Raw genomic sequence first — 72089 nt, 5'->3', positions numbered from 1 at the left:
CCAGTTCCCTCAGTCATTGGATGGGGTTTCTAGCACGTCAATAATGGTGTTTGGCCATCCTATCACCAGAGTAGGTTAGTTCGGGCTATCTCTCGACAATTGCCAGCAGTCTTTTGTGGGGGCATCTTTGTGAATTTCAGTGGGCCTCTCTAGCACTTTGCTTCTTCCTATTCTCATGTGGTCTTCATTTACCATGAACATCCCTTGTTCTCCCTCTCTGTTCTTGATCCAGCTAGGATCTCCCACTCCCCTAAGCTCTCTTTCCCTCGACCCTTGCCCTTCATTTTCCCCACTCACTTCCTGGCTATTCATGTAGATCTCACCCATTTCTCTATCATTGGGCGATCCCCGTGTCTTTCTTTGGGTCCTGTTTTCCAGGTAGACTCCCTGGTGATGTGAGTAGCAGTCCAGTCACCCTTATTCCACATCTAGTATCCTCCAATGAGTGAGTACATACCGTGTTTGTCTTTCTGAGTCTGTGTTACCTCACTCAGGATGATTTCTTCTAGATCCATCCATTTGTCTGCAAACCTCATGATGTCATTGTTTTTCTCTTCTGAGTAGTATTCCATTGTGTATATGTACCACATTTTATTTATCCATTCTTCAGTTGAAGGGCATCTAGGTTGTTTCCATGTTCTGGCTATTACAAACAATGCTGATATGAACATAGCTGAGCAAGTGCCCTAGTGGTATGATTGAGTATTCCTTGGGTATATGCCCAAGAGTAGTATAGCTGGATCTTGGTGGAGATTGATTCCCAATTTTCTAAGAAAGCACCATATTGATTTCCAAAGTGGTTGTATAAGCTTGCATTCCCACCAGCAGTGGAGGAGAGTTCCCCTAGCTCCACATCCTTTCCAGCATAAGGTGTCTTCAGTGTTTTTGATCTTAGCCATACTGAGAGGCGTAAGGTGGTATCTCAGAGTTGTTTTGATTTGCATTTCCCTGATGATTAGGGATGTTGAGCAATTCTTTAATGTCTTTCAGCCATTTGAGCTTTCTCTTATGAGAATTCTCTGTTTAGTTCTATAGCTCATTTATTAATTGGACTGTTGGGCATTTTGATGTCTAATTTCTTGAGTTCCTTGTATATTCTGGATATCAGTCCTCTGTCAGATGTGGGGTTGGTGAAGTCCTTTTCCCATTCTGTAGGCTGTTGCTTTGCCTTGTTGAACATATTCTTTGCTCTACAAAAACTTCTCAGTTTCAAGAGGTCCCATTGATTGATTGTTTCTCTCAGTGTCTGAGCTACTGGTGTTATATTTAGAAAGTGATCTCCTATGCCAATGCGTTCAAGACTACTTCCTACTTTCTCTTCTATAAGGTTCAGAGGAACTGGATTTATGTTGAGGTCTTTGATCCACTTGGACTTAAGTTTTGTACATGGTGATAGATATACATCTATTTGCAGCCTTCTACATGTTGATATCCAGTTATTCCAGCACCATTTGTTGAAGTTGCTTTCTTTTTTCCATTGTACAGTTTTGGATTCCTTGTCAAAAATTATATGTTCATAGGTGTGCGGATTAATGTCAGGATCTTCAATTTGATTCCATTGGTCCACATGTCGGTTTTTATGCCAGTACCAAGCTGTTTTTATTACTGTAGCTCTATAGTAGAGCTTGAGGTCAGGGATCATGATGCCTCCAGAGGTTGTTTTATTATACAGGAATTTTTTGGCTATCTTTGGTTTTTAGTTTTTCCATATGATGTTGAGTATATTCTTTCCAGGTCTGTGAAGAATTGTGTTGGTATTTTGATGGGGATGGCATTGAATCTGTAGATTGATTTTGGTAAAATTGCCATTTTTACTATGTTAGTCCTGCCTATCCATGAGCATGGGAGATCTTTCCATTTTCTGCATCTTCTTCAATTTCTTTTTTCAGGGACTTTAAATTCATGTCATATAGGTTCTTCATTTGCTTGGTTAGTGCTACCCTGAGGTATTTTATATCATTTGTGGCCATTGTAAAGGGTGTGTATCTCTGATTTCCTTCTCAGCCTGTTTGTCAATTATATATAGGAGGGATACTGATTTTTTTGAGTTGATCTTGTATCCTGCTATGTTGCCGAAGGTGTTTATAAGCTGTATCAGTTCCTTGGTGGAATCTTTGTGGTCACTCAAGTATACTATTATGTCATCTGCAAATAAGGGAAGCTTGACTTCTTCCTTTCCAATTTGTATCCCCTTAATCTCCTTATGTTATCTTATTGCTCTGTCTAGAACTTCAAGTACTATATTCAATTAGTATGGGGAGATTGGACAGCCTTGCCTCATTCCTGATTTTAGTGGAATTGCTTTGAGTTTCTCTCCATTTAATTTGATGTGGGCTGTTGGCTTGCTGTAAATTGCCTTTATTATGTTTAGGTATGTTCCCTGTATTCCTGATTGCTCCAAGACCTTTATCATAAAGGGGTGTTGGATTTTGTCAAATGCCTTTACTGCATCTTGCGAGATGATCATGTGTTTTTTTTCTTTGAGTTTGTTTATGTGGTATATTACATTGACGGACTTTCATATGTCGAACCACCTTTGCATCCCTGGGATGAAGCCTACTTGATCATGGTGGATAATTGTTTTGATGTGTTCTTGGAGTCTGTTTGCCAGTATTTTATTGAGTATTTTTGCATCAATGTTCATGAGGGAGATCGATCTGTAGTTCTCTTTCTTTGTTGTATCCTTGTTTGGTTTAGGAATCAGGATAATTGTAGCCTCATAGAAGGAATTTGGTAATGTTCCTTCTGTTTCTATTGTGTGGAACAATTTAGAGAGTATTGGTATTAACTCTTCTTTGAAGATCTGGTAGAATTCTGTGCTGAAACAACCTGGCCCTGGGCTTTTTTTGATTGAAAGACTTTTAATGACTGATTCTATTCCAGGGCAAGATGGGAGCTTTTGTCCAGACAGGAAGTCTGGGGCAGGATGGGAGCTAGGTGCCGGTCTCTATGTCTCAGGAAGTGGCTGGGGTCTTGGGTGATGATGGGCATGGGGGCAGGGCTTGGAGGTTGCAGGGTCTGCCGGGGGTCTTGGAGAAGGGGAGCCTTCCAGGTAGGGGTGGAGGTAGAAGGGATCCTGCCCGGTGGCCAGAACCTGGGGCCAAGTTGGGCAGGTCTTCCCCGGAGTGGCTGGTGCCCAGGGATGGGATCTAGGCCGATCCCAGGCACTCACCTCTTGTACAGAAGGGAAGTCCAGGGCAGGATCACTAGGAAATATCTTAAAGGGATAGAGACGGAATAATGTTTGAGTCTGTACTTACCCTAGGGCATATGAATGCAAAACCTTGAAAAGGAATAAATGAATAAAAGACTTACTCGATCAAAATATCTCTGTTAAATTTAGTCATTGTCCAATCAGTTGTTTTGTTGAGTGGGTAGACAGTATAAGCTGGGAAAAATTCCAACAATCACCACATTTCCCTCACCAGTTAAATGGTAGTTCATTATGACTAAGCACTCACTGCTTCTGTAGGAGCACACAAGAATAGGACTCTGCAGAAAGCAAGAGATAAAGATCCAAGAGCATAGCATATTAACAAAGTATCTGTCCACCCTTGAGTATGGTAAGGTAGACTCTGCAGGGTCCAGCACGTATATACATACATAGCTCATGTATGTAAGTATTTGTTTATAATTTTATTGGTGACTGGAGTTATCTCTTGAATCATCCCAAGTTCTTTCTGAAAGGATTCTTCACTCCTCTGCTGTGGAATTACCCAATAATTATTTCCCTCAGGCATTGAATCTGAGGCCTTGCTTTCAGAATAACAAACAGTATGCATAAAATTTTTTTTTAGACTCTTCTCCAGCCACAAGCAGTATGATTTCATCCAAGACCATAGAGAACAAGTCCCAAGACATGAAATCCTCTTAGTGGATTCTGCCATAATGGTGAACCAAGAGACTGCTCATGGGAAAGCCATTTATGGTGATACAAACTGTTTTACACCAGATGATGCCATGGTAGATAAGAGGGAAAAGGGCCACAAAGGGCCCATGGCAGGTCTGACCAAGTCACTATAGCAGACACCATGTTCTGTAGAACTGGAGACTCTCAATCCTAGTTTTGTTTTCCAGGAGTTACAGAATGTTCCTTTTTCTACAGATGTATGTGTGAACGCCAATATTACGTTCATGCCCCTCTGTAAACAGTTTGTGTCTTTCTGATGAAATTAATGGTTCTACTGAATTGATTTCCAAATGATCAACTTCATGTTAATGCAGAAATCAAGTTTTCTTTTTGAATCTGAACTTTGACTTTCTGTAATATTCTTTTATCTACCATGAACCAATGAATTGTCATAATATGGCCAATCCCATAACATTGAGTCCACCCACTAATTATCTGTATCTGAGAACACAATGTCATAAAGATATATAATATCTTAGAAATACATCTAGGTTTTCATCCCTCCAAACACTGAGTCAAGCTGACAGAAGAAGGGCTCTGTTTCCAAAAGCACAGGGATGAGTTAAGTCTGTGACTCTGCTGTGTGTGTGTGGCACTGTAGCCATGATGCATGTTAACGTAATGGTGACCACAATGAAAACTATGCACAACATAAAATGTGAATCATTGTGCAAGCAGTGACTTCTCCTTGATAGTGATAAATCAGTATTACTGGACTAGGACACAGCTAAGTGAGGTTCACTATCCTTCTTGCCCTCCTCTACCTTAACAGTCCAGCTGCAGGAGCCCTCCTTCCACCCTACCTCCACTTCATGAGGAGTCCATGACTTGAATAGAATTGTACTAACCTTAACATTTGTTGTTCATTGTTTTGCTAATCTTTGCCGTTGTGACTGAGGTAAGAGGAATTATCAAAATTCTTTTGATTTGCATTTCCCTAATAGCTAAGAGTGATGATCGTTTTGGAGGTTTCCTGGCATTTTTTTTCTTCTTTTTGTAACTCTCTGTACAGTTCCCAGGCCCACATTTTTGAATTGGTCATTCTTTTTTTTTTTTTTTGACTTATTGTTTCTTTAGTTCTTTGTGTATTTTGGATATTAAATTCTCTGTTATATGTATGTATATACACTGTGGGCCTCCTTTTCACCTGGTGGATTGTTCCTTTAGCCATGCAGGAGCTTAAGTTTTATGAAATCTCACTTGTAATCTGTTGGCTATTATTCCTGTGCTAATGGAGGCCTATTCAGCAAGTCCCTTTCTATACGAATATCATGTGAGCTACTGTATGTGCATCCTTCTAGAAGTTTCAGGTTTAGGTCTCTAATCAATTTCGAGTTTGTTTTTATGTAAGTTCATTCTTCTGTATGTGGGCATCCAGTTTTCTTAGCACTATTAGTGGAAGATATTTGTTTTTATCTGCAGCATATGTTTTTGACATCTTTGTCCAACATGTTTGTTTTCCTGCCAGTGAATAATGTTTTTATTACTATGGCTCTGTAATTTACCATAAGATCTAGAAAATAATACCCCAGTGTTCTTTCTTTCTTCTGGATTATTTGGACTGTCTGGTGTCTTTTGTCTGGAGTCCATAAGAACTTTAGAATAATATTTTTCTGTATCTGTAGAGAAGGGGTTGGGGATTTTGACTGGGATTACAGTGAAAAATTGTTTTGGTAAAACAGTGATTATTACAGTGTAATTTTTACCACTCCATGAGCATGGAATGTCTATTTTCTATTGTATTTCTGTCTCTTTCTTAACAGGTTTAAAGTTTTCATTGTAGAGTACCTTCAATTCTTTGGTTAGATTTATTACTAGATAGTTTTTGAGACTCTTGTGAATGGGAGTATGTTTATGAATTTCTTCTCTGTGCATTTGTTATTAATGTACATAAAAGATATTTATTTGAGCAAGTTGATTCTCTGTCTGCCCAAATTGCTGAATCAGTTGATCATTTCTAGATTTTTCCTGTAGAACTTTTGGCATCTCTAATGTACAGCATCAACTCATTCACATATGTAGATAGTTTGACTTCTTTTTCTCTGTGTGCCCTTTTTGTTTTTCTTCTCTTGCCTTATTGCTCCAGTCAGTACTCTAACCACAGTTCTGTAAAGGAGTGGGGAGAGTGTGCAACTCTCTTTTGTCCCTGACTTCAGTGGTGTTACTTCATGCTTTTTGCCATGTGAGATCAGGTTGTCTGTGGGTTTTGTTCCATGATATGATGGTAAAAGTTTGTTTGTTTTTTGTTTTTCGTTTTGTTTTTTTCGAGACAGGGTTTCTCTGTGTAGCTTTGCGCCTTTCCTGGAACTCACTTGGTAGCCCAGGCTGGCCTCGAACTCACAGAGATCCTCCTGGCTCTGCCTCCCGAGTGCTGGGATTAAAGGCGTGAGCCACCACCGCCCGGCGATGGTAAAAGTTTACTTTGGCTCTTTTGCAGAACAATAAAACAAAATGCAGACGGTATTCCTCCCCTGGTGAACACTACAGCAGCTTCTCTGTAGATCATTGTGCACAGATGGTGAGAGGGTTCCTATTCTGAAAACCACTCAACATTAACTGTCACCTTGCATCCAGTTTCCTGTATCTTGAGGAAGACTATTGTGTCTCATCACAGGTTTTTAATAATACTCTAATCTCTGATAGCCTGTAATTCTTCTTTAGAAATTGGTTGTTTTTTGAAGTAATCAAATAAGGATAGGTAAACTGTGGATGGGCTTCATATTATTTGGTTTCTTTAGTAAATTACAGCCTATGTCATGGCTTAGATAAAGAATAAGGTGTTGTAACGACAATGCAAGGGTGTCTAAGGTTGTCTGTAGTGGATTCCAAGAGACAATTCTTTTCCAACCATTTCAGAGTATAAAAGACACAGTGATACCTTTTTATTCTCAATGTTCCAGGATCATGGGGTCTATCCATCTTTTGTAAGAAGATATAATTTTTTAATTCTGTGTTACAATCATACTGGAAAAAGAATACGAGTAAATAAATGGGTGAGTTCATGAAAGATTGATTTTAAGAATGACACGCCTTTATACAATTCCTTCAATACAATATGAGGTGTTTGTTGTTGTTGCTTTCCTGTTTGGAGTCTGAAATTAGCTGTTTAACTTTAGCTCTCTGAACTCCATAATATGTTCCATGTTCAGTCATACGTATCCCAAAACCAAGTTCATTTATCAGTGTGAGAAGACAAATGTGACTAGCTCCTAGACATCACATGGTTGTTACATACATTAATGAATAGTAACTGAGGTTATATGTATAAGGCTTCAAAGAGATCAAGAATATAAGCACTTTTAGCATGGAAAGGTGATTGTTTCATGATTCTCACACATAGTTGAGGGGTTGTGGATCTTTTTAGTATTTGATTTTATTCATTTATTAGAAAATTTAAATTTATATAATGATGAATTAAAATCAAACTCATCAAGATAGAAATGAAAGTAACCCTCTGCAGGCTAGATATGGTAACAACTGACAAAGCAAGATATGCCTTATCTGCAGTAGTGGCACAAATGTTCTATTGGTAACCAATTACTTTCTTATTGGATTGAAGATGTGCTCAGTAGACAGAAATGCATTCATGGTGATATAATTTGGCCATGATCCCCAGGGGGAAATCACTTCTATTAATTATCTAAGTGAACATGGTATCAAACAGTCCTCTAAATTCATCTTCATATCCCCTGGTTAGTGCAACTCTAGACATCATTAGAGAAGCACATTTGTGCAGTGGACAGTCGTTAACACAGATACCCAGAAGTCATCAGAGTGCAGAGATTAAGTGACAGTAGAATGGTCAGCCACATTTGGAAATATATATCAACCCACTGACATAGGCTCAGGGACCACCATGAAGGAAGACAAGAACAGGTTTTCAAGAATCAGAGGCTAGGGACCACCTGATCAAAGCAATATCTTCTGTACAAAATGGGACAAAGTCTGTAGTTGAGCGATCCATTTAACCAAGAATGGAGATGGGAGTGGCTCCTTAATCCCCATGGCTAACTGAGAAGCTAGTGAACTGTGAAAGCCTCCAGAAGAAGGAGAATTAGTTTTTATTAAAGGTATGGCACCTGCTAGATCAACCATATTGTAGTAAATGACCTCATAGCCAGTAGTATATGGGCAACACACAGGGCATAGTGGCTTACATAAAATATGGAGGATAAAATCCTGGAGAGGAGGTGAGGGATGGATCTGGGAGGACTGGGTGGTGAGCATGACGGAAATATGAGGGATTATATACTCTAAGAGGTAATCAAAATATTACATAAAATTGAACTTCAATAAAGTGTATAGACATATGCAAAACAGCAAAACTCACAGAACACCACAGCACACAAAATAACATTATTAAATAGAAAGACAGGTCCATCTGGAGAAAAATTTAAACTTCAATTCTAAGAGAACACAATCAATAATTTTGTATTTTTAATAATAAGTGAGTCTAATCCTCCACATTTTGAATTTTATATAAGGTATAGATTCTGGTTACTAATTTTTAATTATAGAGTTTATTTTTGTCAGTAACAGTTTTCTCATTCATGAACTCCTTTAAAGTTTCATGTCATCGCAGTATCTCCTTCCCTGATCTCCCATTCTGTCCCTGCTCCAGCTAGACCCTCCCATTTCCCTATGTTCTCACCCCTTCATTCCATGCTCTCCACCACCCCTCCAACTCCAGCCTGCTCAATGCAGATCCCATCCACTTCTCCTTTGCTGGGCTATCTATGTGTCCCTCCCTGTCAGCTAGCCTCTCTGAAACTTTGGGCTGCAGTCTGGCCATCTCTTGCCCTACATCATGGGAGTGAGAAGAGGCAGGGTGCTGGGGAAGTCCTCAGGAATCCACAGGGATGACCCCACCTTGGACTACTGGCAATGATCGAGGGGGTGCCTAGACTGGTCCACACTGATGACGGGTCTAGTGAATACCCTAGCTGTCATCATAGACCTTTATCCAGTGTGGGAGCCCGTTCTCGGGTTCCTCGTGGCTTTACCCAGCAGGTCCGCATAGAGGATGATTAGACCACAGGCCTGAGTGCAGGTGTCTGAGATGGTCTGCACTTGGCTGTGCTGGGGGAGGAGGTCTTTTGCTCCACCCCTTGGCGTCTCTATAAAAACCCTGGGGGCAGAGACAGTCGGGGCCCGTTGGAATAGGTTCCAGGCCCTCTCGAGGCTATCCTTTGTTTTCTATCTGTTTATCTCAGCGATATTCTCCACAATAAATCCTTCTATCTAATATTTCCTGCTGCTCGCACTCAAGAAAACTCTGGGGAACTGTGGGGGTGGTTGGGTAAACGCCCCACAATCCAGTGACTGATGGAGGCAGATGCAGGGATCCACAGCCCAGAGCCAGGCTGAGCTCTGGGAATCCAGTCATGGGAGAAAGGAGGGATTCCAAGGGCAGGAGGACATTGAGATCACGATAGGAAGACATGCAGAGATGACCTGCCACACTAGTGGAGACCCATGAACTGTGGACTGATGGCTGTAGAGCCCCTCTGGGACTGGACTAGGCCATTTAGATATGGGAGATAATTGTTTAGCTCAAACTGTTTGGGGGACACACAGTGTGTGGCAGGGGTGGAGGAGATCAGGATCCATCTCTGGTTCATGGGCAGGCTTTTGGGAGCTCGGTGCCTGTGGTGTGGCACCTTGCTCAGCCTTGGTGCAGCAGGGAGGGGCTTGGACTTGCCTGGGGTTGGTATTTTGGGCTCTGCTGACTTCCCATAGGAGAACATGATTTCTAGTATGTTGAGATGGGGTGTGGCTGGGGAGAGAGGGCTGTAGGGGTGGGAAGAGGGAGGAGGCAGGATCTGTGGGTGGTATGCCGGTTGAGTAGAAAATTTCTTAATAAAAAAATGGCCGGGCGGTGGTGGCGCACGCCTTTAATCCCAGCACTTGGGAGGCAGAGCCAGGCGGATCTCTGTGAGTTCGAGGCCAGCTTGGGCTACCAAGTAAGTTCCAGGAAAGGCGCAAAGCTACACAGAGAAACCCTGTCTCAAAAAACCAAAAAAAAAAAAAAAAAAAAAAAAGTTTAAAAAAATGGAAAAAAATAATTAAATTAAATGTGAAATGAAGACCTTGGTTTCCTTAATTTTTCACTAAAAATCCTAATATAAATACTATGTAGCTTTAAATACTTTCCTTTATGAGTAGAATTAGATTTCTCAGAAGAGAAAATCTACAAATATAACCACGTAAAAAAAATTAAGGACTAGATGAATAGACATGGAAATGTCCAACCACTCTGATTTTTCTCAAATAAAAACTTGAAGTAAGTGTTACATGAACATTCAGATACCATGACCATCAGTCTAACAGCCAAGATGCTAATTAGTGGGTAGTATGTCCAATATGGACATGTTGGACAGAGTAATTCATGTCTCAAGTAAGAAAGAATGAAAAGACACAGTATTTTATCATGCTACTTAAAATGACACTAACTTGGAACTCAAAAATGACTTATATCTGGGATTTTTCCATTAAATATTTTCAGACTCTTGTTGGCAACGAACACTGCAACCATGGATACTGGGATAGTGAGTAATTATATCCTAGGGACTGGAGAAGCAGCTGATGGAGTGATGAAATATTCCTGGTCCCTTTGTTTCCCCAACTAGAATCATTTGCTAGTTCTAGCACAGCTTTTAAACTGCCATCTTACCTGATCAACTCCACTTCTTAGTAACAACAGCAAATGTAGTAAAAACTTATACCATGGCCAGAAAGATGTCTCGGTGGCAAGAGACACTGATAGACCTGAGGCTCTGAGACCAACCCCAGGATCCCACAGTGACAGGAGAGAATAGATTCTGAGAATTATCCTCTGACTTCCACACCCTCACTTTAAGTGTCTGTATTTACACACAAATGCATGCATGCATGAACACACACACAAACACACACGTATACACACAAATTAAAAAATAATAAAAAATTTAAATCTTAAGAGTTTGATTTCTTAATTTTTCATAAAACACCTACCAGAAAGATTGTCATGCTAAATGATGAAATATTAACAACAAAAACAACTTGGTGTACCTGAGATAGAACCTGAGTTCCCATTATCTCTACTTTTACCCAACACTCTACTTTAATCAGGCAATGAAAAGAAAGTTTGATTGTGAAGGGAAAAAATAAAATTATTTGTTATTTCCACTGGATGAAACTGTAATTATTATAAAGTCCAAATTTTTTTACTAAACTAAAGAGTCAATGATGAGCTGAGCAGGTCTGTATGACTTTTGGCATACCTGGAGGATACTTCAAATTCAGTGTTACAACCCCAATAAAGTAAATATCAAAAAAAGATTTTTGTTACATTGTTTAGTAACAAGAGATGGCCAAGCCTGTTGGGACTCAATCTACCCATTATCAGGAGACCTCATGAGGATCCCCTTCATGTATTTTAGAAAGTCTTCAATGCACTAGGTTTCTATACCATCTATCAACTGCTCCTCCATTCCAGCAGTCTCTCCCCAGATTCCCTTCCTCAAACCCATTTCTCTTCACCCTGCCCACCTGACACCCCATTTCAGTACCTGACCCCCGAGTCCACCCATAAAATCTATTCCATTTCTCCCACCTCTGAAAGAGTCATGTGTTCTCCCAGAGCCTTCTTCTATACCTAACCTCTCTGGATCTATGGATTATAAGTTGGTTATCATTTTTCTAGTGGCTGATACTCACACATAAGTTAACACATATCATATTTATCGTTTTGAGCCTAGGTTACCTCACTCAAGATGTTTCTTTTTTCTAGTTCTATCCATTTGCCTGTAAATTTCATGATCCCATTTTCTTGTTTTTGTTTCATTTTTTGAGACAGGGTCTTTCTGTGTACCTCTGGTTGTCCTGGAACTTGCTCTTTAGACCTTGCTGGCCATGAACTCACAGTGATCCCTCTGCCTCTGCCTCTTGAGTGCTGGGATTAAATCATGCACCATTGCCCAGGTGATGATAACATTTTTTTAAAGAGCTGAATAACACTCTATTGTGCAAATTTACCACATATTCTCTCATACGGAACAGATACACACATATGACATGAACTCAGAAGGCAGCTACGTGTGCTGAGTAAGAAAATCACTAGTAAATGAGTGTCAAATGCGGGTAATAAAGGAGCAATCACCAGTAAAGTACACTGGTGACCCGTCCCGCGGGCCAGGTTATTTGATGAGACGCGAGGAGGCACCTCCTGTAAGATCAATGGGGGTGAGAGAGAAAGGAGACCAGGCGCGTAAAGGAAGACAAGGTCAGTCTGAATTGCGTCAAGGTCTCGTTTATTGCAAGGGGAGTCAGGCTTATATGTGCTAGGAGCTAGGAGAAGTAGATAGGGGTATGGAAAGTTACTAGGAGGAAGTTAGGGTAAGGTAGGGTTCAGGAAAAGGTCTCTTTGTTCCAGGGCTTGATCAACGGACCATACAGCAAACCATTATGTTTCAGGGAGTAGATCAAAAGGTACATACTGTGGTTTCGTTGAAAAATGGTTGCTATTGAAACTGTTAATGGAAGGTTGGGTACACAGCTTTTTCCCATGAGAATCAGTTAGGCTACTTGGCTCCTGACACACTGGTACACACATATGAAAATGCCACACTAAATCCCATTATATTATGCAGTAATTTAAAAACTAACAATAATTAGTATAAAGAAAGCATTAGTCCTGATTGCTGTGATCAATACAGATTCAATTTTGAAACATGAATTTTCTCATTTTCATATGAACATCTACTCCCATCACATTTGTCTATATCCACATCTTAGTCTTAGGCAGCTCATCGTAGAACCAGGGGCCATGCAGGTGTTAAATGATGATTTTTAAATATTCCACAAGATCCAGAGAACACCAGCCCTGTGTACCTCACCTCAAGTACTAAATAACATCTACCATTCTCCACACCAAGAAATTGCCCTACATTTGTGCTGCTTGCTCTGTAGTCCATATCATCTAAAGGTATTTCCTCATCCCACACTCATTAATTAGCTCTCCCACTGGCAATACATATTCTAGAATGCAGCTAAAAATATATGAGCATAACAATGGAATAAGCACAGCCTACACATTGAACACAGGCTTTATTCCCAGTTACTAATGGGTTCTATGCTATTAAACACAACGCTGCTTTGGAGTCGCTACTGGATTCTAATAAAAGCAAAAATGAAGGATAAAGTTGAAGAAATATGTCATCAGAAGGAACTTGACATCAGAGAAGGAGTTCATGTTTCATAACTCAAATACTCAACTTAGTTTCTCATGGAGAATGAAGGTCTGGGCATCTCTGGACACAGTATAAGACAAGGAATTTATAGGTTTGACCTGATTATTGGAGCTTCACACAACGGAGAGCAGGGATACTGGTTGGTTATATGGTCTCTGTGACTGATGTAGCATGGTCCATACTGCTCATGATCTATGCATTGTGGATGCTGTACAGGTAGGCTGAGGCTCTCTGATTTGCACTTGGGTATAGAACACACAGTGTGTCCACATGAGCTAATTGTCATGGGTCATTTCAAATCTTTACCTTCATATTCTGCTGAGATCATTTCTAAAGGTGTTCAAACAAACTACTCATTGACACTGTCCTGGGACCAATCTGCCCAACATTGCTTTCTCCCATGGACCTCAATACCCAGGGATATGAGTTGATGTCATAGGACCTGAGGCTGAGATGTCTTCCGATATATTTTCCAACTAATGTTTTTACCTCTGTTGTGGACCTCAACTGCAGAGTCCTAGGAGAGAGACTGCTTGTCATTTCTCAAGGGTAGTGGAACAATCTGTAAAGCAAAGCATCTCATCCACTTAAGTGACCTTTCCAGTGGGCAGCATACATAAAAGCAGATATGTATACATGGGGATCCATTTGATAAACTGGTCTGCATCCACAATCCACACTATGGGCTTAGTGATTTGGAGGCAGAACCTGATGCTGCTCCCTTTGAATTTCTTCTTCTGGCTCATGAACATCCTCCTCCTCATGTCCAGTTTTACTCACCCCAAGTGTTTGGAGAATGAAAGAGAATGAAGACAAGCATGAAGATGTGGTGAGAAGTTGTATATTTTTCCTTGCTGCAGTTCAGAACCCTGTGAAAAAAGAGAACTTCAGCTTTGTTCTGGATGTGCCGTAAGTGTTTTTCATTTTTCATGTAAATGTCATGATATATAATGCATGATAGAGGTGTGGATTGGCAGAGCACTGTTGTGAGCTTCTGTCCTTTTCTTTCTACCTTATCACCAATAACTGATGCAAGTTATTAAAAATCAAAATATGTTTTGATTTTTAATAATCACTGTTTTCCCACAATCAAACAGTGAGACATTAATTTTTCTTCCAATTAGCCTCCATTTACAAGGCTGAGAGCCAAGTTGAAAACAAGATTCTTTACTTTGTTCTACCATAGGCAGCCTTCCTTTTCACAGGTGCCATTGTGAGGTAGACAGTGGTGTCCTAAGACAAGACACTCCAGACTACCACAATGAGTTCAGTAGTCACAAGGCTCATTCGAGTCTCTTCCTGACTTTGCTAATGTCATGTTTATCAGTGTGTGACTCCTAGCGCAGATACAGGGTCACTAATATTTGTGCCACGCCTCACTGGGGAGAGTATCCATGTAGCCATTTAGTTAAGCTTTCAGATACTCTGCATGTGATCACTCCACACCTCTGCAGCTGTGATGAGAAGATGTATGAGATCTATGTACTGTGAGGTACTTGGCTGTGTCCTTTGTCCTTACCTACCTTGAACACATGCACAGTCACAGGCTTTTAGCGATTGCAAAGGCCAGATCTATCTCTATCTTCAAAGTCAAAAAGGAATGTCTGCATTTCAAATGTTGTGTTTTCATCCTGAAAAAGCTAGGATATCACTTATAATGGTGGCTGCTTACTCCCCTTCTCACTTGCTATAGTGGCAGGAGCTGCCTGTGGTAGCTGTCAACATTTGAGAACTGGGAGGGTCATCTCTGCTACTTTAAATATGTATGTGTCTGATGTTTTTATGTCTAAATATTTTATTCTCTGACAGTTACATTATATTTACCTCTGTATCTCTTTAAGTAATTTTACTAAGTATGCCTGCAAATTTACCAATAGTGACACTACACACATTTTGTTCTGAGAATTGCTGGCAGTTGTTTCTCAATCACATCACCTTAGGCCATCTTGTAAGATCACCTAATCATCATTTCTTAAAGTTGTATGTGTGCAGAATTTTGTTTGTTAGTTGAGTAAGTCTAAACCATTGATGTAAAAACCTGTTTGTGCCAGTATTGTGTGATGTATGTAACTAACATTATTCTTTTTGGTCAGGGCTGCTATGCCTATCAATGATATTTTTTTATCATACAAATTTCACCTCTCTCTTTCTCTTTATACAAAGAATGGCAGTAAATGTCTCTAGGTGTCAACTCTAAGTCTCTAGATTAATTTTTTAATGTAGTCATTTTCACAGTATTGACTATTTCAATTTATATGTATGGAAGGTTTCCCCATCTTCTAATGACATACTTAATTTCCTCATTATTTTAAACTTTTCATCATTGATGTTCTTCAGATTTTTATTAAGTTTATTCCACCATATTTATGAGGCAATTGTGAATAAGGTTTCCTTTTTTTAAATAATTTAATTTTTATTATTTTATGTACATTGTATTTTATGTACATGTATTTTATGTACATGTATTTTGCCTATGTATATGTCTGTGTAAGGGTGTCAGATCCCCTGGAACAGGAAGTACAGAGAGTTGTGAGCTCCCATGTGAGTGCTGGGAATTGAACCCAGGTCCTCTGTAAGAGAAGCCAGTTCTCTTGACTGTTGATCCCTCGCTCCAGCCCCTAATGAGGGTTTCTTATTTCTTTCTCAGCAAATGTGTTCTTTGTACATAGGGAAGCAAATTAGTTTTGTGTTAATTTTGCTTTCTGCCATTTTGATGAAACCATTTTCTCTGGAGTGTTTAGGTTCTCAAATACAGGAGTGTCTTAGTGATTTTCTTTTACTATTTGCATGACATGCCAACTTGCTTCCAAATAAGACTTCCAAAGAGTCTTATTCTTACTTATGAATAGCCAGCCTTAGCTTGGCCTCTTTCTAGTCAGCTTTCAGTAACTTTAAATATCCCATATACCTTTTGCCTCTGGGCTTTTGTCTTTCTCTGTTTCTGTATTTCTTTCTTTACTTCTTACTCCATGGCTTGAGGCGTAGCTGGGTGGCTGGCCCCTTGAGTCCTCCTCTCCTCCTTTTTTTTTTTTGCTTCTTGTTCTTTTCTTCCTAGATTTCTTCTCCTTTTTATCCTCTCTGCCAGCCAGCCCTGTCTATACTTTTTCCTGCCTAGCTACTGGCCATTCAGCACTTTATTAGACCAACCAAGTGTTTTAGACAGGCATAGCAACACAGCTTCACAGGGTTAAACAAATGCAACATAAAATTATGCAACACAACTTTGCATCATTAAAACAAATGTTCCCTAGCATAAATAAATGTAGCACATCCAAAAATAATATTCCACAACGGAAGCATATCTTCTTCAAGGGAGGAAACTTTGGCTTCTTGCTTTCCTTTTTACATCCCTTGTATGTCATCTCTTGTCCTTTTGCTTTGGCTAAGACTTCAAGCCGGGCGGTGGTGGCGCACGCCTTTAATCCCAGCACTCGGGAGGCAGAGCCAGGCGGATCTTTGTGAGTTCGAGGCCAGCCTGGTCTACAGAGCAAGATCCAGGAAAAGGCGCAAAGCTACACAGAGAAACCCTGTCTCAAAAAAGCAAAAAAAAAAAAAAAAAGAATTAAAAAAAAAAAGACTTCAATCACCACATAGCATAAAATGCTGGAGAAATAAGATGGATATAGTGGTGAACTACTTTAATCCTAGCACTCAGGAGGCAGAGGCAGAGGCATAGGCAGACAGAACTGTGTGGTTTTGAGGTTAGCATGTTTTGCATAGTATGTTCCTGGCCAACCAGAGTTGCCTTCTGTGATAATTTGAAAGAAAATGGCCCCCAAAGTGAGTAGCACTATCAGGAAGTGTAGCCTTATTGAAAAAAGTATGCCATTGTGGGGGTAGTCTCTGATGGCTCTTTTCTCAAGCTTCCCTCAGTGTGACATTCAGTTCCTGTTGCCTCTGAGTCAAGATGTAGGACTCTCAGCTCTAGCACCACATCTGCCTGTGTTTTGTCATGCTCCCCATTCTGATGATAATGGAGTGAACCACTGAAAGTATAAGCAAGCCACTTCAACTAAATGTTTTTTATTTATGAGTTGCCATGGTCCTGGCATCTCTTCACAGCAATAAAGAACCCTAACTACGACATCTTTTATAATTCTCTCCCATCCTCATTCTCAGAACGGAAGATATGGATGCCCTTATCTTGTTCCTGCTTTTAGCAGAAATAGCTATAGTTTCTTTTTGTTTATTACATTGTTGGTTCCTTGTCATAAATATTATTAAAGTGTTTGCTTTGTTGCTGTTATAAATCACTGACCAAAAGAAAGTAGTAGAGGAGATGTTTTATCTTGCTTTCCTGTCCTGATTACAGTCCATCACTGAAGAAAGACAGGTCAGAAACTTAAGCAGGAACAGAGGCAGGAACCATGGAGGAACATTGTCTACTGGCTTGCTCTCCATGGCTCGCTCAACTTGCTGTCTTGTACAGTCTTGGTCTATCTGCCCAGGGATGGTTTGGACCATAATGAGCCGTGCTGTAGGAATCGAGGTACCAATCCCAGCCCCCATCCAGGGTCATCTGAGAAACTGCTTCTCAGGAGCTAGGGAAATGTGAAAGATATCTACAATAACTTTACACACACACGGGCAGATGCTCATCATTCTATGTGCTCTTTATTGTGTTCTTTGTTTCTTCCATCTTTATTCTCCTACCTGCTTTGAAAGGTAAAATCTCTTTTCTCCAGTGGAGTCTCACTGAGAATATTATTAGACACACTTTAGGACCAGTCCTGTGCACAAGAGTAGTTTGATAACACAAAATGGACAAAATGGCATTTTTGTAGACTTTTTGTCTTATTTTGCCTCCCTTGGGCTTTTTTTGTCTGTTTCTTTTTCATATTTATTATATTTTATTTATTTATTTTCTTGATTTCGCATTCCACCCAAAGCTTCCCTTCCATTTCCTCTTCCCATTTCCCCCTCCTTTATTCTCCCAGGCCTCACCATCCACTCCTTCTACTGTTTATGTTGAGGTACAGGCAGGTATCCCATGAATATCTTGAGCCATGGTTTATCAAGCTGCAGTGAAACCTGGCACCCCTCCTTCACCAAGGTTGGATCCAGCAGGAGGAAAGGGTCATCATTGGGGAGGACCCAGAAGAAATTAGGAGAGGAGAAAATCATTACCAAAGTACACTCTAGGAAAAAATACAGTTTAATAGTAGGCGATCCCCCCACATTTAAAATGGAGAAGAGACAATCTGCTCAAGAAATGCTAGTGGAAAACCTGCCATCCAGAGGTTGAAAAGAAGTATCTTCCAACCATTGTCTTGCTTCAAAATCAAGTCCAAATGGATCAAAGACTTTAGTGTAAGTCCAGAAAACACGAAACTGAAAAAGACAACAAGGAGAAAACACTTAAAGATATCAAATAATACAGGAAATAAGACCACAAACTAACAACTGTGATTGCATAAAATTAATTTTGTCTGCATTAAAAAAGTTATGAGCTGGGTAAGAGGCTGCCTACAAACAGATGGAAAAATATCTACTGTCTATATGAGACTGAAGAATATCTAGAATATAGAAAGAATTAATACACTGTGGCTGTAGACACAGTTCAACAGTTAAGAACACTTGCTGTGCTATTAAAGAACCTGAGTTCAGTTTCAACCACCCATGTTGGCAGGCACCTTAAAAACCACTTAAAGCCGGGCGGTGGTGGCGCACGCCTTTAATCCCAGCACTCGGGAGGCAGAGCCAGGCGGATCTCTGTGAGTTCGAGGCCAGCCTGGGCTACCAAGTGAGTCCCAGGAAAGGCGCAAAGCTACACAGAGAAACCCTGTCTCGAAAAACAAAAACAAAAACAAAAAAAAAAAAAAAAAACCACTTAAAATTCCAGCCCTGAAGGATCCAGCTTCCTCTTCTGGTCCCCATGAGAACTGCATTCTCAAGTCCCCTGCAGATACACACACATATATCTTTTGTAAAATGTACGTCTAGTGCTCATACAGCCAGGTGAAATTCTCTGTCAAAGTGGACAAGAACACATTTCTTATTTTTGTGACAACCACTCCCATTAAATTTTTAGGTTTTTTTTTCAAGCTCCCAAGCATCTCGTGTTTTTCCAACCTTACAACACTGGGGAATTTGTCAAGCTATATCTGGAAAGACATGAAATGCATGATAGTCCTTGTATTAACTACAAAGCATTCATCTATACAGCATTATCCATACTGAACCCTGGGCCTTTATTTTCAGAATACCAACTCGAAACTACCAGTTTGTTCTGCCTTTTGCTTTTGCTGTGAATGAAATCAACAGGAGTTTATATCTTCTACCAAATGTATCTCTTATATTTGTCTTCTTCCATAACAATTATGATGATAAACAAAGACTTCAAAATTTCATAAACAGGTTTGCAGAAATGCATATTTTTCTCCTTAACCACATCTGTGAATATCAGACCAAATGTATAGTAGCAATTACAGGACCAATGTTAGCAACATCTCTGAGGGTGACTCCAATTCTCCAGCTCTACAGATATCTACAGGTGAGGTTGTTTGGGTGGGAAAGAATGGAATTTTTCTCCTTAATTGGCATAGCCTGATACCAAGGAGGATATGAGGGGGAGATTGGCTTCACATTTGTGTAAATAAGTTTCAAGTGTGATTAATCATGCACTCAATGGGACATTCACAATTCATTAGTTGATGTAGCTAGAGTTTTTCTCTCCAGGTGCTGCCAAGTCATGTAGCCCACTTATAAAATCAACATACAGATGCTTATATTACTTAAACTTCTCGGCCATTAGCTCAATCCTACCACTGTCTAGCTCTTCCTCTTATATTCAGCCCATTTATGTTAATCTATATATCACCATGTGTTCCATGGCTTTACCTGTTGCCTTTACATGATCCTCCCTGGATGGCAGGCTGGAGTCTCCTCCTCTCTGCCTTCCTGTTCTCTCAGTTCTCTTCTCTGCTAGTCCCACCTATACTTCCTGCCTGGCTACTGGCCAATCAGTGTAGCTAGAGTTTTTCTGCCTGGCCCACAGTCAGGACAAATCTCTCTCACCTGCCAGTCCCACAGCCACTCAGACCCGACCAAGTAAACACAGAGACTTATATTGGTTACAAACTGTATGGCCATGGCAGGCTTCTTGCTAACTGTTCTTACAGCTTAAATTAATCCATTTCCATTCATCTATACCTTGCCACATGGCTCGTGCGTGGCTTACCGGTATCTTCCCATGCTGTTTGTCATCGTGGCGGCTGGCAGTGTCTCTCTGACTCAGCCTTCCAGTTCCCAGCTTTATTCTCCTCCTTGTCCCGCCTACACTTCCTGCCTAGCCAATGGCCAATCAGTGTTTTATTTATTGACTAATTAGCAACACATTTGCCATACGGAACATCCCACAGCAAATCAGTGTTTTATTTATCAATCAATCATTCACAGCCCTTCCCCTTTTTCTTTTTTTTTCAAAAAGGAAGGTTTTAACTTTAACATAGTAAAATTACATATAACAAAACAATTATCAAACAAAAATTACAGTTACAATATTAAAGAAGATATCCTATCTATCATATTTGTGAGTCTAAGGTTTTATATCTAACTTATCTTTTATCATAACTGAGGAAATTATAACTATCTAGTCTTCAACTACATCAAAGACCCCAGAAGGATAGACTATTACCTGAGAAACAGGAGAAGGATGCAAGCAACGTTCTGGAGTCTTGCAGGGTAGACAGAGACAGCTGGCAGCCTGGACAGTCACCTAATGTTCCTTTGTAAATTTGAGGCATCTGTCTTCAGCCCACAGGCCTAGAGTCTCTCAGTCACTTTTCTCAGTGTCCTATAGAATGTGTGGCAGTTTCCTCTGTGAAGCAGGAACCTGAAGGACCATTTCGCCAAGCAAAGTTCAGTGGTCATGTTCCTATGGGTTCTGCATGTCCAGTTGATCAAGCAGTCCAGGCAAGAACAGTTTCTTGCCCAAATGGCTATTTTTGCCAAGGTGAAGATAAACTTCATATGGAGTGTCTTCGATGCCCATCCTCCTCTCTGAAGTAAATTGGTGCTGCCAGGAGCAGACATGTCTCATTGTCCAGAAAGTCTAAATTTTTAAAACATTTTCAATGCCATATTCTATACGTCTTTGAAGTGTTTGAAGATTACCTACCTAATTGAATTATATCTATGTATACCTAGAAAACAATGTGACTATAAGTTTGACTATCATAGAAAACTAATTATTAATCTGAATTTCTTAATTATCCATTACAATTTATATGAGTTACATAAACCTAATACCTCAAACAAGAATAGAAATATATGTACAGTATAACAAAATTAAGTTTAAACTTGTATCAATAAACTAAAATCCATAGCAATGTGAAATATTTTAAACAAGTTGATCTTTAAAAGTAGATTCAATAATGTACCCTTTCATCCTATCATATCTATATCATATCCCCTTTTCTTCTTTAAGATCACATTTATAATCAACCTGATTTAAATAAAAATATTGTTTTTCTCTGTCCCACACCAGAGGGCTCTTCTGATATGGGACAAAAGAATTTCTTAACCTTTTTTTTTTAAGCAATATGTTTGGGTTTAGAGAAGGAGTGAGCCAATTCCATCTCCAGAGCCAGCTTGGTATATTTGGGAGTTTTGGCATAGCTTCTCTTACTACTTCTTGCTGGAGGGGGGCGCTGTATCTTATGGGGACACAAAGAAAATTTTAGGATTATGGAGTAGTCTGTGAGGGTGTATCATCTGAGCCAGTTGCCTTGAAACCATTCTGGATGTTGGATCATCTGGGCCATGGTGTCATCGGAAACTTTTCAGGGGGTCTTGGCTGGTCAAACCTGATGTATCTTAATCTGGAACAAATCCATATCCTCTTGCTTTCTGTGGAAACAAAAGCAGAGCCTCCTTTACAAAGCAACATATCCTTATCCAAATTTTGAAGTCACAGTATCTTTAAAATATACATATTGGTTTAACTCAAGAGCTTTTATGATCAAATATTTTTTTGCAGTTAGAAATCCCAAAGACAACATACTCCAGATTCTCTGTGTAATATCCATCTTTATATGGCTTATTTTTTATACTACCTTTACTGTCTCTTTAAAGACTTTATTTTTAAAAACTATTTCTTTATATAACTGTATATATTCTTTTTTTCTCACTTAAGACTACGCACATTTTTACACACATTGTAAAGCATTTAAAGTCTTATTACATCTGAATCTGTCTTGTTATGAATCTATTGTTTTAAACTGCAGCATTTGTAAGACTGAAATGGCCACTGTGGCGGTGGTTTGTGGCTCCATGTACCTCAGCTTCTCGACATGGTGGTGGTATGTTTACCAGCAGCTCTGGGAGCCATCAACTCTTAGAAACAATTGGTTCCTGTTTTGATCAAAGTGGCATGTAGTCCAGAAACCTTTTTTTTGAACAGCAAAGATTAAATCCACCAAGCAGCATAATGTGCCAAATGGAGATGCCTCATTCCTACCATACTGCCAGTCAAACATACAGACTGCAACTAACTTTAGAGAGACAACTAGAAAGCTGTTTTAGCTCCATTTTAGAATCTTTTTTTTGGTCAGGTTTTAGGTGGAAACTCTTGCCAACCGGTTGGGCTCCATTTGTAGCTGGAGAGCTTCTCAGGTCCCAAAAAGCTCAGGCAGTCCAACAGCCCACTTGGGGGGACCTGGAGAGAAACTCCCCAGCTACAAGTTGATATATAGATGAGAAGAAGAATTAGCATTCAAGGGGATTTTCCTTGAATAAATTGTAGAAAGATGATTTTTTTCAGGTTTCCAATAGTGTAGTATAACTGTGATAATAGGGAAAACTGTCTTCCTGTCATTTCAAGCTGGTGCTTCACACACCTCAGGTCTTCCATTGAGATTTCTGACAATCCTCTACCTCATGCTATGTTTTATGTCCTTTAGCTCACCTATGGACCTTTCAATTCTATCCTGAGTGATCATGAACAGTTTCCCAATCTGTATCAGATGGCCGCCAAGGACACAGCCCTGGCCCTGGCCATGGTCTCTTTGATGATTCACTTTAACTGGAACTGGGTTGGGCTGGCCATCTCAGATGATGACCAGAGTCTCCAATTTCTCTCAGATCTGAGAGGAGAAACTGAAATCCAAAGAGTCTGCTTAGCTTTTGTGATTGTGATCCCAGTCAACATGGAATTATACATGTCAAGAGCTGAAATGTATAACAACCAAATTGAGACATCATCCACAAATGTTGTTACCATTTATGGTGACACAGACAGTACTCTAGCTGTATGCTTTAGAATGTGGGTATCACAGGGTATACAGAGAATATGGGTCACCACCTCACAGTGGGATGTCACTACAAGTAAGAGAGACTTCACAGTTGATTCATTCCATGGGACTCTTGCTTTTGCACACCATCATGCTGAGATTTCTGGTTTTAAAAATTTTGTTCAGACATTGAACCCTTCCAAATACACAGACATAACACTGGCAGGACTGGAGTGGATGTACTTTAGCTGTGAAGCCTCCACATCTAACTGTAAGACGCTGGAGAACTGCTCATCTAATGTCTCACTGGAATGGTTAATGCTACAGATTTTTGACATGGCCTTTAGTGATGATGGTTATGATGTATACAATGCTGTGTATGCTATGGCCCATTCTCTCCATGAAATGCTTCTTCAACAAGCAGAAAACCAGCCAATCAATACTCTCACAGCACTGGATTCTGACTGCTCACAGGTACTGTATCTTCCAATGGATGGTACTTGGTGTCATCAATGTTATAATCTTTAAAGAGTCTCTCACAGGCTGAAACCAATATTTATCATATATGTGATAGTCACTATAAGGGATGGTTTGTATAAGTGTACTCAACTGATTCTGACCCCACTGTAGGCTCTGGAGACCTTATCCCTCTTGATTTTTCTGAGAGCAGTATCAAAGAAAATAGTGCTGAGATTCAGTTCAATACCTACTTTTGTACCTGTGTATGAGTATATTTGTATCTGATTGTCTGTATGTCTTTATGATTGTTTCTGTGTATGTGTATTGTATCTTTTTAGTGTCTAAATGCATTTCTGTGCCTTTGTATGGTTGTGTATAGATGTGCTTCTTTGCATATGTATCTCTCTCCTGTGTTTGTGCGTGACTGTGTATATCAGCATATATTTGTTGTGTGTACATATGTCTCTTTGTGAATGTTTGTATTAGTGTGTGTCTTTCTGTGTGTTTTGTATCTTTATGTGCCTGTGTTTCTGTGTCTGTGTTTGATTCTTTAGGTCTGTCTGTATGTGTGTGTTAGTGTGTATGTGTGTGAATGAGTGTGGCTGTATTATGTGTGTGCCTCTGCATGGGTGTCTTTGTGGAAGTGTTTGTGTGTGTGTGTGTGTGTGTGTGTGTGTATGGTGCATATTTATATTTGATGTTTATGTGTGTGTCTGTGTTTGTGTTTGATGGTTTCCCGTGAGAGAACTAAAATTCTAGGAACACAATAACTTTATTTATTCACATGCTTTCATTGAGTTTCTCTTGGGCACCTTCAATAAATTTGCCTTAGGATGAAATAAAATCATTTTTAGACTTAATATAAAGGAATATAGAATAAAGAATGTTGTTTATCTTTCAGCTTTGCCTATTTCTGCAGAATATGCACTTTGTTAATCCTGCTGGAGATGTAATAAATATGAATCAGAAAGAAAAACTGCAAGCAGAGTATGGCATTTACTACATTTATAATTTTCCCCATGGTGTTGGACTTAAGGTGAAAATAGGAGAGTTTAAGCCATATTTTCCACATGGTCAACAGCTCCATTTATATGAAGATATGATAGAGCTGCTCAGATAGAGTTAAATCAAATAGAAAATTTCTTAATAAAAATGAAAAAAGAAAAGAACTAGACAGGTGGGTCTGACTAAAATGTACTGATGCACACCTCACAGTTGTAACCACTCTCAAGTGAGGCCATTTGAGTTTTCCTGTGACTTAGTGAAATTAGATGGATGATCATGTAAAGACATAATTTTAAACTTCTAGATGATATTTCTTCCCTTCAGATTGTTAAAGTATGTTTTTTGGTAAGTTTTTGAAAATCTAAGACACACATATGATATATTTTTATCATATCAGAAACACTCTGATTTATAAGCAAATACAAAACTAGATATGACCAACATTTGATATTATTCCCAGTAAAGTTATCAATATTCTCTTGCTACTATTCTAATTGCTGCCCATTGTTTTTCTTCTCTTCAGTTGAATCTCTAATCCACATGCTGAAAAGACTAAAGGTATTTGTAAGGAAAGATTTGGAACTAGGAACAGATATGCAAGTCATTAATTTATAATCTGTAATTTTATTCAAGTACATTGACTAGGAGGTCCTAAACTTCCTACATGTGTAACAATACATTCACATTTTCATGGGCCACCTTAGATATTTTATTAATTATAATTTGTTTTTTTAGACTTTTTATGTATATGGATGTTTTGCCTGTATATATCTGTTCCGTATGAGTATTAGGTATGTAAGTATGCCCGGAGAGGGATTATGATACCCACGAACTGAAGACAATTTTGAGCCTAAATATAGGAGTTGGGGGATTGAACAGCAAGTATGATAGGTTGCTGAACTACCTCTCCAGCCCTGAATCATAATTTCTAAAGTAATCCTTCATTAAAGAGCATTTCTTTGTGCCTTAATTCTTGCATAACTCATTTAAACAAATAAACAAACAAACAAATGAAAAACAAACAAAAAGATTTGTATTATTTCCTTATTTGATTGGACAGGCACTCATAGTTATCATAATTTGGTTTTGAGAAAATTTGTAAATAAAATATCCCATTCTGTGTCCCCAGATATATCATAGGTATTGATTCCGATGTGTCTGGTTTTATAGTATCTGAACTACATTGCCTACTACAATGTTGTGTGTTGAGTTTGAAAGGGGTTTACTTCCAGAAAGTGTGCAAACTTAATCTGAAGTGATATCTCAAGTTGCTCAGATAGAGTTAAATCAAGAGTTAATATTCTATTTTCACAGTGATGAGAAAATTATGCTCAGAGAACAGCCAAATGGGGAGAAGTTTTAGCTAATAGCCTGTACCACCAGATCAGAGGAGAGCAATGAAATCACAAGTCTGCTTCTACCAGGCCTAACTTGAAGGAATATTACAAAAACATCAACCAAAAGGAATAGAGAGGACTAAAAAACAAATCCAATATGTGTCATACTCTAGATATGCAAATTGTAATGCAGAAATGAAACTTGCAAACAGTGAGGCAGCAGGATTGCAAATGATACACTCATAGCCTTAAGTGACAGTGAACTCAATGACACACCAAACAAAGACTTCAAACAATAATTTTAAGAATGTTCCAGAACAGGGACAGAGTGGGAGAGCAAGGAAAGAGATACCATGATAAATGAAGACATCATGAGAATAAGAAGAGGCAGGGTGCTGGAGGAGCTGTCAGGAATTCACAAGGATGACCTCCTCTTGGACTACTGGCAATGGTCAAGAGGGTGTCTGGACTGGTCTACTCTGGTGACTGGTCTAGGGAATAATCTACTTGTCATCATAGAGCCTTTATCCGACTAATGGAAGCAAAAGCAGAGATCCACGGCCTGGCGCCAGGCAGAGCTCTGAGAATCCAATCAATTAGAGAGAGGAGGGATTCTGTGGGCAGAGGACGTCAAGATCATGATGGGAAAACATGCAGAGATGACCAGCCACACAAGTAGAAACTCATGCTGTGGACTAATTGCTATGGAGCTCCCAAAGGACTAGACTAGGCCATCTGGATATGGGAGATAGTAGTTTAGCTTGAACTGTTTTGGGGACATCCAGGCAGGGGGATTGGGATCTGTCCCTGGTGCATGGGCAGGCTTTTTGGAGCCCAGTTCTTAGGGTGTGACACTTTGCACAGCCTTGGTGCAGTGGGGAGGGGCTGGAACTTGCCTCATTGAGTTTGCCAGGCTCTGCTGACTACCCATGGGAGACCTTGATTTGGAAAATGTGGGGATGGAGGGTGGCTTGGGAGTGAAGGCTAGGGGATGGGAAGAGGGAAGAGGTAGGTTCTGTGGTTGGTATGTAAAGTGAATAGAATATTTCTTAATAAAAATGAAAAAAGAAAAGAATGTTCCAGGAAATCAAAGAGCATATAAATTACCTCTAAGGACAATTCAAGTAGTTCACAAACACTTGGAAACAATAGGAAATTGAGAGAAGATGTGACAAAAATTCAGTAAAGTTACAATAACAATGAGGAATTCAGACTAACATTCTGAAAATAATGACACAACAATTCCAACAACAAATTGTATAAAACATCTTTCTCTGAACATGTCTCAAGTAGAAGTCAGGCTTTCAGGACTTGAAACAAGATAGATGATTTATAATTCAAACTATGACAAAGATAAAACAATAAGGAAGGATGAAGAAAACACAAGAGACTTAGGGGACATCAGTAAAAGACCAAATTAAGAAAGCACAGGCACAAGAGCAGGACAACATGTGAAAAGACCAAAGGTATTTCTAATAAAATAACAGCCAAAATTTTACCAAATGCTGGGGAAATATGGCCATCCAGATATAGGAGGCAGGCACAGTGCCTAACAGACAGGTTTAGTAAAGGACCTGCCCCTTTTGAAGATTACTTAAAATCTCAGTTATGCAGAACAAAGAGGAATTTTCGGTTACAAGAGAGAAGGTCAATTTCATTGAAAGTCCCCATCATAATGACAGTAGCTATATTCATAGACACTTTAAAAGGAGGAAGGATCAGTTATGTGTTTCAAACAGAGACAAAATTTCCAACTTCAATTATGATACCCAGCAAAGCTGTCCTTCATAATTTCAGGGAGAAAGAAAAACTTGTAATGATGAACATAAATTGCAGGAATATATAGCTACTGGAGCATCACTAAGGAAGACACTTCCAGAGTATCTTTACACTTCATACTCCTTCACACTGAATATTCAGTTAAACAGTAGATGTCACAGGTATATGTAGACTACACTAGATCACTAGACAGAAAATCAAAGGTTTGAAATACATAAAACTTACAAACACACAGATTGACAATAATCACCAAATAACTTTCATTAGTAACTGAATGAATAATCCAACTCTCTAATCAAAGGACACAGACAAGGAAATTAAAAAAAACACAATACTCTGTTTCTCAGAAGGAAAACACTGTGCTCATAAGGAAGAACAGAGTCTCAGCAGTAAAGAAAAAAGACCATTCCAGGTAAAGTGAATCAGAAAGAAGAAAATTGTAGTTCAATCAATGAAAATGGATAGAGAAATTCTCAAGTAAATATTGGCAAACAGGTCTGAACAGCAGATCAGAAAGATCAACCCCTATACACAAGATGACTTTATTACAGGGATGTAAGGCTGTTTCAACATGTGCAAATCAATCAAGTATAATATGTCACATAAATATACACTAAGATAGAAATTATATCCTCATGAAAAAGATACTAAAAAGGTCTTGAGCAATGTCCAGAATCCCTTCAGGGAAAGCAAAAAAACACATTTGAAAAATAAAAAAGACATTTTTTCACAAAATAAGTTTCTGTAAAACAACATAGAAAACATTGTACTACATGGAGAGAACCTCAAAGCATTTCCACTAAATTCAGAAATTGAACCAAGTGTGGTGGTGCTTCCCAGAATTAATGAGCAACTAAAAACTAGGTCACCAATATGACCAGAAACCAATTAGACAGAGACATTTTCTCAATTAAGTTTTTCTTTTTTCTTGTAGCTCTGCTTTGTGTCAAGTTGACAAAAACGAAGCTACACAATGGGTGGGTAGGGAGTTCAGTTCAGGCATTCCAATGGTGACACAACATATGCTCCTAGATCTTCATGAACTTTTAGTAGTTCAGAAGCACCTCTACACTTCATCAATTTGTTCTCATATATTCATGTCTTGTCTTGTACAAAGTACTGAAAGAAATGTGTTCACTCAGGTCATGTATAGAAAGAAAACTTGTTAACTTCTCAACATGATGAGATGCTATAAATATTGAAGGAGTAGTCAAACTCCTGGCCCAGCATCTGTCTGCTTTTCCTCAGATGCCCTCTGCTGTGTGCAGTGCTGATTGTCCCCCTGGATTCAGAAAATTCCAACAAGAAGGAATGGCAGCCTGCTGTTTTGATTGCACCCCCTGCCCAGCAAATGAGATTTCCAATGAGACAGGTAAGTGTTGACTGCAGGGAGAAATCGTTCAGATTGACTTTCTTCTGCTATCCACCTTGCACTTTCAAAGGGGCCTGGAAGGGTGCTGCACTGCTGTGTGGTATTCACCAGAGAAGACTGCTCAGACATAGGTTTAAGCCAAATAAAGTAATCATTAGCTGGATGTCAACTACAGTTGATGTGCAGGACCCCAGTGTAGTACTGAGTGTTTCTCAGGGTGAGATTTTAAGCAAAAGAACCATGTTCTGGGTTGACATACTTCAGTTACCAAGAAAAGTGAGCCAAAAGCAGATCCACAGAAGATAAAAAGCAAAGTTGATACATTTTGAGACTTTCCCAGAATTATAATGACTATGATGGATTAGACATTTGCTTCAATTTGGCAGGTGGTACTGCTAGGTGATGAGTTTTATATTCTGAGTGGCACTTCTATCATGAATTCAGTTTTGCTAAAGAGGGTCTGTGGACCTACTAAGTTCTGTGTCCTTTTACAGCACAAGTAAAATCTATTCCTTTCCTAATTTTGTTTTACATGTATGTAATCAAAAATAATGTCCTTATAAATAACAAACTGTGCCTTCACATATACCCTTGACTCACTGGAAAATTATTGCTGGTAGTATTTTGTAAAAGAAAGTGTTTTGAAAAATCAAACAGCCCTGTGAGGGAATTCTACACTATATCTGTCCGATGATTATATCCCTGTAAAGGTACATGTAGACTAGATTGTAGTCATGAGTCTTTATAAATCTTTGGTTATTCATTTATCCTCCTTGAATGTATGTATGTATTCCTGTGTGAGTTTATGTGCAGGAGATTGTGGAGGCCAAAACAGTGCATACAAGCCCCTGGACCTTGAGTTACAGACAGGTATAAGCTTCCTCATGGATGCTGAGTCCAAACTCTTGTTCTCTGCAAGAGCTGTAAGCACTCTTTTTTTTCTTTTTTCTTTATTAGGAAAATTTCTACTCACTCCACATACTATCTACAGACCCTCATCCTCCCTCATCCCACCCCCAGCCCCCCTTCCCAAGGCACCCCGCATCCCCACATCCCCCAAATTGAGTTCTCCCAATGGGGAGTCAGGGAGCCCAGCACACTGAGCCTAGGCAGGTCCAAGCCCCTTCCCACTGCTTCAAGGCTGTGCAAGGTGTCACACCGCCTGGGAGTCTTTGCCCTGGAGGAGTTGGGAATGGGGGATGGGCTGGGGAGAATGTAGGGGGGTGGGAGAATCCATGGCTGACATGTAAAATTAAATTAAATTGTAAAATAAAAAATATAAGAGCAATTAGCAAGAAACCTGAGCCATTAGGCAAAACAGATTAAATAATAAAAAAAAATAAAAAAGACAATTGAGGAGTTGGAGAGATGTCTCAGCAGTTAAGAGCATGTGATGCTCTTCCAGAGGTCCTATGTTCAATTTCCATACACCACATGGTGGCTCACAACTATCCATAGTGAGATACACTGCCCTCTTCTTGTGTGCAGGCATACATGCAGGCTGAGAACTGTATGCATAATAAATAACAAAAATCTTAAAAAAAGATATTTAGGGTCAATGAGAAGAGTTAGCAGGTAAATCTCTTGTCACAAGTTTGATGACCTGAACTCATTGCAGGAAGCCCTTTGAAATGAGATGGAGCCAACTCCTAAAAGATGCCTTCTTGACAACTTTCACTTTACACACACAAACACACACACACAAAATACTCACACACATGTGTAAAAAATGAACAGATTGTAATAAAATTAATTTAAGATAATAACTATAAAGGGCATTTATATTAATGAATACCAACAAAAAATTAACAAAAACTTGATGTTTATGAATATTTGAATTAGGCATATGTAGAGGGTAGTAAGTCCATACAGGGCCAGGTCCATGTGAAGGCCACCGGAGGCATCTGATGCCCTTTGTACCAGAGTTACAGGTAGTAATATGGCACTTCATATGTTCTGGGAACTGGACTTAGGCCCCCTGTAAGAGCAGACCATGTTCTTAACAATAGCCATCTTTCCAGTCCCTTAAAGAACAACAAACAAAAAAAGGAATCATAGCTGGCCACAAATGCTAGGTTGGTTTTATTCATGGAATGACTTAAAATCCTGGAAGAACATCATTGCTCTACATTATTATCCACAGTTTACCACATTTACAATCGTATTTCCCTTACTTGCTGTGGTGGAAATTACAACTTATGAATGGGGTATTATTGTTCAATTCAAATATTCTGTGTTATCACTCTCACTTGGGAGTTCTCATGTTGTCTTGTTAATGATGTTTTACCAATAACTACTTCACCATTGAGTACATTAGTAGAACCCAGGTCTGTTGGAGTCCACAGAGGTTTCCTAGTGATATCTGAGCTTAGTTCACCAGCAGGGCTGCATAAGAGGATGATTGGACCTCAGGCCTGGGTACTAGCTGTTTGGTAGGGTCTACATTTAGTTGTATCTAGTAAGGGGGAGGTCTTTTGCATCCCCCCTTGTCAATGATATAAAAAGCCCTTTGGAATAAAGTTCTGGGCTCGTGGATCAGGATCTTGGCTCCTCTGAGGCTATCCTGTGTTTCTGTCCCTCTCTCTCTCTTCCCTCTATATATCTATCTAAACCACTTATCCCTCAATCCCCAAGAACACCCAAGTGGAAAGTCCCCAAAGAGGTCTCATGTAGAAAGAAATAAGGGAAGGAAGTAGGTGCTGTGTGCTCACAAAGGTGGTGATATAAGATACAAGACTTCTAGGTGTTACATATGTATCGAGTTTTCTACATTAATACTAGGATTATTTCATTTTATAAACTGTTTAGTGTCCCTGTTCTCTGATGAGGACACAAGTAAGGGCATCATATTTAATTAATTTTTCTTGAGAATTTCATATATGATTATAAAACCTCTCTCTCTCTCAATTCTATTTCCCACACATCACATGCAACAAAAACTCTCAAACTCATGAGCTCTTTTTCATTTACTATTTTCAAACACTCATTTTCATTTACTGCTTTCACATACATATGCACTTGCATGCACGGACACAATTGATTCAATTTGTTGTTGCTCAGCTACTCATGTGTTTGGTGATGATCATATGAGAATAAAAAAAAGCTATAAGAAGTTTGAGCCTGGATAAGACCAAGTCTCCATCTCTCATGAGGGCATCACTTCTAATTCAGACAGAAAGATTCATGTTATAGTGTATCAACAGGATCTGTGTTTGTCCTTGAAGAAGATAGGCATTATGAAATGGAAGCATTGCTCTTCAGAAAATTCTCAATTAAATCTTTATCAATAAAGTATGTGGATGTTGTAAAGTTTCTAAAATACACTGGAGTGGCCTGTCCATAAGAAATACTGAAGTTGCACTAACAATACTTTTGCTTTCTGCATCAGATATGGATCAGTGTTTGAAGTGTCCAGATGACCAGTATGCCAATGCAGAGCAGAATCACTGCCTGCGCAAAGATGTGACCTTTCTGGCCTTTGATGACCCCTTGGGGATGACTCTGGCCTGTATGGCCTTGTGTTTGTCTGCACTAACCGGTCTGGTTCTTGGGATCTTTGTGAAGCACCAAGACACTCCCATTGTGAAGGCCAATAACCTCACTCTCAGCTACATCCTGCTCATCTCTTTCATCTTCTGTTTCCTCTGTTCCTTGCTCTTCATTGGCCATCCCAACTCAGTCACCTGCATCCTGCAGCAAATAACATATGGAGTTTCATTCACTGTGGCTGTTTCCACTGTATTGGCCAAGACAATTACTGTGGTTTTGGCTTTCAAAGTCACTACTCCTGGAAGAAGGATGAAGTGGCTCCTGGTATCAGGGGTACCTAACTACATCATTCCCATCTGCACCATCATCCAAATTATTCTCTGTGCAATCTGGCTGGGAACATCTCCTCCCTCTGTTGACATTGATGCACACTCTGAGCATGGCCACATCATCATTGTGTGCAACAAGGGCTCAGTAACTGCTTTCTTCTCTGTCTTAGGATACCTGGGCTCTCTGGCCCTTGGGAGCTTCACTGTGGCTTTCTTGGCCAGGAATCTCCCTGACACATTCAATGAAGCCAAATTCTTGACATTCAGCATACTGTTGTTCTGCAGTGTCTGGGTCACTTTTCTCCCTGTCTACCACAGCACCAAGGGCAAGGTCATGGTGGCTGTGGAGGTCTTCTCCATCTTAGCCTCCAGTGCTGGCTTGCTGGGATGCATCTTTGTTCCCAAGTGCTACATCATTTTGCTAAAACCAGAGAGAAATTCTCTACAAAAGTTAAGAGAGAAAACCTTTTCCAGAACTCACATTTCATAAATTTTAACTGACAAATGTAATGTTGGTACAGAACCACCTATTAGGATACAATGCAAGGTTATTTATTAGCTAGTGACTCTCACTGTTTCTTCTAATGGTGTTTTTTTATCAGTGTAATGTATACTACTTTTATCTATATTGTCTCCCATATGCTTCTACTCAGCCACCTATTTTTACAGGACTTGGCTTTTGGACATTAGTGAAGATTGGAAGTGTTCTCTTTGTCGATAATATGTAATAAGATTTGAAATTAACTCAGAGGTTTTTTTTTTTTGATATCTTAGTGAATGTAAGACTTTGACAGCAATTGATTATTGGGGAAATTGAAGGAATTTTGTGACCTCCTGTTTGCAGATGAAGGCAAAACAATGCTACCCCTAGTAGGGGGGAGACTAGAGAATCCTGATGCATCCTGGGAGTTAGAGAAGTAGAACTTAGGTGTGAGAGGGATGTTTCAATAAAGAGATGTTGCGGAATATTGCAGAAGCTGGAGAGATGTCTCAGCAGACAAAATTATGTACTGCTCTTGTAAAGTGGCAGAGTTCAATACACAGACATCATAAAATGTAGTTCACACCCACCTGTCACAGTAGCTGCAAGGGATCAAAGTCCTCTTTGGGCCTCCAAAGACTCTTTTACACACACATATACACAAAACACACACACACACACACACACACACACACACACACACACACACACACCAGAATCCAAACCTTTTCTGTCTATCACTAGAAAATAAACAGACTTCTATGGGTTAGGAATGAAATAAAATATACTAAGATAAAAGAAAAAAACACATTAGATTGAACAAAACAAACAAAAAGAAGGAAAGAATCCCAAGGAAAGCTAGATAAATCAGAGACCCACTTGGGTGCACATTCTTAGTCCCATAAAAATTGTAAAGTGGTAGCCATTGTACATACTCAAAGAAACTGATAGGGTAAAATGAGAGAAGAAAAAAATAAGAAGAGAAAACAAAACAAAATGAAACAAAACAAAAACGATTAAAACAACAGGTAAATAAAGAAACAAAAAAGGAAAACACCCTGACATGATATTGTGAGACAAGAAACATCCAAAGATTCCACTGAGTTCATTTTCTGTTACTGTTACACATGCATTCTACCCTTCAGCATAGTTGAGACAGTCAGAGTCCCTTGGAGGAAACTAAACTTTCATTAGCAGCTGGATATCAACTGGATATTGTTTCTGGGTTAGGAATGAAGCCTGTGTTCACTTCTCCTTTCAGGTCAAGTACCCTGCACTGGAAGTTTTTTTTGCAAATCTGACACAAACTAAAGTCATCTGAGAGGAGGGAACCCCAATTAAGAAAATGTTTTTAAGCTGTTGGTGGTGGTGCACACCTTTGGTCCCAGCACTTGGGAGGCACAGGCTGGCAGATGTCTGTGAGTCTGAGGCCAGCCTGGTCTTCAGAGTTAGTTACAGAATAGCCAAGGCTACATAAAGAAACCCTGTCTTAAAGCCTCCCACCCCCCCCAAGAAAGAAAATGTCTCCATGTGATCCAGTTATAGGGCATTTATTTAATCATTGATTGACTGGGAGGGTCCATTTCAAAGTGGGTGGTGACATTCCTAGGCTGGTGGTCCTGAGTTCTATAAGAAAGCAGTCTGAGCAAAGCAGTAAGCAGCACCTCTCCATGGCCTTTGCCTCAGTTTCTCTTTGATTTTGGTCCTGGCTTCCTGTAATGATGGACTCAAATGTGAAAGTGTATGCAAAATAAGCCATTTCCTCTCCAAATTGGTTTTTGGTCATGTTGTTTTATTGTAGCAATAGAAACTCCAACTAAGACAAGTTGGTACCAGGAGTGGGGGCTTGCTTTGACAGACCTGACCATGTTGTTTTGTAGGAGGACTATGGAGGGACTTTGAAACACTGTATAAGAAAATTCTTTGAGTGTTTATCAAACATCAAGCCGTTCTGTAGTAGCTTGGAATATAAGAATGTAGAGGGTAATGCACAAGATGGGAACATGCCTTGTGAAGTTTCAGAGGGAAGTTTTAAAGACTCTATTGGGGACATTTGTTATTTTGAATTAAGATTCTGTGGCCCAGGTTAGTTGGGGCTGAATAATCAGCTATAATTAACAAAGTATCTGTACTACTAAAGTGAAAACTTTGTTTTACTGAGATACTCAATGCTGGTTGGCTAGAATTGAGAAATTAGTGGTGATTAAGAAAAGCCCACAGTGGTGGTGGCACATGCCTTTAATCCCAGCACTCAAGAGGCAGAGCCAGGCAGATCTCTGTGAGTTCAAGGACTGCTTGTGCTATGGAGTGAGTTCCAGGACAGGCACCAAAACTACACCAAGACACAATGTCTCGAAAAAAACCAAAAGAAAAGAAAAGAGGAGGCCAGCATTGCTGAGTTGAAATCTTCTGAGAAGTGTTTCCTGAGAGCACACGGATGCTGTGTCCCAGAGGCAGTTGTATTTCATGCTGGCAGTCAAATTTGGTGGTGTAAGAGTCACCCAGGTAGTACTGGGTTTGAAGGCATGAATTGGCCAGGGATTGCAGGTGAGGCTTGGCACTATGAGAAGCCAGGAGATGCCATTGGTGAAGGTGGAAGTACACTAGCAGTTGAAGGTCCAAAATTAAAGGAGTGATACAGAGAATTTGAGACTTGGAACCATGAAGAGAGTCTATGAGAAGCATTGATGAAAGTGCAGCCATGTTGCAGCAGAAGACCCAGCATTGTGGTTGATGTCAGTATTGTGGGATGACTGACAAGAACAGCAGCAGCTATAGAGTGGAGCCATCCTGAGCCTGGAAGGCAAGCTGTGTGTGCTGCAGAGGATGGAGCTGAAGAAGTGACCCAAGCCCTTTGGAGAAACCCAGAACTTAGTAAGTGGATTCAGACACTGGAAATCGCACTATTACACAGTTGGAGAGTGGATTTTATTTGTCAGAGAGACTTTGCCTTGGGCCTTTCCCTCTTCAAGTAAGGAATTACTTAACCTAATTTTTAATTTTTTAGGAGCCCACACTTGGGAGATTTTAAACTTTTAAAAGTATTTTTTTTTTGGGTTTGAAAACAGACTGGATATGATAAGGGACTGATTTTTCTGTTTGTTGAGATAGAGTTTCTCTGTGTAATACTGGCTGGCCTAGAACTCACTCTGTATATCTGCCTGGTTTTGAAAACACAGAGATCCACCTGTTTCTGTCTCCTGAGTGCTGACAGTAAATGTGTGTGCCACCACTGCCCATCAGGACTGCATTTTAAAAAAAAGATTTATTTATTATGTATAGTGTTCTGCATGCATGTATTTCTGAATGCCAGAATAAGGCACCAGCAGCTCTCATTATAGCTGGTTGTGAGCCAACATGCAATTGCTGAGAGTTGAACTCAGGACCTCTGGAAGATCTGCCAGTACTCTTAACCTCTGAGTGAAATTTTAATGTGTTCCATTGTGGGACTTTTAAAACTGTGGGACATTTAAAGTTACCTATGTTTTTAAAAATATGTGTTTATTTTTATTTTATGTGCATTGGTGTTTTGCCTGAATGTTTATCTGTGTCAGGGTATTAGATCCCTTGGAACTAAAGTTACAGAGAGTTGTGAGCTGCCGTGTTTGTGCTGGGACTTGAACCTCGGTTCTCAGGAAGAATAACCAGTGCTGTTAAATGCTGAGCCATCTTTCCAGTCACTACTAGGAATTTAATGTGAGATCTTGGGTATGAATGGGAAAGGAAAGATAGCTTTGTAGTGATGTATTTGTGTGTCAAAATTATATGGTGTCATTTGTGCTGGATAGTTTCCTAACAACTTCATACATCTGAATCTTCACATCTAATGTCATCTGAGAAAAGGGGACATCAATTAAAAGAATGCCTTCTGCTGTTAAGACCACAGGGCTAGGTCTTCCACATGATCCAGGCATTGCTGGATGAGGGGAGGGAGAGAAAGGCAGCTCATGCCTACGCATGGCACCACCAGACAGGTGGGTACTAGGGAGAGCATGTCCTATGGTCATCGGAATGGGAGAACTATCCATGATGCCCAGCTGCTGCAACACTTGGGAGAGCAAACACTATACTTCATGAGAAAAGCACAAGGTAGCCATCCTTGTTGATGTGGTTGTGGATGAGCCAGGCGAAAAATTGTGAGCATGGGAGATCTGTCCCAATTATGCATCAGTCTTGAGGTGGCATGGGTGGAGGAGAGTTTCCCTCCTCCCCCATCCCCATCAATATCTGGGGCAAGTGATAGAGCTGGCATTGTGGTCATAGAGTGGGAGAGCTATGCCTGATCCCTACCAGCTGCAATACTTGGGAGAGCAGGCTCTGTACCTCACCAGTGCAGCACAATGGATCCTTCCTTGTTAGTGCAGGTGTGTGTGAGCCAGACCAGAAGTTGTAAGCATGGGAGAGTTGTTCCCATTTGACATCTATTCCACCAATCCTACAGCTTCATAGGCCCAGACCCAAGGATATGACTTGACCTGCCCCACTATCCACCCCATCTATGATCTGCTGGAGCTTGTGAAGGGTCTTGGTCTGTAGACCTAAAGTCTCAAGATTTCTAAAATACAGGGCAACAACAGGATATCCAAGAGGAGCCCTAGTGAGGGCCCAGCATTGATAAGATAGTAGAAACCAAAGGCCTTGAACTAGATAAATGACTCTTTGCAATGAACACTTGCAAGTAAAGATAAATGCACAAAGGGGTTCATGGCGTGAATCATTTTCTCACACTGCAGCTTCCACGATGAGATTAAAAAAGTTTTCCCCTTATTTTATTTTATTCTATTTTTTCCTTTTTTTCTCTTATACACACACTTTTTCTCTTATACACACACACACACACACACACACACACACACACACACATGCACACACACACTATTTGAATGGAGCAGCCAACTGAACAAAGTGGATTTCCATGAGAATAAGGGAAGTGCATAATGGGAAGAGTCCTGGGGCTTTAGAGACACATTAGGCATCCTCTTCCTCTTTTGAGAACCCTCTGTGTATAAGAGTGTGTGCCAGTCCCCACCTTCTTTATGGATTATTATTTACTCTTGTCTTCCTGACTGATAAGGCTCTCTCAGACATGGTTCATGAAGTCCTGGTTCACATACAGGCATTACACAGACCGGTTCTGAAGCTGAGTGTCAAGTATTTTCTGCTGATTCTATTGGAGTCCTGGGTACAGAGAAGCCTCCTCCTCAATGGCTGCAAATGGCTTTCCTGCATGGTAGGTCTTTCCCAGTCTGTATGAGTTGAAGGAATATGCACCAATTTAGCAAAAGGTGATGGACTGTGAGGAAGTGAAAAGATAAAGGCTGACTGGATGTTTTGAGTAACACAGAAAATGAGTACACAGTCAGTGGGAGTAGTTACATCAGGGCATTTGACACAGGGCACCATAATTCATAGAGAGGTTCCAGGTATTGACTGCAAATTGGTTGTTCTGGTTGACATTTGGTGTCGGGCTATAAAATGAGGTCCTAAATTTGCCATAAATTAGTATGTAGCTCATTATGCAGTGGTCTGTTACATTATAATCTTCACGAAAAGTTACATCGAATGTGAATAATTTGAACTTCTTCAGAATAAAAACATATAAGAATAGAACGCATAACAAATTGGAGAAATTTCTCAAGGGCTTCAGAAACAAAACACTATATTGACAGAAATTTGTTGTATTGAATGTCAAATTTACAGAATGTTTAAGAATATTTACATGCATAACTCTTGAATCTGTTCATCAGCATATGTAATTGACAGTGGAAATAAATTGTTTTGGAATAATCTAGTGGTCAAATTAATAAATATGTGAATGATCCAAGTGGAAGCACTCCCAAATTAGCATTTCATCAGCAAATGAAATCAATAACACAAAAGTAATAGTGAATGTAAGAGGAGGACTGAACATGCAAGCTACATCCAAACATGAATAAGAGGATGGATACAGAATTCATTTAGCCTGATATGATTACTTAAAGAAATAATAGCCTATGGGATCAAATACCAAATTATGACTTCATATGTGAGTATTCAGATAGTGAAGAACAATCATGCTTCAAAACTCTTTAATTTAAGAAATATGGGAGCTAGATTTTAAGGTTTATTCTTCTAGCATATGTTGTGTCCCTAATGTGATGAAGTGAGTTCCTTTCTGGTCTTAATAGTATTATGTAGCACTTGGGGACAAAGATGATGCCTAAGATTGATGTACTAGAAGCTAAGATAGAGAGGATTTCCATAGCCACCATGATCTTTCCCTTGGTGCTGTGGTAGATAGGGAGGAAGCTGACCCAGACACTACAGAACACCAGCATGCTGAAAGCCAAGAACTTGGGTTCATTGAATGTGTCAGGCAGATTCCTGGACAAAAAAATCCATAAGGTAGCTGCCTATAGCCAATGTTCCCAGGTATCCCAGGAAGCAGTAGAAAGTAATAGCTGAGCCTTTGTTGCAAATGATGATGATGTGCCCATGTTCTGAATGAACATCTTTGTCAATAAATGGAGGAGAGGTTGCCAGTCAAATTCCACATAGAACAACTTGCATTAGGGTACAGATGGGAATGATCAAATTAGGGGCTCTTGCTATCAGCAGCCACCTTCTTATTTTCCCTGGAGTAGTGATCTTGAAGGCTATACATACAGTGAAAGTTTTGGCCAGGACAGTGGAAAGAGCCACAGTGAACAGAAGTCCAAATATGTTCTGCTCTAGGATACAGGTGACTGTGCTAGGATGGCCATTGTAAAGCAAGGGACAGAGAATACAGAGGATGAGAGTGATGAGCAGGATATAACTGAGATGCAGGTTATTGGCCTTGACAATGCGAGTGTCTCGGTGTTTCAGAAACACCCCAAGAACAACAGCTGTGAGTAAGGAGAAACCCAAGGACGTGACACTGAATATCTTCCCCAAGGGATCATTATAGGCCAGAAATGTCACAGTCTTATGTTGACAGTGGCTCTTCCCATTATTTGCATAATGTGTTTCTGGACACTTCACACACTGATCCACATCTGGCAGAAATGCAGGTGATTATGAATGCATACTCAGCTTTCCCCTTTTATTCTAAGTCAGTTCCCTGCTCCAGAACATTGCAATGATATCTTAACCACCTTGCTTTGTTTCACATACAAGTACAGAAGTTTTAAACTCAATTTGCCTTCTACTTCATGCTGACAGAAATTAAGCAGCATCAATGCTTTCTCTGTTGTTACTCATATGGTATCCTCACCTTGAGGGACACTGTTGTATCTGTTTTACAAGTCACTAGAGCACTGGCATACATCACATGAGCCTAATTTCACTCTGACATTGTCTCTTCATGAATACATCTCCATTCTTAAGAGGGCATGAGAGTTCGGTGCAATAGACGGAATGTCCTTTGAAATCATATATGATGTTCTCATATTTTAAATGCATCTACATTCATAATATTCATGGTGTTCTCTAAGTTTCTTCATTCTATGAAGGAACCTGAATGAGTTAAAATTCTTAAATTCTTGCAGCCTTGAACCACTTCATCAGTGACACTGTTTTAATAACTCTGTATAGTAGTATCTATGTATTGCATAGATAAAGAACTATTCATGTATTCTTATATCTTTATGGACAAGTGTTTGAACACTCTGGGTTTTTGGTCAGAAGTGAGGATACAATCTTAACAGTTTGCATTGCTTCAGGGGATCTTTGCATTAGGACGATTAGGAGCACCTTTTCATTCTGAAATGCTCACTCAGAAACAAAACCCTTGATGCCTCAGCTTGGCTGTAACTGAAAAGCTTAGCTTTTTTTGCTTTTCTCAGGTAAAGTTTCCTGCCCTTTTAAGCTCTCTGTAGCTCTTTACCCACACTCTCCCGAGTGTTTTTCTCAAGGGAATTTGATCCACTGCCTTTTACTAGCTTGAGACAGAGCTTAGAAGAGAGGTTTTTAGGAACTCCATCCCTGCCTCCTGCATTGCAGGGAGGATTTTTAAAGCTTGAAAGACAGAACTTAGAGAGGTTTTGTTGTCTTAAGAAGTTTGTTGTTTTCCCTTAGAGCTAATCACAGGTGGTCCCCACACTAGTATCTTCAGGTGATTCTAATTTGTCCTTCTGAGAGAGTTCTGAAAGGCTTTAGTTTTTAAGTTTAAGAGAGCTTTTGAGAAAGATTAAAGCTTTTTAGAGAGATTTCCCCTCAAATTTTCCAAGAAAAGCTTTTTAGTTTAAGAGAAAGATTTTTTCCCCAAGAGAGAAAGACCAACTTTTCCCAAAACTTCTGAACTTTAAATTTTTGGCTTTTTACACCCCCATTTTGACTCAGGGAGAACACACTTTCTCCTGCTGCTTGGACTTAGCATTTCAGCTGTCCCACGATCAAAAGCTTCCACAAGAAACTTTTTCTTCACCATAAGCTCAAAGAAGAGGTTTTTTTTTACTACCCATAAAGGCCAAAGATAGATTTTTACCCAGTTTGCATTCATAGCCCCCAAAGTTAGAACATTGAAGAGTTTTTCTGCCTAGTTGCCTTACTTATCTTAAATTTTTTTCTACACAATCTTACACTTCTAAGTTTTCCTACACTATATTACTGCTCTATATCTTATACTCATTTTCCACAGATAGAATTTGAGAAAGGGATAGAAGATAGAAAAGTTTGACAGAAGAGAATTGCGTTGCAGCATGGGACATCCTTCTAGTCCTCTTTTCTTTTCTCTTGAGGATAAAACCCCTGGTCCTCAATACTATATGTATTTTCCATAACACTTGCATGCCTTTCCACTGGCAGGGCTTAATCAGCACTTTCACCAAAAACTCTGTAATAAAACTATTATTTTCCTTTATCTTTAGTCCCTATTTCTTTGTCTTAGTCCCACCTTTTCTTTTTTCCCTTTTTTTCTTTAGTCCCCTCTTTTTTTTCTTTAGTTCCTGTTCATGGCACCATTCTGTTGCGAGTTTACCCACCAACTCCACAGTTCCCCAGAGATTTCTTGAGTGTGAGCAGCAGGAAATATTAGATAGAAGGATTTTTTGTGGAGAATATTGCGGAGATAAACAGATAGAAAATAAAGGATAGCCTCAAGAGGGCCTGGAACCTTTTCCAACAGGCCCTGACTGTCTCTGCCCCAGGGTATTTTTATAGACACCAAAGGGTGGAACAAAAGACCTCCTTCCCCAGCACAGCCAAGTGCAGACCATTTCAGACACCTGCACTCAGGCCCGTGGTCCTAATTATCCTCTTTGCGGACCTGCTGGGTAAAGCCATGAGGAACCTGAAAACGGGCTTCCACAGTATTTATTGCTTGTATATGTTGTATATAGTTATTGTACTTTTGTATATAGTTTTTCTTATATTAGTTAAAACTTTTTTCCTTTTTTATTTTTATTAAAATAGAAAAGGGGAAATATGGTGATATTTTACTTGTGCTGAAATGTATTATTATTTGTATGCTAATAAATAAAGTTGCCTGGGGGTCAGAGTTAATAGCAAGCCTTCCACATGAACTCTGATTGTCATGGGTCATTTCAATTCTTTACCTTCACATCTAACCATCCATCTTTTGATACATTCTGCTGAGATCATTTCTAAAGGTGTTCAAACAAATAACTCATTGACACTCTCCTGGCACCAATCTGCCCACCATTGCTTTCTCCCCTGGGCCTCAATATCCAGGGATATGAGCTGATGTCATAGGACCTGAAGCTGAGAGGTTCTCAGATTATTTTCCAACCCATGTTTTGTAACTATGCTATGGACATCAGCTGCAGACCCCTAGGTCAGAGAATGCTGGACATTTCTCCAGGGTCGTGGAGACACCTGGAGAGCAAGGCATCTCTCCAGTAGGCAGCAGACATAAAAGCAGATGTGTATACATGGTTATCTATTTGATAAACTGCTATGCACCACAGACCACACTACCGGCTTAGAGATTTGGAGGCAGGACCTGATGCTCACTCTGCATTTCTTCTTCTGGCTCGGGAATATCCCCCTCCTCATGTCCAACCTCATTCACCCCAAGTGCTTTTGGAGAATGAAGCAGAATGAAGACAAACATGGAGAGGTGGTGACAGGTTGTGTCTTTTACCTTATTGCAGAGCAGAGCAGTGAAGTGAAGGTGGACTTGAAAGAGAATTTCAGGTTTGCCCTGGATGTGCTGTAAGTGTGTTTGCATTTTTCATATAAAATGTCATGACATATAAGGCATGATAGGTGTGTGAATGGGTAGAGATGCTGGGAGCTTCCGTCCTTTCTCCCAATCTTATCTCCAAGGTCTGATGCAAAATATGTTTTGATTTTTAATAATCACTGTTTCCCACTATCAAACTGTGAGACTTTTAAATTTTTCCAATTAGCCTCCATTTACAAGGCTGAAAGCCAAGTGAAAACAGCATTCTTTACTTTGTTCTGTCATAGGCAGCCTTCCTTTTAACAGGTACCATTGTGAGGTAGACAGTGGTGTCCTAAGACAAGACACTCCAGACCACCACAATGAGTTCAGTAGTCACAAGGTGTATTCAAGTCTCTTCCAGAGTCTGCTAATGTCACATGTATCAGTGTGTGACTCCTAGTGCGGAGGCAGGGTCTGTAATATTTTTGCCACTCCTTATTGGGGAGAGTATCCATGTAGCCATTTAGTTAAGCTTTCATATACTCTGCATATGATCACTCCACACTTCTGAAGCTTTGATGAGAAGAATGTATGAGATCTGTCTACTGTGAGGTACTTGGGTGGGTCCTTTGTCCTCCCCTCTCTTGAACACATGTACAGTTACAGGCTTTTAGAGATTACAAAGGCCATGTCTATGTCTTCAAAATAAAAAAGTAATGTCTGCATTTCAAATGTTGTGTTTTCAAACTGAAAGAGCTAGGATATCACTTATGGTGGTGACTCCTTACTCCCCTTGTCACTTGTTGGAGTGGCAGGAGCTGCCTGTGGAGAACTGGAATGGAGAGCCTACACACTGGGTCACCTCTGCTACTGTAAATGATGTGTGTGTCTGATGTTTTAAACCTAAATATTTTATTCTCTGATAACTACATTTACCTATATTGCTCTTTTTCTTGTTTCTTTTTTTGTTAAGGAATTTTTTTTTATTAATTTTACATTCCATCCACATATCACCCTCTCTTCCCTCCTCTCTCCCCTCCAGCTTTCTCCCCTCCCCAAACCACTATTCATTCACTCCTCCAATAAGGTGTCCTCCATGGGGATTCAGCAGAGCCTGGTACATTCATTAGAGGCAGGACCAAGGATCTCTCCCTGCTTCAAGGCTGTGAATGGTGTTCCATTATAGATAGTGTGCTCAAAAAAGCCACGTCCTGCGCCGGTGATGGATCCTAATCCTACTGCCAGGAGGCCGCTTAATCAGATCAAGTTACACAACTGTCTGCCTTATGCAGAGAGCCTAGTCCAGTCTCATGGAGGTTCCACAGTTGTTGGTCAAAGCTCATGAGGTCCCACTAGTTTGGTTTGGTTTTTTCTATCATGATCTTGATGCCCTTTGCTCATAGAATCCCTCTTCTCTCTCTTCGACTGATATCCTGGAGTTTGCTCTGGTACTTGGAAGTGGATCTTTGAAAATGCTTTCATTAGTTACTGGATGAATGCTCTATGATGACAGATAGGGTATTCACCAGTGTGATCACTGGGGTAAGCCAGTTCAGGCACCCTCTCCACTATTGCTAGTAGTCTGTGCTGGGGTATTCTTCTGGAATCCTGGGAACTTCCCTAGTACTCAGTTTCTGGCTATCCCCATGATGTCTCCCTTTATCATGGTATCTCTTTCATTGCTCTCCCACTCCTTCCCAATTCCAGTTCGACCATCTGTGCCCTTATGATCTCTCAATTAATTTTTAAAGAAATTATTTTCAAAATATTGAGTATTCCTATATATATGTTTGGAAGATTTCCCCATCTACTAATGATATATTCAGTTTCTTCATTATTTTGAAGTTTTCATTATTGATGTCCTTCAAGTTTTTATTAAGTTTATTTTACCATATTTCTGAGGCAATAGTGAACTCGGTTTCTTTAATTTCTTTCTCAGCAAATGTGTTCTTTGTATATAAGAAAGCAACTGAGTTTTGTGGTAATTTTGTATTCTGTCATTTTGATGTAAATAAGTTTCTGTGGAGTTTTTAGGATCTCAAATATGGAAGCCTGTTGTTGGTTTCTATTGTGTTCATTGATATGAAAAGAGGTTGAATTTTTGTCCCAAGTATTTTTTGCATCTAGCCAGATGACACTGTGATTCATTTCTTAAACTGTTTATGCAATACGTTACATTTATAGATTTCCTTATCCTGATCCATTGTTGCATCTCTGGAAAGAAGCCTAAGATCATTGTGAATTATTTAATTTAAGGTATTCTTTAATTGGTTTTAAATGTAATATATTAAGAACTACAAATAGCTGGTCATGATGGAGAATGTCTGTAATCCCAGCACCCTGGAGCCATATATAAGCAGTCTCTGGTGAGTTCAAGACCGACCTTGTCTATATAGTGAATTCCAGGATAGTTAGGGAGACATAACTCACCATGTCTCAAAAAGATATGAGTGTTTTATTAAATGATCATATAAATTTTGTTTTATATAAATCTTGTTTGGATATCAGAACGACATGGCTTTCATATCTATATTTCAATAGTACTTCATCCATTTCTGTTGAATGGACTAATTTAATAGCTTAATAGCTTTGGTTTTAGTTATTGGAAGATTTATTTGCATCTAGTAGTGACTACTACTAGTCTGGTGGGTTTTTAGTTTGAAGATGGTTTTTATTACTGTTTCAATCTCAGTCCTTACAGTAGATTTGCTTAAGTTATTTGCCACATCCTAACAGATACCCAAAGAAAATACAACAAGCACGTCATTCAACCATCCCTAGGATGTGAAAGGAAATAATACAAACAAAGATATTATCGAAACTCAGTATGTCCCCCACAACAAAACCACAAAAGGTATCATTAAAACAGAATAAAAGAAAAGGAAATTATAGCCAAATATTACTGCTGTACTTAAACCAAATATTCTCCAGAAAATAGATGCAATCCAAATTCAAGTATGTATCAGCAAGATCCACTGTGGACTAGGTGGCTTCATTCCAGGGTTGGAAAGATGGTTTAACACCAAAACTCAGTGAATGTCACATATAGCTTTAATGGACAAGGCAGACATGACATGATCATCTCAACAGATGCAGAAAAGGCATCTGACAATCTACAGTATCCCTAAAACATTAGGGATAGAAGGGTAATGTCTCAATGGGATGAATTCTACACAGGACAAACCCATGTCCAGCATTACATCAAATGGAGGATAACTGAGAACCTTCCCTTAAAAACACCGAAGGAGGGAAGATGCTCATTCATATATCACAAAAGTAAGTCTTTCTCATATTCTTCTAAAACAGTAAGACCAGAAAAAAGAATGGAATGAATCAAGAAAAGAAGTCAAACTTTTTCACCAGCAGATGGTATGAACTTGTATAATGGGTGGTCAACACTCCCCAAGTGTGTCTTAGATGTAATGAATACCATCAGAAAAATAGGACAATACAAAATCAAGATACAAAATATCATTTTTGTGTACAAGGAATGATGATACTGAGAAAGAAGTCAAGAAAGTAACTACTGTTACAATAACTTCCCGCAATAAAATATCTGAGAAAAATGCAACCAAGGAACTCAAGGTTCTTCATGGTGAAGATTTTGTAACAGTGATGAAAGAAAGAGGAGACAATGGAAGATGAAACTATCTGACATGTTGATGGGTTGGCACAATCAATGTGTACATAACCCTTGGTTACATTATCAAACTAATCTAAGATTCTATGCAATCTCCATCGAAATTCCATTGAAAAGAAACTAAAAAACACAGGCAAAAACAATCCAAAATTTCCCATAAAAAACAGACTTCAGAGAGACCAAGCAAAGGTGAAGAAAGGAAACAATGCTGGAGGTGTCACAATGTGTGTGTCCCAGTTATAACCTAGGGCAATAGTAACAGAGGACCACAGTGCTAACTTCATATTATATAAATATTTCAAGAAAGCAAAATGGAAAACTCGTAATTCAATTCCACAGGTATTGTCACCTGGGCTTTGGCAAAGGTTTCAGCAATAATCAGTGTAGAAGATTCAGTCTCCTCAACAAATATTGGTAGGAAACTGAACATTAAGGATTAGTGTCTCAAATGCATAAGAACATCAAGCAAATAATAGCCAAATTAAAAATGGGGTAAAGAATTAATCAGTGGGATCTCAGAAGATTAAACACTAATGTCTGAACAATACTTAAAGAAATCATTCTTAGCCGTCACAGAAATACAAATAAATACTCCTTTGAAAATTTCTCTTATGTCAGTCAGAATGGCCAAGATCAATAATACAAATGACAGCCTATGCTGGTGAGGATTCCAGGAGTGGGGAACACCAATTGATTGCTTGTGGGGGTAAAAACATGTGCAGCCACGATGGAAACCAGTCTGACAATTCCTCATGAGATTGTGAATCTATCTCCTTCAAGATCCAGTGATATTATTCTTGGGCACATACTCAAAGTATTCTGCATCTTGCTACACAGACACTTGTTTATAGTTTTCATTCTTGTTTTATTTATAATTATTGGAAATTGTAAGCATCCTAGAACCTCATCAATTGAGGAACGGATAATGAAATCATAGAACAATTGAACTATGAGGGTGTTTTTTATTTGTAATAATCTTTTTAAAAAAGGATTTCCTGAACAATGCTAGAGGCCCACAGTCAGACACTCTTCTGTGTTTGGAGAATCCTACTGGAGAGAGAGAGCAAGGGGCATAGGAGCCAGAGTGATCAAGGACATCACAAGAAAACCCACAGAAACATCTAACCTGGGATCATAGGAGCTCACAGAGACTGAACCAACAATAGGGAGCCTGCATGGTAGTGACCTAGGTGTTCTGCACGTGTGTGACAGTTGTGTAGCTTTGTTTTCTTGTGGGACTCCTAACAGTGGGAGCAGGGCCTATCTCTGACACTTTTGCTGGCATTGGGACCCTACTATTTATCCTGGGCTGCCTTAACAAGGGGAGGTGCTTAGTCTTCCTGATACTTGATATGGCATATTTTGTTGATAATCATTGGAGGCCTGACCCTTTCTGAATAGAAAAGTAGGAAGAGTGGATGAGGGCTGGGAAGAAGTGAGGTGGGGGAAAGCCTCGGATGAGAGGAGGGAGGGGAAACTGTGGTCAGGATACAAAACAATAAATAAAATTTATTTAAGGAATTCCTGAAATCCATGAGTAAATATTGGAAGTAGTGAAAATCATCTTGAGGAATGTACCTAACACCCCAATAGAAAGACAAATACATGTTTTTTTTTTACATGTGACTATTAGCTTCTAAAACTTTGATAAGCATGCTACTATCTGAATAACCACAGAAGTTAAATATGTATTAAGGGTCATGAGATGGAGAGGATCTAGCATGAAGAGGGAAATGGAACACACTGTTATGGAGAGACACAAGGCAAACTAGAAATAAAAGATTAAATAGGGAGGGAAAGGCAGAGAGTGATAATTGTGGGTATGTTTAGAAGGACAACTCACACTCAAGGCCAGTAGAAAACTATCTGGAAACCTGCTACTTGGAAGGTTCTTAAAGTATGTACATGTGTAAAGGAAGTCTGAATGGAATCACCAAATAAAGGGGGGAACAGTGCCCCATCTAGTCATTTTCTGCACCAAATATTTATCTAATGCCAGGAACAGGTTACATATCTTGTTGAGTCATTAGCCAAATGGGATCCATTGAAACTACCAAACATCATTGGCTGTTCCCAAGGCTATGGGTTACTCTACACAAGTTTCTGTAAAGGCTTTATTGCAGAAGACACCACTTATTATTTCATTGAACATGGAGAAGTCAAGCTAGTGCTCTCTAAAGCCTTCACCACCACTGACTTGCATTCATGGTACTGGAAGGTATTCTGCATTTTACCAGAGGAGAATTGTGACCACCAATCCAGTTACAGACTTTGTGATCTAGAGTGATGACCTACCTGCATGATACATAAGTACAATAATGGCATAAATACTAGGGGTTTAACCAACCAATGTCTGACTGGATTTAAAGTCTACTCCATGAAATGGAACTCGACCTAACATGGATAAAGATTCCCAGAACCTCAGAGTATACATGTCAAAGACATCGGGGGAAATATAGTACTATTATTCTGTTTGAGGAACACAGCAATAAATTGAATTCTAATGATATTCTGCTATACTCATAGATCAGTGCATCACTCAGTTGCTGTGGGATGGTCTGTATGTCAAGTATGTTGCTGATTGGTCAGTAAATAAATCACTGATTGGCCATTGGCTAGGCAGGAAGTATAGGCGGGACAAGGAGAAGAATTCTGGGAAGTGGAAGGCTGAGTCGGAGAGATACTGCCAGCCGCCACCATGACAAGCCGCGTGGGAAGGTCCCGGTAAGCCACGAGCCATGTGGCAAGTTATAGATTAATGGAAATGGATTAATTTAAGATATAAGAACAGTTAGCAAGAAGCCTGCCACGGCCATACAGTTTGTAACTAATATAAGTCTCTGTGTTTACTTAATTGGGTCTGATTGTCTGTGGGACTGGCGGGTGAGAGAGATTTGCCCTGACCGTGGGCCAGGCAGGAAAACTCTAGCTACACTCAGTCTCATCAGAGAAGATGCTTCTTGTAGTAGATGGGAACTAACCCAGAAATCCACAACTGAACTTTGTGCAGAGAGTGAAGAACTTTGAACTACATTGTCTTCAGTGAGTTGTCTCATCAATTCCTTCAACTCAAGTCTCAGAGATCTATGCAGAAGAGGAGACAGACAAAATTATGAGTCAAAGGTGATGGATATCTCTAAGGAAGTAGTGTCTTCCAGATACTGTTACATATATAAGCTCACCTAGACTATGTGAGCATGCCGCCCAAGACCTGTTTAGTTTCAAATGGTACAAGTTCATATGGTGGCTCATAATTGTGAGGAGCAAGTGCACACCAATTCTCACCCATAAAAAAAAAGCTATGTGAAACTGATACTTGCTTTGAAAGGGAAAATCTGTTTTCTCCAGTGGAGTCTCACTGAGCATATTATTAGACACAGTTCAGGACCAGTCCCATGCACAGAAGTAGTTGGATAACACAAAATGGAGAGAACATTTTTTTGTAGATATTTTTGTCTTAATTTGTTTCCCTTTTTCTTCTTTGTGTATTTGTTTATTTTTCATTTTTTATATTTATTATATATTTATTTATTTATTTTCTTGATTTTACATTCCACCCAAAGGTTCCTCTCCTTACCCTCTTCCTATGTCCCTCCTCCTTTATCTTTCAACCTCATCACATCGAATCCTCCTTCACTGTTATTCTTTAGATACAGGCAGGAATCCCATGGATATCAGTGAGTCCAGGTACATCAAGCTGCAATGAGAACAGCCAACGATTCTTCTACCAAGGTTTCATCAGGCAGTCCAGCAGGAGAAATGGGTTCCAAAAGCAGGCAACAGAGTCAGAGACATCTCCGTGCTCTCACTGCTAGGAGTCCTACTTGAAGACCAATTTACATAATTGTAACATATAGGCATGGAGTCTTGGTCAGTCCTATGTAGGTTCCCTAGTTGTCCTTTCAGTCTCTGTGAGCCCTTCTGAGCCCAGGTTAGTTGATTCTGTGGGTTTTCATGTGGTGTTCTTGACACCACTAGGTCCTACAATCCTTGCTTTCCCTCTTCTGCAGTATTCCCCATGCTCTGCTCAATGTTTGGCTGTTGCAATTTGTCCCACATACAAGATATGTTGGGGTAATGTGGTGCAGAAATTGTGAGTGTGGCCAACAGATGACTGGTACAGCTGGAGACCCATTCCATGAGAGGAAATAACCCTTGAGGTTCAGGACTCAGAAACAGGATATCCCAGAGACCTAGGATAGAACCAAATATGAATGGAAAAAAAATCAATGGAATGATTCCTAGTGATATTCCTTTATACTCATAAAGTGATGTCTAGACCAATTGTCAAGAGACACTTCCCACATCAACTTATGGAAAGAGATATATATGTGGTTTTTGATGTCATTTTAATTTTCATTTTTATGTTTTTTTTCTATTTTTATTTCTTTATGGAGCTGAGAACCAAACCCAGGACCTTGTACTTTCTAGGCAAGTGCTCTACCATTAAGCTAAATCCCTAACCCCCTTGTGGTGTTCTCTTTGCATTTTCCTCCACTTTTTGGTTTTGTCTTTAAAGAAAAATAGAAGAAAAAACAATATAAAGATATGTAGGTAGGTAGTTGAGGAGGACCCAGAAGAAACTGGGAGAAGAGTAAAACATTATCAAAATACACTTAGGGAAAATTCAATTTAATAGTAGGCAATCCCTCCCATATATAAAATGTAGAAGAGACAGCTGGCTCAAGAAATGGTAGTGGAAAACCTGCCAACCACAGGTTGAAAAGAAGTGTCTCCCAACCATTGTCATGTTCCAATACAAGTCCAAATGAATCAAACACTTTAGTGTAAGTCCAGAAAGCATGACTCTGATGGAGAAAACATGTAAATATATAGAATAATTCAGGAAATAAGACCACATTTTAAGAAGTGTGATTGCATAAACCTAATGTTTGCATTCAAATATGTTATGAGAGTGTTAAGAGGCAGCCTACACACAGAAGGGAAAACATCTACTGGCTATACAAGACTGAAGAATATCTAGAATATAGAAAGTATAAATAAACTGGGGCTGTAGACACGAGTCATCAGTTAAGAGCACTTGCTGTTCGGTCAAAGATCTGAGTTCAGTTTCAACCACCCATTTGGCAGGCACCTCAAAACCACTTAAAATTCCAGCTCTGCAGGATCCAGATTCCTCTTATGGCCCCCAAGAAAACTGCATTCTCAAGCTTCCTACAGATACACACACATATCATTTATCAAATGTGCATCCAGTACTCAAATAGCCATGGTGAAATTCTCTGTCAAAGTGGACAAAAACACATTTCTCATTTTGTGACATCCACTCTCATAAACTTTTTAGGTTTTTGACAACCTCCCAAGCATCTCCTGTTTTTCCAACCTTATAAGAGGGTGGAATTTGTCAAGCTATATCTGAAAATAACATCAAATGAATGATATTCCTTGTATTAACTACAAAGCACTCATCTACAGAGCCTTATCCATACTAAACCCTGTGGCCTTATTTTCAGAATACCAACTGCAAACCATCATTTTGCTCTGCCTCTGGCTTTTGCTGTGGATGAAATCAACAGGAATCTATATCTTCTACCAAATGTGTCTCTCATATTTGCCTTCTTCACTGACAATTATCATGATAAACAAGCATTTCAAAATTTTATATACTTTGCTGCAAAAAGGCATAGACTTCCCCTTAACTACATCTGTAAAGATAAGACCAAATGTTGGGTAACGCTTACAGGACCAATGTTAGCACCATCCATTAGCCTGGCACATTATTTCCAGTTCTGCAAATATCCACAGGTGAGGTTGTTTGGGTGGGAAAGTATAGAATCTTTCTCATCCTTTGGCTTAGCCTGATGCTGAGGAGAGTATAAGGAGGAGATTGGCTTCACATTTATGCAAATCAAGTTCAAGTGTAATTAATCAGCCACTCAATGGGACATTCCCAATTCATCATTTGATATGTAGATGAGAAGAATAATTAGCAGTCAAGGGGATATTCCTTGAACAAACTGTAGAAAGTGATTTTTTTTCATGTTTCTAACAGTGTAGTGTAACTGTAGTAATGGGGAAAAATTGCCCTTCCTGTCATTTCAAATTGGTGCTTCACACACCTCAGGGCTCTTATTGTGATTTTTGACAATCATCTACCTCATGCTGCTCCCTGTGTTTTATGTCCTTCAGCTCACCTATGGACCTTTCCATCCTATCCTGAGTGATCATGAACAGTTTCCCAATCTGTATCAGATGGCGCCCAAGGACACAGCTCTGGTCCTGGCCATGGTCTCTTTGATGCTTCACTTCAACTGGAACTTGGTTGGGCTGGCCATCTCAGATGATGACCAGGGTCTCCAATTTCTCTCAGATCTGAGAGCAGAAACTGAAGTCCAAAGAGTCTGCTTAGCCTTTGTGATTGTGATCCCAGTCAACATGGAGTTATACATGTCAAGAGCTGAAGTGTATAACAACCAAATTGAGACATCATCCACAAATGTTGTTATCATTTATGGTGACACAGGCAGTACTCTAGCTGTGTGCTTCAGAATGTGGGTATCACAGGGTATACAGAGAATATGGGACACCACCTCACAGTGGGATGTCACTACAAGTAAGAGAGACTTCACCCTTGGCTCATTCCATGGGACTCTTGCTTTTGCACACCACCATGCTGAGATTTCTGGTTTTAAAAATTTTGTTCAGACACTGAGCCCTTCCAAATACACAGACATATCCCTGACAGGACTGGGGTGGATGTACTTTAGCTGTGAAGCCTCCACATCTAACTGTAAGACACTGGAGAACTGCTCATCTAATGTCTCACTAGAATGGTTAATGCTACAGAGTTTTGACATGGCCTTCAGTGATGATGCTTATGATATATACAATGCTGTGTATGCTATGGCCCATGCCCTCCATGAAATGCTTCTTCAACAAGGAGAAAACCAGCCAATGAACACTGTGAGATCATTAGATTCTGACTGCTCACAGGTACTGTATCTTCCAATGGATGGTACTTTGTGTCATCAATGCTATATTCTTTAAGAGTCCCTGACTTGCTGAAACCAATATTTGTCATATATTTGGTGATCACTATAAGGGATGGTTTACATAAATGTACTCACCTGATTGTGATACCACTGTAAGCTCTGTGGACTTTATCCCTCTTGATTCTCTGAGAGCAATATCACAGGAATTAGTGCTATGATTCAGTTCAATACCTACTTGTGTGCCTGTGTGTGTGAGTATATTTGTGTCTTTATGTCTTTGTTTTTGTTTCTGTGTACATGTTTGTGTCTCTATGGGTGTCTAAATGCATTTCTGTGCCTTTGTATGTGTGTGTATAGATGTGCTACTTTGTATGTATGAATATCTCTCTCCTGTGTTTGTGAGTAACTGTGTATATGAGCATATATTTACTCGGTGTACATATGTCTATAGCTAGAGTTATCCTGCCTGGCCCATAGTTAGGACAAATCTCTATCACCCGCCAGTCCCGCAGCTGCTCAGACTCAACCAAGTAAACACAGAGACTTATATTGCTTACAAACTGTATGGCCATGCCAGGCTTCTTGCTAACTGTTCTTGTATCTTAAACTAATCCATTTCTATAAATCTATACCTTGCCACGTGGCTTGTGGCTTACTGGCATCTTCACATGCTGCTTGTAATAGTGGCGGCTGGCAGTGTCTCTCTGACTCAGCCTTCCACTTCCCAGAATTCTCTTCTCGGCTTGTCCCACCTATCCTTCCTGCCTGGCTACTGGCCAATCAGTGTTTTATTTACTAACCAATCAGAGCAACACATTTGACATACAGAACATCCCACAGCATTTCCCCTTTTCTTTTTTTCAAAAAGGAAGGTTTTAACCTTAACCTAGTAAAATTATATATAATTTGGGAATTTGGGTGTAGCTTCTCTTACTACTTCCTGCTGGAGGGGGGTGCTGTATCTTATGGGGACACAAAGAAAATTTTAGGATCATGAAGTAGTCCATGAGACTGTATTGTCTGAGGCAGTTGCCTTGAAATGGTTCTGAATGTTGGACCATCTGGGCCATGGTGTTATCGGAGACCTTTCAGGGGGTCTTCGCTGGTCAATCCTGATGTATCTTAATCTGGAACAAATCCATAGCCTCTGGCTTTCTGTGGAAACAAAAGCAGAGCCTCTTTTACAAAGCAACACATCCTTACATCCAAATTTTGAAGTCAGGGTATCTTTAAAATATACATATTGGTTTAACTCAACATCTTTTACAATCAAATGTTTTTCTGCAGTTAAAAATCCCAAAGACAACACAATCCAGATTCTCTGTGCAATATTCATCTTTACGTGGCTTATTTTTATATTAATTTTACTGTCTCTTTAAAGACTTTATTTTTTAAAACTATGTATTTGCTTATATAACTGTATATATCACCTTTTTTGTCTCTTTCAAGACTATGTATATTTTACACACATTGTAACCTATTACATCTGAATCTGTCTTATTGTGAATCTATTGCTTTAAACTGCAGCATTTGTAAGACTGAAACAGCACTATGGCTGTTGGGTCTGCCCGCCTCAGCTTCCAAACATGGCAGTGGTACGTTTCCTGCCAGCTCTGGGAGCTATCGTGGGTCTATGCTTTTATCCAAGCAGCGTGTAGCCCAGAAACCTCTTTTTTTGTTTTGTACTAGCAAAGACTAAATCCACCATGCAGCTTAATGTGCCACTTGCAGAGGCCTCATTCCCTCCATACTGCAGGTCAAGTGCGCATGCTAGGAACCCACCAGTAGCTGCCGCTCATTTGAGAGAGACAATTAGGAAGCTGTTTTTAGCTCCGTTTTAGAATCTTTTCTCAGGTTTTAGGTGGAAACTCTTGCCAAAACGTTGGGTGCCATTTGTAGCAAGAGTTTTCCTGCCCTGCCCACAGTCAGGAAATCTCTATCACCCGCCAGTCCCGCAGCTGCTCAGACCCAACCAAGTAAACACAGAGACTTATATTGCTTACAAACTGTATGGCCATGCCAGGCTTCTTGCTAACTGTTCTTATATCTTAAACTAATCCATTTCTATAAATCTATACCTTGCCACGTGGCTCGTGGCTTACCAGCATCTTCACATGCTGCTTGTCATGGTGGTGGCTGGCAGTGTCTCTCTGACTCAGCCTTCTACTTCCCAGAATTCTCTTCTCAGCTTGTCCCACCTATCCTTCCTGCCTGGCTACTGGCCAATTAGTGTTTTATTTACTAACCAATCAGAGCAACATATTTGACATATTTGAATATTTTTATCAGTGTGTTTCTCTGTGTGTGTTTTGTTTCTTTATGTGCCTGTGTTTCTCTGTGACTGTGTCTGTATTTGATTGCTTAGGTCTATCTATATGTGTGTGTTAGTGTGTATGTGTGTGAATGAGTGTGGTTGTATTATGTGTATGCCTCTGCATGGGTATCTGTGTGGAATTGTATGTTTGTGTGTGTGTGTGTGTATGTGTATGTGTGTGTGTGTGTAGATGTGTGTGTATGGTGCATATTTATATATGTGGGTTGTGTATATGTCTGTGTTTGTGTTTGATTATTTCCCCCGAGAGAACTAAAATCATATGAACAGAGTGATTTCATGTATTTAAATGCTTTCATTGTGTTTCTCCCTTGGGCACCTTCAATAAATTTGCCTTGGGATGAAATCAGAACAGATTTTCAGACTTAAAATAAGGGAATATAGATTAAAAAAATGTTGCCTCCTATCTTTCAGCTTCACCTATTTCTGAAGAAGATGCACTTTGTTAATCCTGTTGGAGATGTAATAAATATGAATCAGAAAGAAAAACTGCAAGCAGACTATGGCATCTACTACATTTCTAATTTCCCCCATGGTGTTGTACTTAAGGTGAAAATAGGAGAGTTTAAGCCATATTTTCCGCATGGTCAACAGCTCCATTTAAATGAAGATATGATAGAGTGGGCCGCAGGAAATAGACAGGTGGGTCTGAGCAAAATGTACTAATGCACATCTCACAGCTGTAACCAGTGTCAAGTTGGGCCATTTGGGTTAGCCTGTGACTTAGTGAAATTAGAAGGATGGTCATGTGAAGACTCAATTTTAAACTTCTATATGATGTTTCTTCACTTCAGTTTTTAAAAATATGATTTTTAAATAATTTTTTGAAAATCTAAGCCACACATATGATATAGTTTTATCATATCAGAAACTCTCTTATTTATAAACAAATATAAAACTAGATATGACCAATGTTTGTTATTAAGCCCAGTAAAGTTATCAATATTCTCTTGGTACCATTCTGATTGCTGCTCATTGCCTTTCTTCTCTTCTGTTGAATCTCTAATCTGCATGCTGAAAAGACTGAAACTGAAACTAATTGTAAGGAAAGATTTGGAACTAGGAATAGATATGCAAGTCATTAATGTATATTCTATAATTTTAATGAAGCACTTTGACCAGGAGGTCCTAAATTCCTCACTTCTCTAACAATACATCACATTTTCATGGGTCACCTTAGATATTTTATTAATTATAACTTGTTTTTGAAACTACTTTTTTGTATATGGATGTTTTGCCTGTATATATCTGTGTTCCATGTGAGTATGAGGTATCTAACTATGCCTGGAGAGGGATTAAGATACTGAGGAACTGAATACAAATTTGAGCCTAAGTGTAGGAGTGGGGGATTGAACAGCAAGTGTGATAGATTGCTGAGCACCTCTGCAGCCCTGAATCATAACTTCTAAAGGAATCCTTCATTAGAAGAGCATTTCTTTGCACCTTAGTTCTTGCATAACTCATTCAAACAAACAAAGAAATAAACAATCAAATAAAAAAGATTCGTATTGTTTCCTTATCCGGTTTGACAGGCACTCATAGTCATCATAATTTGGCTTTGAGAAAATTTGTAAATAGAATATCCCATTATGTGTCCCCAGATATATTATAGGTATTGATTCTGATGTGTCTGGTTTTATAGTATCTGAACTACATTGCCTACTACAATGTTGTGTTTTGGATTTGAAAGGGGTTTACTTCCAGAAAGTGTGCAAACTTAATTTGAAGTGATATTTCAAGTTGCTCAAATAGAGTTGAATCAAGAGTTAGTATTCTATTTTCACAGTGATGAGAAAATTATGCTCAGAGAACAGAGCAAATGGGATGAATTTTTAGCTACTTGCCTGTCTCACTAGATCAGAGGCAAGCAATGAAATCACCACCAGGCCTAACTAGAAGGAACATTACAAAAACATTAACCAAAAGGGTAGGCAGGACGAAAATCAACCCAATATGTACCATATTCCAGATATGCAAATCGTAATGCAGGAAAGAAACTTGCAAACAGTGAGGCAGCGGGACTTCAAATGATACAATCATAGGCATATGTGACAGTGAAACCAATGACATACTAAACAAAGGCTGCAAAGAATAAGTGTAAGAATGTTCAAAAAATCAAAGAGCAAAAAAAATCACCTCTAAAGACAATCCAATTATATCACAAACACTTGCAAATAAGAAGAAATAAAGTGAAGATGTGACAAAAATTCAATAAAGGTACAATAATGATGAAGAATTCATACTAATATTCTGAAAATGAAAGACACCACAATTCAAATAACAAACTGTATAAAACGTCTTATTAAGAGAATATCTCAAGTAGAAGACAGGCTATCGAGACTTGAAAGAAGACAGATGATTTATAATTCAAACTATGACAAAGATAAAACAATAAGGAGGATGAAGAAAACACAAGAGACTTAGGGGACAACAATAAAAGACCAAATTAAGAAAGTACAGGCACAAGAGCAGGACAACATGTGAAAGGATCAAAGGTATTTCTATTAAAATGACAGCCAAAATTTTACCAAATGCTGGGGGGAAATATGGCCATCCAGATACAGGAGGCAGTCAGAGTGCCAAACAGACAGATTTTGAAAAAGGATATTTTGAATTTTGAATATTACTTAAAATCTGAATTAGGCAGAATAAAACAGAATTTTAGGTTACAAGAGAGAAGATCAATTTCATTGAAAGTCTCCATCACAATCACAGTAGCTTTATTCATAGACACTTTAAAAGGAGAGAGCATCAATTATATGTTTCAAACAGACACAAAATTTCCAACTTCAATTACTATATCCATCAAAGCTGTCCTTCATAATTTCAGGAAGATGGAAAAACTTGTAATGGTGAACACAAATTGCAGGAATATATAGCTACTGCAACATCACTAAGGAAGACACTTCCAGAGTGTCTTTACATGTCACACTCCTTCACATTGAATATTAAGATAAACAGTAGATGTCACCGGAATGTGTAGACTATACTATATCATTAGACAGAAAAGCAATGGTTTGAAATACATCAAAACTTACAAAAACACAAACTGACAATAATCACCAAATAGCTTTCATTAATAACTGAATTTGAAGAATCTCACTCTCTAATCAAAGGACACAGACAAGGAACTTTAAAAAAAACAATACTGTGTTGCTCAGTAGGTAAACACTGCACTCATAAAAAAGAATAGTCTCCGCAGTAAAGGAAAAAGACCATTCCAGGTACAGTGAATCAGAAAGTAGAAAATTGTACTCTAATCAATGAACATGGATAGAGAAATTCTCACGTAAATACTGGCAAACAGGTCTTAACAACACATCAGAAAGATAAATCCCTATGCACAAGATGACTTTATTACAGGGATGTAAGGCTGGTTCAACATATGCAAATCAATCAATTAAAATATGTCACATAAATATATGCTAGGAAAAAATTGTAGGCTCATTGAAAAAGATAGAGAAAAGGTCTTGAACAATGTCCAGCATCCCTTCAGAGAAAGCAAACAAAGAAACATAAAAAAAATCCCTTGAAAAAAAAAGGACATTTCCTGACAAAATATCTTTGTATAAGACAAAACATAGACAACATTGTACTATATGGAGAGAAACTCAAAGCATTTACACTAAATTCAGAAAAGGAACCAAGTGTGGTGATGCTTCCCAGAATTAATGGGCAACTAAAAAAAATAGGTCATGAATATGGCCAGAAGCCAATTAGACAGAGACAATTTCTCAATGACGTTTCTCATTTTTCTTGTATCTCTGCTTTGTGTCAAGTTGACAAAGCTGAGCTACACAGTGGGAGGGTGGGTTGTTCAGTTCAGGCATTCCAGTGGTGATACAACATATACTCCTAGATCTTCCTGAACTTTTAGTAGTTCAGATGCACCTCAACACTTCATCAATTTATTCTCATATATTCATGTGTGGACTTGTACAAAGTACTGAAAGAAATGTGTTCACTCAGGTCATGTATAGAAAGAAAACTTGTTAGCTACTCAACATGATGAGATGCTATAACTATTGAAGGAGTAGTCAAACTCCTGGCCCAGCATCTGTCTGCTTTTCCTCAGATGCCCTCTGCTGTGTGCAGTGTTGATTGTCCCCCTGGATTCAGAAAAATCCATCAAGAAGGAATGGCAGCCTGCTGTTTTGATTGCACCCCCTGCCCAGCAAATGAGATTTCCAATGAGACAGGTAAGTGTTTACTGCGGGGAGAAATCCTTCAGATTGACTTTCTTCTGCTATCCACCCTGCACTTTCAAAGGGGCCTGGAAGGGTGCTGCACTGTTGTGTGGTATTCACCAAAGAAGACTGCTCAGACTTAGGTTTAAGCCAAATAAAGTCATCATTATCTAGATGTCAACTACAGTTGATGTGCACAACCCCAGTGTAGCACTGAGCCTTTCTCAGGGTGAGATATGAAGCAAAAGAATCATGTTCTGGGTTGACATACTTCAGTTACCAAGAACAATGAGCCAAAAGCAGTTCCACAGAAGCTAAAAAGCAAAGTCAGTACATTTTGAGACTTTCCCAGAACTTTAAGGACTGTGATGGATTGGGCCTTTACTTCAGTTTGGCAGGTGGTGCTGCTAGGTGGTGAGTTTTATAGTCTGAGTGGTACTTCTATCATGGAGTCAGTTGAGCTAGGGAGGGTCTGGGGACCTACTAAGTCCTATGTCTCTTTTGTAGCACAAATAATATCTATTCCTTTCCTAATTTTTTTTACAAGTATGTGATCAATAACAATGTCATTATAAATAACAACCTGTGCCTTCACATATACCCTTGACTCACTGTAAAATCATTGCTGGCAGTATTTTTTGAAATTTTATTTTATAATTTAATTTAATTTTACATATCAGCCACGGATATGTTCACTTGTTCTCTACCCTTTCCCCCCCCCAACTTTCCCCCAACCCACCCCTCCCATTCCCAACTCCTCCAGGGTAAAGACTCCCCTGGGGATTGAGTTCAACCTGCTAGATTCAGTCCAGGCAGGTCCAGTCCCCTCCTCCCAGGCTGAGCAAAGTGTCCCTGTGTAAGCCCCAGGTTCCAAACAGCTAGCAAATGCACTGAGGACAGGTCCCGGTCACACTGCCTGGGTGCCACCCAAACAGATCAAGCTAATCAACTGTCTCACTTATCCAGAGGGCCTGACCCAGCTGGGGGCTCCTCAGCTATTGGTTCATAGTTCATGGGTTTTCATTCGTTTGGCTATTTGTCCCTGTGCTTTTTCCAATCTTGATCTCAACAATTCTCACTCATACAAACCCTCCTCTTTCTCGCCAATTGGACTCCTGGAGCTCTACTTGGGGCCAGGCCGGGGATCTCTGCATCCAGTTCTCTCAGTTATTGGATGAGGTTTCTAGCATGACAATTAGGGTGTTTGGCCATCCCATCACCAGAGTAGGTCAGTTCGGGCTTTCTCTCTACCATTGCCAGTAGTCTATTGTGGAGGTATGTTTGTGGATTTCTGTGGGCCTCTCTAGCACTTTGCTTCTTCCTATTCTCATGTGGTCTTCATTTATCATGGTCTGTTATTCCTTGTTCTCCCTCTCTGTTCTTGATTCAGCTGGGATCTCCCGCTCCCCCAAGCTCTCTTTCCCTCGACCCTCGCCCTTCATTTCCCCCACTCATGTCCAGGCTGTTCATGTAAATCTCATCCATTTCTCCGTCATTGGAGGAACCCTGTGTCTTCTTGGGGACCTGTTTTCCAGGTAGCCTCTCTGGTGTTGTGAGTAGCAGTCCAGACATCCTTGTTCCACATCTAGTATCCTCCTATGAGTGAGTACATACCATATTTGTCTTTCTGAGTCTGGGTTACCTCTCTCAGGATTATTTTTTCTAGATCCATCCATTGGCCTGCAAACCTCATGATGTCATTGTTTTTCTCTACTGAGTAGTATTCCATTCTGTATATGTACCACATTTTATTTATCCATTCCTCAGTTGAAGGACATCTAGGTTGTTTCCAGGTTCTGGTTATTACAAACAATGCCAATATGAACATACCTGAGCAAGTGCCCTTGTGGTATGATTGAGCATTCTTTGGGTACATGCCCAAGAACGGTATAGCTGGGTCTTGGGGGAGATTGATTCCCAATATTCTAAGAAAGCACCATATTGATTTCCAAAGTGGTTTACAAGCTTGCATTGCCACCAGCAGTGGAGGAGACTTCCCCTAGCTCCACATCCTCTCCAGCATAAGGTATCTTCAGTGTTTTTGTTCTTAGCCATTCTGACTGGCATAAGGTGGTATCTCAGAGTTGTTTTGATTTACATTTCCCTGATAATTAGGGATGTTGAGCAATTCCTTAAATGTTTTTCAGCCTTTTGAACTTCCTCTGTTGAGAATTCTCTGTTTAGTTCTATAGCATATTTCTTAATTGAACTGTTGGGCACTTTGTTGTCTAATTTCTTGAGTTCTTTATATATTCTGGATATCAGCCCTCTGTCAGATGTGGCATTGGTGAAGACCTTTTCCCATTCTGTAGGCTGTTGCTTTGCCTTGTTGAATGTATCCTTTGCTCTACAAAAGCTTCTCAGTTTCAAGAAGTCCCATTGATTGATTGTTTCTCTCAGTGTCTGTGCTACTGGTGTTATATTTAGGAAGTGATCTCCTATGCCAGTGCATTCAAGACTACTTCCTACTTTCTCTACTATCAGGTTCAGAGTTACTGGATTTATGTTGAGGTCTTTGATCCACTTGGACTTGAGTTTTGTGCACGGTGATAGATATGCATCTATTTGCAGCCTTCTACACGTTGATATCTAGTTATGCCAGCACCATTTGTTGAAGATGCTTTCATTTTTCCATTGTACACTTTTGGCTTCTTTGTCAAAAATTATATGTTCATAGGTGTGTGGATTAATGTCAGGGTCTTCATTTCGATTCCATTGGTCCACATGTCGGTTTTTATGCCAGTATCTATCTGTTTTTATTTCTGTAGCTCTATAGTAGAGCTTGAAGTCAGGGATTGTGATGTCTCCAGAAGTTGTGTTATTGTGCAAGATTCTTTTGGCTATCCTGGGTTTTTAGTTTTTCCGTATGAAGTTGAGTATTATTCTTTCCAGGTCCGTGAAGAATTGTGGTGGTATTTTGATGGGGATTGCATTGAATCTGTAGATTGCTTTTGGTAAAATTGCCATTTTTACTATGTTAGTCCTGCCTATCCATGAGCATGGCAGATCTTTCCATTTTCTGACATCTTCAATTTCTTTTTTCAGGGACTTAAAGTTCTTGTCATATAGGTCCTTCATTTTCTTGGTTAGTATTACCCCAAGGTATTTTATGTCATTTGTGGCTATTGTAAAGGGTGATGTATCTCTGATTTCCTTCTCAGCCTGTTTGTCAATTGTATATAGGATGACTACTGATTTTTTTGAGTTGATCTTGTATCCTGCTATGTTGCTGAAGGTGTTTATAAGCTGTATCAGCTCCTTGGCTGAATCTTTGGGGTCACTCAAGTATAGTATCATGTCATCTGCAAATAGGGAAAGCTTGACTTCTTCCTTTACAATTTGTATCCCCTTAATCTCCTTATGTTTTCTTATTGCTCTGGCTAGAATTTCAAGTAGTATATTGAATAAGCATGGGGAGAGCAGACAGCCTTGACTCATTCCTTATTTTAGTGGAATCGGTTAGAGTTTCTCTTCATTTAATTTGATGTTGACTGTTGGCCTTATAAATAACAACCTGTGCTTTCACATATGCCCTTCACTCACTGTATAATCATTGCTGGTAGTATTTTGTAAAAGCAAGTGTTTTGAAAAAATCAAACAGCCCTGGGAGGAAATTCTACACTATATTGTCCGAATGATTATATCCCTGTAGAGGTACATGTAGACTAGATTGGAGTCATGAGTCTTTGTATTTGGTTATTCATTTATCCTCCTTGAATGTATGTCTGTATTCCTGTGTGAGTTTATGTGCAGGAGATTGTGGAGGCCAAAATAGTGCATACAAGCCCCTGGACTTTGAGTTACACACTGGTATAAGCTTCCACATGGATGCTGAGTCCAAACCCTTGTTTTCTGAAAGAGCTGTAAGCACTCCTTTTTTTTCATTTTTCTTTATTAAGAAATTTTCTACTCACTCCACATACTATCCACAGATTCCTCTCCTCAATCCTCCCACCCCCAGCCCTCTTCTCAAGCCACCCCACATCCCCACATCCCCCAAATTGAGGTCTCCTATGGGGAGTCAGCAGAGCCCATCACACTGAGCTTAGGCAGGTCCAAGTCCCTTCCCACAGCACCAAGGCTGTGCAAGGTGTCACACCACAGGCACGAGATTCCAGAAGCCTGCCCATAGACCAGGGACAGATCCCTATCCCCCTTCCTGGGTGCCCCCCAAACAGTTCAAGCCAAACAATCATCTTCTGTATCCAGAGGGCCTAGTCTAGTCTGATGTGGGCTCTACAGCCACTAGTCCACAGTTCATGGGCTTCCACTAATGTGGCCGGTCATCTCTGCAAGTCCTTTCATCATGATCTCGACATAACTCACTGGCAGAATCTCTCCTCTCTCTCATCAATTGGATTCCTGGAGCTCAGTCTGGTGCCTGGCCATGGATCTCTGTATCTGCCTTCATCTGTCACTGGACAAAGGCTCTATGATGACAGCTAGGTGATTTGCTAGGCGGCTCACCAGAGTAGACTGACTGGTCCAGGGACCCTCTGGATTACTGCCAGCAGAACAAAGTGGGGTCAACCTTGTGAATTCCTGAGAGCCTCCTGAGCACCCCGCCTCTTCCTATACCCATGATGTCCTCATCTATCATGATATCTTCCTTCCTGCACTCCCACTATGTTCCTGTTCCAGCTTGATCCTCCCATTTCCCTATGTTCTCATCCCCAACTCCTGGACCTCTGCCCCCCTCCCCCCCGCCAGTAAACTCATGTAGATCTCATCCACCACTCCTTCACAGGGTCATCCATGTGTCCTTCCTAGTCTTTCCCTGTTAGCTAGCCTCTCTGGAGATGTGGGTTGCAGTCTGGCCATCCCTTCCATCACATTAAGGATCCACTTATGAGTTAGTACATACTATGTTTGTCCTTCTGAGTCTGGGTTACCTCACTCAAGATGATATTTTCTAGTTCTATCCATTTACCTGCAAACTTCATGATATCATTGTTTTGTACTGCTGAGTAGTACTCCACTGTGTATATGTGCCATATTTTCTTTATCCATTCTTCAGTTGAGGGGCATATAGGTTGTTTCTAGGTTCTGGCTATTATAAATAATGCTGCTATGAACATAGTTGAGCATGTGTCCTTGTGGTAAAGTGGAGTATTCTTGGGTATATGCCCAAGAATGGTATAGCTGGGTCTTGAGGAAGACTTATTCCCAATTTTCTGAGAATCTGCCATACTGATTTCCAGAGTGGCTGTACAAGTTTGCATTCCCACCAACAGTGGAGGAGAGTTCTGCTTGCTCCACATCCTCTCCAACATAAGCTGTCTTCAGTGTTTTTGATCTTAGTCATTCTGACAGGTGTAAGATGTATCTCAGAGTTGTTTTGATTTGCATTTCCCTGATGACTAAGCATGTTGAGCAACTCCTTAAATGTCTTTCAGCCATTTGAGATTCTTCTGTTTAGAATTCTCTGTTAAGCCTTGTAGCCCATTTTTTAATTGGATTGTTCAGTATATTGATGTCTAGCTTTTTGAGTTCTTTCTATATTTTGGAGATCAGCCCTCTGTCAGATGAGGGGTTGGTGAAGATTTTTTTTCCCATTCTGTAGGCTGTCATTTGGTCTTATTGACTGTGTCCTTTGCTCTACAAAGCTTCTCAGTTTCAGGAGGTCCCACTTGTTAATTGTCCCTCTCAGTGTCTGTGCTACTGATAAGCACTCTTAACTGTTGAGTCTTCTCCTGCCACTGAAATCATGAATCCTATACAACTTGTTCTTGCCACTGCCCACAACATTGCTGACAAAGAGAAATATTGAATCACCGTGTATTGTGATGGTAAATAAGTATTGTGTGGTGGTGGGCATGCTGTTTATACAGCATTTGATGAATGGCTAATATTTTGTGTTGTCATTTAGCTGACAGGTGAGTGGGGAAGACAGCATGAAGATGTGAATTCACATTGGTACGATAAGGCTGCAATGGGAGCCTGCTAAGGAAACTTTGGGATGATGCAAGTGCTGTTACTTCCATGTGAGGGATATTCTCAGAGAGTTTTGAGACTGATGCCATTGTAGGATGTGGTGACTAAAGAGTAGTAACTGTGGGCAAAATTACTAGAAACAGCTAAACACGAGACAGCACTTGATATCATATCAAAAAAATGTGGAAAAGTGTGGACACTTGATGTAGAGACAGACAGGTGTCCCACTTAAGATTTTTGTACACAGTAGCAATGATTATCACAATAATATAGATAAAATAGTTTTGTAGTGAAAAGAAACAGTCACAATTATTCCAATGATAGTTTGGCATACACAATCCATATAAGTCAACTGGCTATTGATTTGGAGATGGCCAAATTCAAAGGAGAGTCTAGAATTGTTTTTGATTTTTATTGCCAGTCATTGTATATAATGCAAAGAACATTTCAAAAAGACATTTGGGACATTGGAGAGATTTCTCAGCAGTTAAGAGCATGGGATGCTCTTCCAGAGGTCCTGTGTTCAATTTCCAGAAACCACATGGTGGCTCACAACTATCTATAATGAGATTTGCTGCCATCTTCTAGTGTGCAGGCATACATGCAGGCTGAGCACTGTATACATAATAAATAACTAAATCTTAAAAAAAAGATATTTATGGTCAATGAGAAGAGTTAGCAGGTAAATTTCTTGCCATAAGTTTGATGACCTGAACTCATTGCAGGAAGCCCATTGAAATGACATAGAGCCAACTCCTACAAGATGACTTCTTGACAATTTGCACTTTACAGACATACACACACACACACATGTGTAAAAAATAAACAGAATGTAATAAAATTGATTTAAGATAATAAGTATAAAAGGCATTTATATTATTATATACCAACAAAAAATATACAAAAACTTTATGTTTATGAATATTTGAATTAGGCGTATGTAGACAGTAGTAAGTCCATACAGGGCCAGGTCAATGTGAAGGCCACCGGAGGCATCTGATGCCCTATGTACCAGAGTTACAGGTAGTAATATGGTACTTCACATGTTCTGGGAACTTGCTTTAAGCCTCCTGTACGAGCAGACCATGTTCTTAACACCTTAGCCATCTTTCCAGCCCCATAAACAACAACAAACAAAAAATATAATCATAGCTGGCCGTAAATACTACGTTGGTTTTATTCATGGAATGACTTAAAATTCTGGAAGCACATTATTGCTCTCCATTATTATCCACAATTTTGGACAATTACAATCACATTTCCCTTACTTGCTGTGGTGGAAATTACAACTTATGAATGGGGTATTACTGTTCAATTTAAATATTCTGTGTTACCACTCTCACTTGGGAGTTCTCATGTCTTGTTCATGCTGTTTTACCAATAACTCCTTCACAATTGAGTACATTAGTAGAACCCAGGTCTGTTGGAGTCCACAGAGGTTTCCTAATGTTATCTGAGCTTGCTTTTACCAGCATGGCTGCATAAGAGGATGATTGGACCTCGGGCCTGGGTACTAGGTGTTTGGTAGGGTCTACATTTAGTTGTATCTAGTAAGGCAGATGTCTTTTGCCACCCTCTTTGGCATTGATATAAAAAGCCCTTTGGAATAAAGTTCTGGGCTGGTGGATTAGGATGTAGGCTCCTCTGAGGCTATCCTGTGTTTCTGTCTCTCTCTCTCTCTTTTTTCTATCTGCCTCTATATTTCTATCTCAATCTCTTATCCCTCATTCCCCAAGAACACCCAGGGGGAAAGTCCCCACAGTTGTCTCATATAGGAGGAAATTAGGGAAGGAAGTAGGTGCTCTGTGCTCACAAAGGTGGTGATATAAGATACAAGACTTCTGGATGTTATATACGTATAGAGTTTTCTACCTTAATACTAGGATTATTTCATTTTATAAACTTTTTAGTGTCCCTGTTCCCTGATGAGGACACAACTAAGGGCATCATATTTAATTAATTTTCCTTGAGAATTTCCTACATCATTAGAAAACCTCCCTCTCTCCCAATTCTATTTCCCACACATCACATGCAACAAAATCTCTCAAACTCATGAGCTATTTTTCATTTACTGCTTTCACACACATATGCACTTGCACGCACACACACAATAGATTCAATTTGTTGTTGCTCACCTACTCATGTGTTTGGTGATGATCATATGGTAATAAAAAAAGCTATAAGAAGTTTCATCCTGGATAAGACCGAGTCTCCATCTCTCCTGAGGGCATTACTTCTAATTCAGACAGGAAAGTTCATGTTATAGTGTATCAATAGGATCTGTGTTTGTCCTTGAAGAAGATCGGCAGTATGAAATGGAAGCCCTGCTCTTCAGAAAAGTCTCAATTAAATCTTTATCAATAAAGTATGTGGATGTTGTAAAGTTTCCAAAATACACTGGAGTGGCCTGTCCATAAGAAATGCTGAAGTTGCACTAACAATACTTTTGCTTTCTCCTTCAGATACGGATCAGTGTATGAAGTGTCGAGAGGACCAGTATGCCAATGCAGAGCAGAACCACTGCCTGTACAAAGATGTGACTTTTCTGGCCTTTGATGACCCCTTGGGGGTGACTCTGTCCAGTATGGCCTTGTGTTTGTCTGCTTTCACCTTTCTGGTTCTTGGAATCTTTGTGAAGCACCAAGACACTCCCATTGTGAAGGCCAATAACCTCACTCTCAGCTACATCCTGCTCATCTCTTTCATCTTCTGTTTCCTCTGTTCCTTGCTCTTCATTGGCCATCCCAACTCAGTCACCTGCATCCTGCAGCAAATAACATATGGAGTTTCATTCACTGTGGCTGTTTCCACTGTGTTGGCCAAGACAATTACTGTGGTTTTGGCTTTCAAAGTCAATACTCCTGGAAGAAGGATGAAGTGGCTCCTGGTTTCAGGGGCACCAACCTACATCATTCCCATCTGCATCATCATCCAAATTATTCTCTGTGCAATCTGGCTGGGAACTTCTCCTCCCTCTGTTGACATTGATGCACACTCTGAGCATGGCCACATCATCATTGTGTGCAACAAGGGCTCAGTAACTGCTTTCTACTCTGTCTTAGGATACCTGGGCTCTCTGGCCCTTGGGAGCTTCACTGTGGCTTTTTTGGCCAGGAATCTCCCTGACACATTCAATGAAGCCAAATTCTTGACATTCAGCATGCTGTTGTTCTGCAGTGTCTGGGTCACTTTTCTCCCTGTCTACCATAGCACCAAGGGCAAGGTCATGGTGGCTGTGGAGGTCTTCTCCATCTTAGACTCCAGTGCTGGCTTGCTGGGATGCATCTTTGTTCCCAAGTGCTACATCATTTTGTTAAGACCAGAGAGAAATTCTCTACAAAAGTTAAGGGAGAAAACATTTTCCAGAACTCACATTTCATAAATTTACCTGACAAATGTAATGTTGGTACAGAACCACCTATTAGGATACAATGCAAGGTTATTTATTAGCTAGTGAATCTCACTGTTTCTTCTAATGGTGTTGTTTATCAGTGTCATGTATACTACTTTTATCTATATTGTCTCCCATATCCTTCCACTCAGCCACCTATTTTTTACAGGACTTGGCTTTTCGACATTAGTGATGAGTGGAAGTGTTCTCTTTGTCTCTAATATGTAATAAGATTTGAAATTAACTCAGAGGTTTCTTTTTGATATCTTACTACAGCAATTGATTATTAGAGAAACTGAAGGAAGTTTTTGACCTCATGTTTGCAGATGAAGGCAAAACAATTCTACCCCTTGTAGGGGGAAGACTATAGAATTCTGATGCATCCTGGGAGTTAGAGAAGTAGAACTTAGGAGCGAGAGGGATGTTTCAATAAACAGATACTGCAGAATATTACAGAAGCTGTAGAGATGTCTCAGCACACAAAGTCATGTACTGCTTTTGTAAAGTGGCAGAGTTCAATACACAACCATCATAAAATGTAGTTTACACCCACCTCTAACAGTGGCTCCATGGGATCAGTAGCTTCATTGGGCCTCCAAGGACTATTATACACACACACATGCACATAACAATACACTCAACACACACACACACACACACACACACACACACACACACACACACTCCAGAAAATAAACCCTTTCTGTTGATAACTGGAAAATGAACAGTTTCTATGGGTTAATAATATAATATACTACATTAAAATGAAATATACTAAGGTAAAACAATAAAAATAACACATTAGATTGAAGAAAACAAACAAACAGAAGGAAAGGAGGCCACAAAAAGGCAGATGAATCAGAGACCCACTTGTTTGCACTTTCTCAATCCTATCAAAACATAAAGTGTTACTCATTGTATATACTCAAAGAAACTAATAGGGTAAAGTAAGAGAAGAAAAAAATAAGACAAAACAAAAAAAAGACAAAAACAACAAAAACAAGACAGAACAACAAAGACACACACAAAAAAAGGAAAACACCCTGACATGATATTGTGAGACAAAAATATCCAAAAAGGCCACTGAGTTCATTTTCTGTTGGCCAATTACTGTTACACATGCATTCTACCCTTCAGCATAGTTGATTTCCCCAGTGAGACTCCCTTGGAGGAAACTAAACTTTCATTAGCAGCTGGCTATGAACTGGATATTGGTTCTGGGTTAGGAATGAGCCTGTGTCCACTTCTCCTTTCAGCTCAAGTACCCTGCATTGGATAGTTTTTTGTCAATCTGACACAAAATAAGTCATCTGAGAGGAGGGAACCCCAATTAACAAAATGTTCTTAAGCTGGCAGTGGTGGTGCACACCTTTAATCCCAGCACTTGGGAGGCATAGGCTGGCAGATGTCTGTGAGTCTGAGGCCAGCCTGGTCTTCAGAGTTAGTTACAGGATAGCCAAGGCTACATAAAGAAACCCTGTCTTAAAGCCTCCCACCCCACTGGAAAGAAAATGTCTCCATTAGATCCAGCTATAGGGCATTTATTTAATCAGTGATTGACTGGGAGGGTCCAGCTCAAAGTGGGTGGTGACATTCCTAGGTGGTGGTCCTGAGTTCTATAAGAAAGCAGTCTGAGCAAAGCAGTAAGCAGCGCCTCTCCATGGACTCTGCCTCAGTTCCTGTTTGATTTCTGTCCTGGCTTCCTGCAATGATGAACTCAAATGTGAAAGTGTGTGCAAAATACGCCCTTTCCTCTCCAACTTGGTTTTTGGCCATATTGTTTTATTGCAGCAATAGAAACTCTAACTATGACAAGTTGGTAACAGGAGTGGGGTCTTGCTTTGACAGACCTGACCATGTTGTTTTGTAAGAGGACCTTGAAGGGACTTTGAAACATTGTATAAGAAAATCCTTTGAGTGTTTACAGAATGGTGAGCTGTTC

At 39.6% G+C, this 72089-nt stretch overlaps 2 protein-coding genes across 5 annotated transcripts; both read left to right on the top strand.

The window, feature by feature from the left end:
• Positions 1 to 13931: 13931 nt before the first annotated feature.
• LOC131901532 (vomeronasal type-2 receptor 116-like) lies at positions 13932 to 33632 on the top strand. Of its 2 annotated transcripts, XM_059252648.1 has the most exons (6): positions 13932 to 14049; positions 19342 to 19633; positions 23043 to 23846; positions 24733 to 24935; positions 29176 to 29324; positions 32713 to 33632. In XM_059252648.1, exons 1-6 carry the CDS (start codon positions 13937 to 13939, stop codon positions 33630 to 33632), a joined length of 2481 nt encoding a protein of 826 aa, XP_059108631.1. In that variant the 5' UTR covers positions 13932 to 13936. The 2 variants fall into 2 exon arrangements, with proteins under 2 accessions (XP_059108631.1, XP_059108632.1); XM_059252649.1 differs by lacking the exons at positions 13932 to 14049; positions 19342 to 19633 and adding an exon at positions 26617 to 26635 and having other exon boundaries at positions 23091 to 23846; positions 24733 to 24930; positions 29163 to 29324.
• A 9916-nt stretch (positions 33633 to 43548) lies between these two features.
• Positions 43549 to 70306, top strand: LOC131901530 (vomeronasal type-2 receptor 116-like). 3 transcript variants are annotated; one of them, XM_059252645.1, is made up of 6 exons: positions 43549 to 43757; positions 52825 to 53081; positions 53451 to 54304; positions 57050 to 57277; positions 60711 to 60834; positions 69219 to 70306. In XM_059252645.1, the coding sequence occupies exons 1-6, from the start codon at positions 43549 to 43551 to the stop codon at positions 70136 to 70138; spliced, it is 2592 nt and encodes an 863-aa protein (XP_059108628.1). In that variant the 3' UTR covers positions 70139 to 70306. The 3 variants fall into 3 exon arrangements, with proteins under 3 accessions (XP_059108628.1, XP_059108629.1, XP_059108630.1); XM_059252646.1 differs by having other exon boundaries at positions 52825 to 53116; positions 53501 to 54304; XM_059252647.1 differs by lacking the exons at positions 43549 to 43757; positions 52825 to 53081 and adding an exon at positions 67436 to 67438 and having other exon boundaries at positions 53459 to 54304.
• The last annotated feature ends 1783 nt before the right edge of the window (positions 70307 to 72089 follow it).

The sequence above is a fragment of the Peromyscus eremicus genome, unplaced genomic scaffold (genome assembly GCF_949786415.1).
Source record: "Peromyscus eremicus unplaced genomic scaffold, PerEre_H2_v1 PerEre#2#unplaced_106, whole genome shotgun sequence".
NCBI lineage: Eukaryota > Metazoa > Chordata > Mammalia > Rodentia > Cricetidae > Peromyscus > Peromyscus eremicus.
Note: the sequence above shows the minus strand (reverse complement) of the source record. Positions and strands in the feature narration are given on the sequence as shown.

Excerpts from the sequence above, each read along its gene's own strand:
- LOC131901530 (XM_059252645.1), top strand. The coding sequence starts at position 43,549 with ATGCTCACTCTGCATTTCTTCTTCTGGCTCGGGAATATCCCCCTCCTC. Across the intron at positions 54,305-57,049 it reads TAGATTCTGACTGCTCACAG|CTTCACCTATTTCTGAAGAA; the intron begins GTACTGTATCTT and ends CCTATCTTTCAG. Across the intron at positions 57,278-60,710 it reads GGGCCGCAGGAAATAGACAG|ATGCCCTCTGCTGTGTGCAG; the intron begins GTGGGTCTGAGC and ends GCTTTTCCTCAG.
- LOC131901532 (XM_059252648.1), top strand. The coding sequence starts at position 13,937 with ATGAAAGAGAATGAAGACAAGCATGAAGATGTGGTGAGAAGTTGTATA. Across the intron at positions 23,847-24,732 it reads TGGATTCTGACTGCTCACAG|CTTTGCCTATTTCTGCAGAA; the intron begins GTACTGTATCTT and ends TTTATCTTTCAG. Across the intron at positions 29,325-32,712 it reads TGAGATTTCCAATGAGACAG|ATATGGATCAGTGTTTGAAG; the intron begins GTAAGTGTTGAC and ends TTTCTGCATCAG.